Here is a 72089-nt window from a genome sequence, read left to right on the forward strand (position 1 = left end):
TATTGTTGTTTCTTCAATACTGGCAAATCATAATTAAACTATGATGCTGGCAGGGCCCATACGTTAATGGCGAGAAAATCTCAGCGGTTGACTTAAACCTCGCACCCAAGTTGTTCCATCTTGAGATAGCCCTTGATCATTTTAAAGGATGGAAGATACCAGAAGATTTGACTTATCTTCATGCTTACATGAAGGTACGGACAAAGTTTTAGTGAACTTTATTTGTTCATCTTTGCTCCCTGGTTAACATCTATGTCTCCTACAATTTTTTTTTTTTTTAAATCTTGTAAATTTTCACTGCAAAGGCTTCTTTCAGGTAGTACCTTATGGTGATGAATGCTATGCATCTGTCCTTACAGGTTGTTGTGAAATCCAAGTGTTGCATTTGCAGTGTGGTCATGTCCTTTGTACTTATATTACTCTTGTCCTTATTACTGTTCAGAAATGTGTGTCATGTCTTTTTGGGATGGAGTGTGTAACCTCAATTTGAGAAGCTGCTGCTTATTGAGCTATGCTTTATTTTCGTGGCCCTTTTTATGGATCCTCTAGATCCCTTTTCTTTCTAAACTGATTTTAGGACCTCTGTGAAGAGATTTATGCTGATCATATTACTGGTGAAATAATTCTGGGAGTAATTAAATGTGGTTGGTTTTTGTGTACTTTCTTTTGGCATTTGGTCCTGTTTTCTAGATCCTGCATTATAATGGATAAATCTTTATTTAATAATTACCAACCATTACTGAATCTCTTCTCTTCTCATGCATTGTAATGAGTATCCATGTTCTCTCACTTTTCAATCCTTAATTACCACATAATGATCAAAAGACATTAAGCTCTATAATTTCTAGTGTCATCTATAGTTTTCTTAAATATTATCTGTATTGATCTTTTGAATATGGACGGTCTGAAGCATTTATTGGCAACTGGGAACCTGACTGGGAGGGTTACTCACTGACTCTGATCTTTCTAGTCTCATGAAGTTGTTAATTATTTTAAAAAAAAATGCTTTTGAAGCATTTGTTTTTCTAATGATCATCACATTCTTTTTTTGAATTTTTTAGTGTAACATGAAGGCCCTTACATCCCTACTGTCACCAGCAAGGTTTGCTGGCATAAGATGTAGGACATTGGGGTGGTTTGACAAGTAGTTGTTGTATACATCCGTTTGACATTTATGTGATGACTTATTGGCTACAAGCTGCGGTTTATAGCTGATCCAGGTTCTGTTACATATAGTCTTGTGGTCTGAGTCTTATTATTGACTGTTGCAGTGATCAAAATGGATTTCCCATACAGAATATATGTATCGACTCTTATGGACTGTTTTAATGTGATGCTAGATGTTAGTACCTTCTTGGGTAAAAGGTTAAGCAACAATCTTTCATGACTAAGTTCTTTTTGTTGTTGTGAAATTCACGGTCTCATTCAGTTGTTCAGTTTATTGGGTTCACTCTCTTGTTTGGTCTTTCTCTCAAAAGACAAGTTTGGTACTCGACTATGCTGGAAAAGTTCGTGGGACTATTTGTTATTATGCTTGATGTGCACGCAGGTGCATGCATGGTTGTCTGGGTATGCTCACATGTGTGCGGTGGTGATGGAATGATTGCTTAAACTTGCAGAAATATGCTTCTGTTGGTGATGGAATAATTTTACAATGCTGTTTTTAGTTGTTCTGATACATTTGTAATGACTCACAATATAAATAATTGCAGTAATTCTCAAACTAAAAGTGAATGTTAAAGACCAAGTCCCTTGTTTTTTTCATTAGAAATTTTCTAGTAGATAGACCAAAATGAAATATTTTGGCTATCCACTTTGGCTTGGAGGAAAAAAAAATTCCTTCAGCACAGGACTAGAGGCAAGCTGATGAGTTTGCTTAACCTATGCTTGTTAATGAGGGAATTAATAGATCATTTTCTCAAATCCTAGTCATGCTGCCGTGGTAGAGACAAATTAGTCATATATCATTAGCTATAACTGCTATTCAAGCGACTGGTACGAGAAGGGAAGGGACATGCGTATTTTAAAAAAAATGTTTTTATGAAGTTTGTGAAATTGTTATTGCTGCTTGTTCGGAGAATATTGCCTGTATTCTTTAACTTCTGCCCATATAGTTCTATTTTAATTATATGTCGCTCATGTTATTCTATGAATAATTGTTTATGGAATCTATAAATAATTGTCATCATAATTTTAGGATTCTTATGTTTTGCCAGTGAAGAAATGTGCTGAATCCTATACATAAATTACTTATCATGTTTCCTTGTGCTAACTATGTCTGATTAATTATTAATTTTATGTAAAAGACTTAATGTAGCATTCTCAATTTGTCCAGCTGCTTTTCAATCGGGAGTCCTTCGTAAAGACCAAGCCAGCGAAGGAGCATGTGATTGCCGGATGGGCGCCAAAAGTTAATGCCTAATACTTGTGTAACTATGTTACTTCAATGTTTTTTGTGCCCCCAGTGCAGTATATAGCCTTCTATTTTGCATGGTTTGAAACATTTGCCACTGATATGCTTCTTCTCCTTCATACCGTGCATCCAAATAATAATATTTGTAATGAGAATTGAGGATTATTGCTAAAGTGTTGGCTGCTTGCATGTTTTTATGCTCTGGACCACATTTATATTAAATTGCTGCTGATAGGAAGATGAGGAAGGGGATGAAGGTGGTAATTTATAGTGGTACGAGATCGGACTTGCACATTTTTGGTGAATGCTGTCTTAACTCTCCCACGTCTTCGTTTAGGTTTTGGTGTTATCTTCCTTTATTATTATTATTTTTTTTATTTTTATTTCTAAGACTGGGGAGCTGTTCTACCCCCACCCTTACCCCATCAAACAAAAACCTGTATGCGGTAGGCAAATGTTTTAGTTAGGGGAAGACCAGTTCGCTTCGCTTGCTTGGCAAATTATAGGGAGTCGTCTGAGACTCTTGTACAAAAGCCTGGGAGACAGTCTGCTGCTGCAATTAGGATGAGGCTATGCAAACCTGATAAGCTTGTTCCTTCTAAATTGAAGTTGAGCATTATTTTCGGTGAAATGGTATAACTAGACATAATTGTAGTGCAGTATGACTCGGTTAAAGTGATGCATATTGCATTCAATTTACGCCGTCGGTAGCTGTCTGCGCAAGTTTCTAGTGTCAATGTATAAAACATTGAGTTCGACGTAGCCATAATTGTATACTTTCCTAGTGTCAATATATAAAACATTTCTCCCCACATTTTACACATTAAATTACCTGGTCTAAACCCAGGCAGCTAGCTACCTTACAAAGCATGAACCTGTTCTTATTTGACAAGGACAAAACTATGCGTATTTTGGCATCTAAAACAGGAATAATTGCCACTCTTCACATTTACGATAGATGGCTGAATCGGCATTACTACACTATAAAATGGGAAGAATCAGAATTTAAACCTCCATTTGCGACAGGAGAGGTTCCTGATCAGGGCTGTCTTCCTCTCCACCTGGCTGTTTACATTGCCACTGCAGGAACGCTGGCTGCCTGCTAGACATCTGATCTCTCACTCTTGGTGTGTTCCCATGGAAGATCTGCAAGTGTTCTAAGCAATGTTTTACAGCATCATGCGCGCTTACAAAATACCATCTCTTGCCAATTAGTTCAATAAGACCAGCCCGGGACAGGGTAATCAGAACTTTTCGCTTTGGTTTAGAAAATGCAATCTGCATAGGGGACCTAAGCTCTAAATATCATATTATATCATAATATCTGAACAATAGGAACGTAATATTGAGACATACTGAACCTGGATTTCACGTGATCTATATTCTTGATGCAAGTCCTTGAGAGCTTGAACTGCACAGGAGTCTATATAGGGAGAAGCTGGAACTGTTAGATAAGATTCATTCTTTGAATGGTGATGTTAAAATAGAACCAAATTTGTGTGATGATCACGACGCATATATCTAAACTGCTTTTCTGAAGAGTCAGGGGAAGAATCCATCTTCCCCATAGAAAACAATTCAATAAGCTGAGGGCTTATGCTGCACTCATTCCCGCAAGCTCAAAGAAATCAACAATAAATGATTTGATAATCTTCCACTGCATTGCATCAAATATTTCGGCCATGGCTGAAAATTTAGTAAGATAAATAAAAACACCAGAGGAACTATATATACCAAAGATGGCTGCAGGAACGGGTTTTGGGCTCCGTTTTGTGGTTACCTTTTGCTTTTTATTTTTGTATTCTGACTCACTATGAACACCCCTAATCGGGTTGATCCCCTCTGGTCTGGTCTCTTCCTCCTATCGTACTTTCGCTTGACATGTGAGGTGGGTTCATCTCACCGTATTGCATGAAATGGTTGGCAAGAATGACGAGAAGCAGCCTCACAGGGGTTGTCCAGTATTCCTGAATGCAACACAAAGAAGTCCACCATCATTACGAGGCAAAACTGGTGGTGGAGTTTTAAGAAAGAGTAGTGAAAAGAAAGGCATTTCTTGGTCGCTCTTGTTGAGTGGCCTGAACATAGAACCCTGAAATGTTTTTCTTCGAAGACAAGTAAGGGGAATTCATCTGTGGTTTCTTTGCCCATGGCTTGAGAATGTTGCTGGAAGTGAAAATTCCTGGTCACATGCTATGCGGTATGTGCTATCCACTTGCAGCACAGCCTGCATGGTGCAGAGTTTAGGTCATAGAGCAAAGAAACCAGAGCACTACCTAGCATGTAGCACAAAGTTTATGATGCAAGGTCACTGAGGGTTGTTTCTTTCATTCAGGAAGAACATCAGCCATGGAGGATTGTAATCTTTGCATGGAATATTCAGATCCCTCACCATCTAATGCAGAGAATATTATAAAGAAAGCAAAATAATTAACATAACATGAATACTAGCGCCCACACACACAAAGTAACAACTTATAATCTCATTTAAAAAAACTAGTCAGAAGATATTATTTAGATTCTCTGATCCTATATAAGGATCCAACATCTTTTCAGCACATAATCCCTCCTTGCCATATTAAAGATTCAAAACCATATTTCTATTCGCAAACACCACAATTGGCTCATGATTAGTCCCACTAAATTTGTATTGTAGTATTTTTTAGTCCATAAAAAATATAGATCAGATCAGCTCTGATACCATTTATAATAATCCAACAACTCATCCAAAAAAATTAGTCAGAATGTATTAGTTGGATTCTTTAGTTTTGTATTAGTATCCAATATATTTTTAATGAATAATCGATATAGGATTAAATATACGTCCATGTCGGTCCTCATATATACACAAAAATAGCATCGATATGAATGCATCTACATTTATGCATGCACATACAAATATATATATAAGTGTACATGCATACATACATATATGGATACAAGATAATGGATTCTATGTGAACTTAATAAATTATTTTTAATCATTTTCCATCTTTGGGAAAGAAAATGTCCGTAATCCGAGTTGTTGTACATGGGGTTTGAGTGGCATATTTATGACAAAGTCCGTTCCTTGAAAAAGATATAACCTACATGTTGAAGGGCCACTTTGATCCAACCAAACGTACTAGGATCAAGATTTGAAGTGCTAATCTCAACCAATTCATTGAAGATTTTAATGCAACCCAAGTTTCAGGTTACGCATAGAGGTCTACTCCACCATCTTTTCACCATCTCATCCAAATCAATCATCATTCCAATTAGGTAGTATTGGGAACATCAAAATGTAAGATCCATATAAACAACCAATCTAATCTTTCACAGCTTACAAAGCATGCATGTTAGGTCATATTGAGGTACAAACAGAAAAAGCTCCACCAATTCATTACATCTGTGCAAGAGGGAAAAAGAAATCAAAAGCCAAGTATTAAACATCTTACATTGCCTTTCCATTGCATATTATTTATTGTTTCGCTCCACGGTGAACTCAAACCCACTCCCCTGCATGCTGAGTCAGAATGCGGGTTAGTTTGGGTGCCCCAATCATTACTTCCACTAAAAAGTTTCTACCTTTTGTTACCCAAAAAAATAAAAAATAAAAAAATAAAAAAGAAAAAGTGTAACCGAAAAAAGTCTCGAGCTTTTGCGCCCTAGCAGGTGGGCTAACCACATGACCTCAAAGGCTCAAAGCTGTTCCATTCCCAGCCTGGACTTTACTTTTTTGCCCTTAACAGCTAATTCCCCGTTCCCACGTTGCAGACTTCAAACAACTGGGGTCCACCTGTATCCTGTGTACCAAAGCTCTCGATCCAAGAGCATTAACGACTGCGATGATTTTAAACTGAGTATTCGCTGTTTGGAATGATCAGCCGATCCATGTACTTCCAAATCCAGCGGGGGACAAAAGGCTGGCAGGGCATTTTTTGTGATGGCTTTTACCCACGCGGCCATCGTATGACGGGGGACTTCCTCCTCTTCTGTAGCAGCTCTAAGAGCGCTTCTTATGCTCCTTCCCTCTACTTAGAGATCTTATCCGAGGAAGGGGAGTTCTCTCATTGATCGCCAGTCCTCCACGAGGTACGCAATCGTTGCCTCATCGAGCTCTATTTCTCTCTCTCGTTCTTTTTTTTTGATGGATCTGTTCAATGTTGCGATTATTCGTTTGAATTTAGATGTGAAGTTCGCATTTTTATTGGTGGAAATCTGAAGATCGTTTAAAACTATGGAGAATTCCGTCCTCTGATTACAGACTCATGCTTTCTAGATCCAGATCTCTCGATTTCCCGAGTATAAGATCCGGCTGGGTGAAATTTTACGTTTTAAGTTGATTCTAGATGAAATTGGCCTTATTTTTTCGGTTAAGATTTCGTGCCAATGTGTTCTGCTCCAGGGATTTATGATATATGAGTAATTTTCTGAAGTTTTTATGATCTGGATCTAAGTTTTCCTTTGATCTATTCCTTAAGCACTGGCTTGTGTTGTCTCATTGGCGTTTTGGTTGTGTCGATGGATTTTGTAATGATCGCTGTAAAATGTATGGCTTATAAGCTGCTCGGTTCGCCAATCTATGACTGACGTGGCTGTAGATATGCATGTAAAGTATCGTCGATCGTATCCGCCCTTTGTGCGTACCTGGCCTTATATTGTTCTTTGGAATTAAATGGTGTGTACATGGATAGATTTCCACAAAGTTAGTTGGATGTGTTGATCGTTTCTTTTGTCTGCTCCCATATCCGTCATGTCCCTGGGAAGACGATCAAGTAATTGTCCACCTGCTGCATGGAAAGTTATGGATTTATGATCCTTGCCGTGTAATTTGTTAGGAGAGGTAGGTGACAAACCACATAATGAGATCACCAATGACCGGATCTGCACATCTTATGAGCACCTTATATTTGTGATGATTAATTTCTATCAAATATAAATCAAGTTTGTAATAGAACTCAATAATTGATCATGTAATTGTCTTGCTTGTTACAGATTTAAAGCTTGCCAAGGTTATATTACAACTTTGTTCCGTATGTTGGAAAAAACAAGTCACTTTCTAGAAAAATAATCAGTATTCATGGCCTTTCATCACTCAGTACGCAAATAATAAATGCATAGTTTAGAACTGGAAATTCAAATCAAGCTTAAAATAACTTGCCTAGATATGCTATCAAGTTCAAAGTTGTGGCACAATTGTTCTTTAGCAGTTAAAAAATAAATTCTTTCATATGCAGTATTTCTTTTGCAGTGCTATTGCTATAGAAAATGGCTGATGGTGAGGATATTCAACCTCTTGTCTGCGACAATGGAACTGGGATGGTCAAGGTTATTAACCAAATCTTTTATCAGGCTTATTGTTTTCTTTCTGCTTTGAGAATTAGTTCCTTGGTCAAGATCCTGCTCTTGATCTCGAAGTGACTTTTTTTTCCCCATCTTGGAATACTCTGTAGGCTGGATTCGCTGGCGATGACGCACCTAGGGCGGTATTCCCCAGCATTGTAGGCCGACCTCGCCACACAGGTGTCATGGTAGGGATGGGCCAAAAGGATGCTTATGTGGGTGATGAAGCTCAGTCCAAAAGAGGTATCCTCACTTTGAAATACCCAATTGAGCATGGGATTGTCAGCAATTGGGATGACATGGAGAAGATTTGGCACCACACCTTCTACAATGAGCTTCGTGTTGCCCCTGAAGAGCACCCTGTGCTCCTCACAGAAGCTCCACTCAACCCTAAAGCAAACAGGGAGAAAATGACCCAGATCATGTTTGAGACTTTCAATGTTCCTGCTATGTATGTTGCAATTCAGGCTGTCCTTTCCCTATATGCGAGTGGCCGTACAACTGGTTTGTATCAGAATGGCTGCATTGCTCACATAATCCATCATCTTCATCGGTACTTCTACTGAGTTGTTATTTTCTGTTTACAGGAATTGTGTTAGATTCTGGTGATGGTGTGAGCCACACAGTTCCAATATATGAAGGATATGCACTACCCCATGCCATCCTTCGTCTGGATCTTGCTGGCCGTGATCTCACGATGCACTGATGAAGATCCTTACCGAGAGAGGTTATTCTTTCACCACAACAGCAGAACGAGAAATTGTTAGAGACATAAAGGAAAAATTAGCCTATGTTGCCCTTGATTATGAGCAGGAGCTAGAAACTGCCAAGAGCAGCTCCACTGTAGAAAAGAGCTATGAACTGCCTGATGGGCAGGTAATCACCATTGGGGCTGAGCGGTTTAGATGCCCTGAGGTGCTGTTCCAGCCTTCATTGATTGGTATGGAAGCTGCTGGAATTCATGAGACCACATACAACTCCATCATGAAGTGTGATGTTGATATCAGGAAGGATTTATATGGGAATATCGTGCTCAGTGGGGCACAACCATGTTCCCTGGAATTGCTGACCGTATGAGCAAGGAAATCACTGCACTTGCTCCAAGCAGCATGAAAATTAAGGTGGTTGCCCCGCCGGAACGGAAATATAGTGTCTGGATCGGAGGATCCATCCTTGCCTCCCTCAGCACCTTCCAACAGGTGATATCTTAGTATTGCATTTTTCTGTCACCTTTGAAGAAATCTGTTGTTGCTCTATGCCTAACTAGCATGCCAATGTGTTTGCAGATGTGGATTTCTAAGGGAGAATATGATGAAGCAGGACCATCAATTGTCCACCGGAAGTGCTTCTAAATTTTCTAAGGCTGATAGGATTTTTCTTTGTGTTTAGGCGATTTATGGACTTTATTATTTGAGTGCTTTTTCCTCTCCATTCGAGTTTGCTGATGATATGTTCTATCTGAATATATAAATTCTCGTATTATGCCATATTGAAATGTTATATTGTATTGCTTTGATAAAGCTTTAAATTGTTTTCTCATGATCAGCTTTTCCTCCTATTCGATTCATGCAGCAAACTCTTTTCTAATCTGTGTTGTTATGTTCATGTTAAGCAGCATGCTATGGTTCTTACGATGCATCTTTCAAGGGTTGAAATTAGTGATGTGAAACTGGCATGGCACTCATTATCGTTGTGATTGCCTTACCCGCCAATAGTCTTTAATGAATACCAAGACATATGGCTAAAGTTTTCTTTAGTATCTTCTTCTCTCTCTCTCTCTCTCTCTTCTTCTTCTTTTTTCTTTTGGGTAAATATCTTCTTTTCATTGAACAAACTGAAGTTCCAGTGCATGTCTGAGATGGAACTAGATTTGTTGCCATATTTAAAATGGCAAATCTGTGCAAACAATTCTGCTAGTTTTAGTATATGTTGAGTGTGACTTTACTTTGGGATGACCTGATACACTCAGATGGTCCAACGAGTAATTAATTTTTTAAAAATCAAATTTTTTGCCTTGCAGGTGTATCCACCAACCTATCTTTAATTTACTACTCGACTGGCTGCAAAAAATTGCAGCCATTGTGACATTGTCATGAGGTTTCGCATAGGTCTGAAGGGATCATTGGCCGGTGTTGCATGTCCAATTTCTAGCTCTACAGAACAATGATTGAAGAGAATCTAAGTTCAAATGTCAGCATGCTTAATTTTGGTAACTTAAATTTTGTACAAGCAACTCTAAACGCTTAAATTTTTACAGGGAGTTGCCGGTAAAAGTTCTTGAACATTCTTTTTGAATTGAATTGGATGGCCAGTTTTTTTTTAAAATAAATAAGTCTTCCTCCTTTGGAGAACCGGAGCAAAAGCCAATAATATGAAATAGTTTTAATTTCAGGGTCAGAACTTTAATTTTGGATAATGGTTCGAGGAATCTGAACTTTAAAAGATGAAAACGGACTATTCACCAAGAAAAAAAAAAAAATGAAATCAGTTTGCACGGGTGCGGATCACGTACGAACCATGTCTGAATTGCTTGCATCGCCTGCAAAGCAAGCAGTTCGGGGGAACCGCCATGGGTTCACAGTTCACACACAAACCACAGTTCACACACAAACCGTGCAGATGATAGTTTGTTCCTAAAGAAACAGTGAGATCTTGCAGCACGAAAAGGATTTTTTTTTTGTTTCTGAAAAAATACATGGTCAATTGATGATCCAAATTTCTACCGGAATTCAAGTTTTCACCTGGTAAAGAATATTCAGGGATGATTTGAGGTCCTCAATTCAATTATCCAAATGCATGGTTTAACAATATGGCAAAATTAAATCTACATGCTCTAAGAATATTCAAGCATCATCTTGAAACAAAATTAATTCACACTATTTGACATGTCTTTGATTGGTTATCTATTTTTTTTCTCATGTCAATTACCGTGCTCTCCATGCTTATGAGTTATGGGATGGTGGGAACATGGGGAGAACCAAACTATAATCTACTTAACTTGCATGTTTGACAGTTGAGGCTTTCATATGTCGAAGATCAATTAGACAAGATCAATAATGTTAAATATTGACATCTACATGGGAATAGTTGCTCTTTCTTTTTTTTCTTTTAATTCTTCATGAGGTAAATCATCTTTTCTTCATCTAAATATCTTTGACCTCTATGTATCCTATCTCTAAAAATCGTGGACCTTTATCTTAGTGATGCATATCAGTGTGCGTTATATGCCTCTTTGGATAGTTTTTTTTTAATTATTTTTTAAGAAATTATTTTGTGGATTGCATCACAAGGAAAGGATAGAAGAAATAGGTTTAAAGCTTGTGATTGTTGAATCCAATACCAGGTGATTAATCTAATACCAAGGAAAGAGAGAATCTGAAAAACTATTGAAAAGGGTGCATCAAGTACGATAAAAGAGGAGAAGCCAATCAAGGCAAAATTGGAACAATGACATACTATTGTTGCCCAAGAAAGAAGCAATTGAAATAATGGTAAATAATTGTTGTTAGCATATAAATTCCCCGTGTATCCTCCTCCTATCTCTCATGTATAACCGCATTTCCAACTATTTATTTATGAACTTTTTTTCATTTCTTGGGTTAGAAGACGACCACGCCAACCTATGTGAGGAAAATACAAAGGCATGAAGAGTGTAGATTAACTACAATGAAACAAATCAGAATGACGAGACTTTCCAGTTGTTAACATGAGCCCTAGCTGCATACGACATTTTCAAAAGCATCGCATGTTCCATGCATGATCTTCTCAATTATTTCATTGTTTCTGGTCAATTTGGATAGGAAGAAAAATACTTGAACGAATAATTATCTAAGAAACGACAAATCTTTCCCAGCCTATTCCTTCTCCCGTTCTTGCAATTATTTCATTGTTTCTGGTCAATTTGGATAAGAGGAAAAATACTTGAACCGAATAATTATCTAAGAAACGACAAATCTTTCCCAGCTTATTCCTTCTCCTGTTCTTGCTTTGGTCGTGTCCTAGTAGATGGCTGCCGCTCATTTTTCCAAACGATAACCACCAGTCTCACAAGACCAACAAATCAAACGGCTATACTTGATCATCGCGCAAGAAAGTACCGTAGAAAGTTATATAAATATTACCCGGGCTGCACCGAATACGTTACTCCTCCGGCACCAACCACTATAGGAGAAACGTACACGTCCAGCGAGGCAGGCCCCACCATGCACTCCACAAGATCCACTCATCCCATCTGGTACCCCCGTCCAATGTTCCCTATACGGTCCCTGTTGCAGTACACGCCTCTTCCTCTCTCAAGTCAATGCACAGGTGTCAGTACGCCAACCATTACATCAAACGTTCGTCCGACCCTCACCATCCCCGAGCCAAAACGATCATAACGTCCACCTCTTGCCAGCTGTCACTGGAGTCCCCACCCCAGTATGTAATCTCGCTATAAAAACCGGCATCATCGGGGATCTTTTTCTCCGCCGGCACTGCCTTCCCCGGAGATTCTTTTCCCCCAAAATGGCCTCCAGAACGATGAATTCCCTCCCTTTCCTTCTTCTTCTGCTCTACCTTATCCTTCTCGCTTTTCCCTCCCATGGGTTTCGTAACTCCACCGCTTCTCTTGACGACTCCCTTGTCTACCTCTGGCCTCTCCCAAGGAATTCCGCTATGGCGACCGGACCGTCTCCATCGACCCCGACCTCGCTTTCCGCCTTGAAGGAGCCGGGGGGAGCTCTACCGTCTTGAAGGAGGCGTTCGAGAGGTATAAGGATTTGATCTTTAAGCCGTGGGCCAGATCCGTCCGGCGGTGGTCGGGGGCATACGACGTCAGTGAGCTGACTGTGTTCGTCTCTTCCGACAACGAAACGGTGGGAGCATTCGGTTTTTAGGGTTTGTTGATTCGTTTTCTTATGGTCGTTTGGGTTCTCACGAGATGTGATCTGCTGGTGGGCAGCTTCAATTAGGCGTGGATGAGAGTTACACCCTCTACGTGGGTGGCGAAGGGCGCCTTTCGATCCTTGGAGGAGCTTCGATCGAGGTATGGAAGATACCGCTGTGTAATTGTTGATGTTGTTTCTTGAAAAGAATTCGACATCTGGATCACGTTCTTGGTTTGATGCGTCGTTATACTCCTGTCCCGGCGATCTTATCTGGATCACGTTTTTTCTTAGTGGGATTTGAACCGTTTGTTGAGTTGTTTAAGATTTACTCCCTATAATGCTTTTGCCTCTGGTTTACGATCTTGAATTGATGCGTCAGTGTACTCTTTTTTTTTTAATAAGATAATTTGATGCATTTAAACAGTTTTCCGTGTCGTTAAGATTTTTTATGTAATTTGGAACCTAACGTTCTTTTGTTTGCAACCAGTAATCGCTTTGACTCTGGACTATGTACCTGATTTGATGCATCAATGTAATCTGTCTTTTATTTGATGATTTAATGGATTCATAGAGTTTCCTGAGACTTTAAGATTTGGAATCTTTGTTGGAAGCACATATTCTTTTAGTGCGAATTGCTAATGTCTTCAATCAGAACTGTTGTTGAAGCAGGTGCCCTGTAGCTGATCACGAAATGATTAGATAACGTTTACATTTTTTGTTTATTGATAAATGATAATGGCAAATAATAAGAGCAGAGGTAGAATTTTCCCAAGAGTGAAGTAGTGAAAGTAGGCAATCTTACACATGATGTTGGAAATATCTAAAATAAGACAAACACCAGTGGCCTAAAATCATCCTTACAAGCTCCAACTAATTATTTTTTTGACTTCTATTATGACTAATTCTTTCCGCTTTATTGGTTTGAACAACTGACAATGCTGTTCTTTTCATATCTCCTGACAAAATGACAAAAATATGCAAGTACAGAATTATTTATGTGATATATCTTGTAACTAGCACATCATATTGCTTTTCGACAATTATTATTATTCTGGTTATTTCTTAAATTGAATCAATTTTATGCAGAAGTTAGGGAAACCCTCCCTGATTGGTGGAAAGGTACCATCTGTAAGATGTAATCTGAGTGTATTGAGTTACTTACCATCATGATCTAAAATATTTGCTTACTAGAATAAACCATTTTTTCCTATACCTATATGGTATTATCTTGTAAGAGTGAGTGTTAATTTTTTTGAGCAAAGTAAGAGTAAATGTTGATTATTATTTTATTGTTGCATTCAATGATCAAATCCTTGATCATATCTGCTGTCACTTAAAGTTTGTTTGCGGGTCAAGCCTATTTACAATGCTTTTAATCAGAAAACTATAATTTATTTTATAATTTATCTTCCTAAATACATAATCAATGGGAATAAAAAAAAATTGAACATTCCTTCTATTGTTTCCTACTTTGTAATGAGCTTCACCATTCATCTCCCAAATCTTACCTTTTTCACTATTGATTTAACAACACTGTTCTTTATGTACACAATCTGCATGCCCCTCATATGCTTTAATATGGGTTAATATCTATTGAATGTTCTTTCATTGCAGGCCAATACTATTTATGGGGCTATGCGTGGGTTAGAGGTATGCATGAACACTTATGCTGTATAATTTTCAAATTGAATTATTTTCCAGGGGTGCAAATGGGCTGAAGCCAAGTGTAAAGCTGCTTGGACTTGGCTTGATATATAAAAAGGCTGCTTGAGCTTGAGCTTAGCTTCCCTTTATTTTTGCAAGCCACTTGTGTTCAGGCTCAGCTTGTTTATGGGCCAATTTCTGAAATCTGATTGAGCCCGGCTCATCCTCTAACTGAGCTGAGCAGAAATGAGCCATTATCAAGCCACACCTGAGCTGCTCATGAAGGGCTCGGACTGTTTGTAGCCCTATTCTACACCTTATAGAATTTGTACTGTACTGCCATGGATAAAACTTCTCATATTTTTAAGATGGTACCATTCTATAGTGGCTTCACATGCATTTAATTGATTCTATTTTGTGCATTCTTGGCCAGACCTGCATCCTACAATCCATAGAGCATTTCATCACGTGCATGACCATGATCTTTCTCATCTATGTTTCCAAGTGACCTCTCCACCTTCCAAAAACCATCCCTTTGCATTTCAATGTTATTCCAGAATCCAATCCTGGTGATTTATTTATGGAGATCACGCTCTTGCAGCTCTTTTTTGTTGATTCATATGTTAAAAGCTTCCAAGCACTATGAAACAGATAGGACCCATTTTGAAGTCCCATCAATATTACATGTGCCATTTTGTCATACCATGTCATCATGCAAATAATTGGTTATATCATTACCCAAGCAGTACCTATTTGGCCAACAAAATTTAACTATATGATGGCTTTAGTGTTTTCTTAAATGTTCTAAAAAAGATTGATCCTTTTTCTCTTAGTAATATTTAAATTCATGACCCTCTGTTATTCTAGTCATTATGCTCTACTACTAACATGTCAAGGGCTCAAATATTTTCCAATGTTCTTCATGTGGTTGCCAAGGGGTAATCTGGAAGTTGCCAGAAATGGTTGTACAGTGAGGGGCATCTTGGAATCTGTAACCAATGACAAGATTTCTGACACTAACCAATGTGCATCACTACTTTTGTGGGTAAAACTGTGGTATCCGAATCAAGACATGGAAAGACTTTGGTCATGTAAAACCATGGTTCATCGCCGACCATCACTTCGGCCAATGACCCACCATCAGATCTCTGACCCGCCTTCCTGAATAAGGACTCAGTTTGTCCTTGTCCAGATGGCTCCCGTGTCAAAGGCTGACCTTGCCTCTGCGCACTTCGGATTGCTGACCTTCACCCTCTCCACCAAGAATGTCAAGAACCTCAAGAAGGTTCCTACATCAGGAAGGTTGGAACAGACCAACCAAGGTGAATAAAATGTAGGTGAACGAAGGTCAAGGGATCGGTGAAAAGTCCCATCGAGGCCCTCCAGCACTAGAAACTCCCGTATCGAAGACATCGGACACCGACCCAAATTTCAGACTGTGGCCCCCTCGTCAGTACCAACCTAGGTGCTCACCACCAATTCTCATCACTTACAACATACGTGGTAGGGCAGCTAACCACAGTCTCTCCGACCCCTACTCCCACAGCTATATTCAGAAAGGTTGATGAATGACCTTCGTGCAATCCCATCAAGCCATGCCACTGCTGGGAACAGCTAGCCACGCACCAGGTAAGGTGGCATAACCGCTTAATCCCACAAAATTTTGTCGGAGATCTTGGGATAGTGCGTACGGTAGAGTTCAAGCTACCTCCAATTCTTTTCTTCCATGGTTCTTGCACTCTATAAATAGAGGTAACCAGGGACCCCCAAGATAAGAAAAACTCTCTCGCGTGCTTCTTCTCTTTTGTTCCAGATTTCTGAATTGAGTGTTGGAGGGTCCCTGCCCGAGACAATTCTAGTCTAGGACTTTTTTTGTTGCTCTGATTGCAGTCCTCAAAGCCAGGCATAGTCTCTCTCCAGCTACTTCGGCCTGAGTCGGAAATCTGTAGCAATAGATCTTGCCTTATGGTCATGGATGCAGGGCCCACAGTGGGTGCCATTATTGGTTGTGGTCCGAGGTCTCTTGGCTTGGATGGCTTAGGGAACTCCGCCCTTCATAAGGTATTGTCCGCTTTGCCTCAAGTGCTTATATGGGGGTTTTTGACCTCAGGTGCTTAGTACAGGGGGCTCACAATTTTGTCCCTTGGGCTAGGGCCCAAAAGCACCTCAGGAGGGAGAGTAGAGCCCAACCATATAAGCTAGAGTTACTCTTGACTCACAATTGACGTGGGACTAAACCTTCCGCAACAACTACTATTGCATGAAAGAAGTTCTAACTGTGTATTCGTGTATGAATACGTACATACATACAAGCACATATTCATGCATCCATACATATGCATGTATTTATATATGCGCATATACATACACATCGATAAAATTACTAAATGTTAGTGGTGGTTAAGTTTAGAGGTTAAATGGTAATGCAATTGTTGGATGTTTCCTGTTACGCATGTATTCTGTTTGGAAATTTTTCATGATCACCAGTTCAGAGTTGGAGATATCTCAATAGATGCGCATGCAGGCACACAGAGAGCATGCATATACATAGGGATACTGTTCTTAGAGCTCCTAATGAGTGTCTACTTTTCTTTTCCTCTTGAAAACTACTATTTCTGTATGCTGAATTATGGTCAGTTTTGGTAGTTTATTTTTGATGTACTACATTCTGCAACTTGTTGCACTATGTACAAATGCTTGAAAATTTCTTTCTGACTGAACTTCATTGTTTCCAGACATTCAGCCAATTGTGTATATTTAACTATGAAACTAAAACTGTAGAAGTGTACAATGCCCCATGGTATATTCAAGATGAACCACGGTTTGCTTTTCGCGGGCTTCTTCTCGGTAAGAAAATGACTGTGCTTTACATCAGACAAATTTACTTACCCTTTTTTTGGCTATCGCTTTCTTTTTTTTTTTTCAGTGTTGCAAAGGTTAAAATTACATGACTATCCATTTTGTGTGTATTTGTACTCATTTACAGATACCTCACGACATTACCTACCAGTAAGTGTGATCAAGCAAGTGATCGACTCAATGTCATATGCTAAAATGGTAAGAAGTATTCCTTTTGTCAAGTCAGAGTGGTTAATTCCACCATTTTTTTCTTCACATTCCTTCTTTAGTTCTTTCCTTTTTCTGTCTCACATTTCGTAACCTTTTTTTTTCCATCGACTGATATTGTGAATGGCATTCAGTAGAATGTTCTCCACTGGCACATCATAGACGAACAATCCTTTCCTTTGGAGGTACCTTCATATCCAGATTTGTGGAAGGGTTCATACACAGAGTGGGAGAGATATAATGTTGAGGATGCATATGAAGTTGTTGAGTATGCCATTTGTCATCTTCTTCACATTATTCTTATTATGGAGGTTTATGCTCTTTTGGGTTTCTATACTTTAAATGCTCTCATTGTGTGCTGCTAACTTGACCATCTGCGCAAACATTCTAAATATTTTGATCCTCAAAAGCATGGTATTCAGAAAACTTGTAATTTTCTAGTCTGAAGTATGTTAAGAATTTCAAATATTCTTAAATTTGTTATTTCTTCTGTTGAGTGTTATTTAGAAAACTTAGGTATTTCTGTAATTTAGTTTTGATAAGTACATTTCTACATTGAGTTTCTTTATAAGATTGTGGAAAATTGTTTCAGTTGTTAATGGCGATTCTTCCTGTCAATTAAATTAACATACAATGTTTTTAAATTCTATGATTTATGTTCATTGTTTTTAAAACAATGAGTTATCCATTGTTATTGTAAACTTTTCAGAAATTGCCTCTGGAGCACCCAGCTATCTAGTATCTGTTTTATGTTAGGAAACAAATTTATGACATTATCAGACTTTTTTTTTTTTTGGGCTCATCCTTATTTTTGAGGCACTATGTGAACATTATCATAATCAAAATCATAAACAAAAGCATAGACAAGGCTAATTCTTTTGACTTGAGCCCTGAGGTAGACTGTGAAATCTACTCTCCAATTGGTTCTCTTTTTCTAGGTCCAAAAAAATGGGTACATTCCATGTCAGGTCTAACTGTCTGAGTCTTTTTTGTTCTCTCATAACATACCCCTTCCAGAATCCCATGTTAACTGGTATTTATGTGTTCCTCATTGGGTTGTTAACAATCTCTATATATGTCAAAGGTGTGAAGCTAGCACATATAGCTGAAAGAGTTACACTACAGAAGTGTTTTATTGGAACTGACATCCCGAAACTTGGGTTTCAGCGGATGTTGCTATTTCCATGTTCTTGGTTTTTAGGAAGTCAGGGCCTAATTGAAGAGCTCAGGCCTTTGACTATCCAAAAAGCGCTGATCTTTTTTCGTTGGTGATGGGATGTGAATGTTTACACTTTCGAGTAGTTGCAATAAAATAGACCCTATGCTATGACACTGCTAGAACTAAAAATACATACCATTATGTGCATATCATGCATGCGTACACTCATCGGAAAAAAATAATCCAATGGATATTTTTACTCAACTTTTTAATGTTATGACATTCATATTATTGATGAAGTGCCTCTAACATCCCGTATCTCAAATGGAAATGGATTTTTTATGAGAAAATTAAATCACCTAGTAGATGCATTGACGAAGAAAGGAGAAAAGAGGAGGTAGCATAGCTTCCATGTTAAGTGTTACGGGATAAGTAGTGCACTAGGTGCCAAGGTTTTGAACTTGACCATCTAAGTGGGTCACAAATACCAAGATGGACTGAGATATTGGATAGAGGAAGCTTTGGCCGAAAAGGGAAGGCCAAGATAACCTAGGATCTTGGCCAGTATTTCAGAATTTCAGAATAAAAATCTTAACAGATAAGGTATGTTAGAAAGTTTGATTTAGGGAAAGAAACCATGGAGCTGAAATAACTCACTCTTAATGCCTTTTAAAGGATCACGTGGTACAATTGGGTCAAATAAACCTTCATGGAATAAACACTTCACTGCTTGTGAACCATTGGGTGCTGTCTTATTCAATGTTTACTCACTTATTTTTTACCCACAAATGCAATGTAGGCATTAAGTGCTATTTTAAGAAATTGATTTGAATATGTATTAATAATTACTTGGATGTGATAAAATCTTGATTAGGAAATATTGGCTGATGTTTTGATAGCATGTCAATGTATCCATCAATGTATAGGGATATTTCATTTTATCTAAGCCAAGACATTGATAAGATCATTCTGATGGATGGCTGACATCGATATAGACTGACATCTCTGAGATCTTGGCCAAGATGGAAATCTGGCTAGATGTTGAGAAGCTAAAATGATTCCTAAGGGTGCATTGCAAAAGGAGGGGTATGAGTGCTAGGATTAGCTGATAAATTAAAGTGATGAAGGTGCACATCAAGGAATTAAATCTCATGATATGGGGGTGTACTAGTTTTCTTGTGGAATAGTATGCCTCACATACTGTTCTAAGTCTTAATGCTCGGGATGAGGTGTCTCCCTGTCGCCCCAAGACCTGGTTTTCTGCTGGACTGCAAGGTTGAAATGGATATTGAAGCATCGGTTGGTATTAAAGCCCCTAATAAGCCATCAGGACCAGTAGCATTCTTCCTTGTGAAGCTGCCATGCACATTCCTTCTCTCTCTGTCTCCGGTATATCGCTTTTTTTCTCTCTCTTCCTGAGTGACCGTTGTATTCCCCTGTTGGCTTGGAGGTGAGAGGCAATTGCAAAGTGGCCACAAAACCATCAAAAATGCTGCGAGTCAATGTGTTGGAGAGCAGGGTGTGTTGGAGGCCCCTGCTCGTACTCCAACCGTAGCCTCCTTCCCCTACATCCCTGTTCCACTGTATTTCAGTGATTGGGCCCCTCTCTTGATCCTGTTTTCGTGTCAGAATGACACAATACCAATGGTTTCATCCCATTTTGGCAATATTTGAATCCATGGTGCAAATGATGGTGAAGTAGGAAGTCCATAACAAGTTGAGATGGTACTAAAAGAGAAGCCATATAGAACCAAAATGGCAACTGTTTTAGTGATTAAAGCCATTTGATATATGCTGTAGTACGGGGTTTTGCAATGGCAAACAGCATCAAGTTAGAAACCTTTTGTCATGTGGATTAATGGCCCTTGAAAATATAAAATGGTAACTTGCTTCAGAAAAAGGAAAGAAAGAAAGACAATGTAACATGGCAAGTGTGAATTAAATAAAGCACTTCAAAGTGACATGGTGAACTGGCTAACAAAGTTGACCAGCAACCAAATGGCTAATTGCCAAAGCCAACTGATAACAATCTGGAATGGCTCATGACAGCAATATGGTTATGTTGATACCAGGATACAAGCAGACAATGCCATGAAAGATGAGCCACCGCTAAATACGAAACACAGGATGAAGCACAGCTGAGTCCTTAAACAGGTAATTCTGAAAGAAGAAGAGCCACCAGCAGTCATCATGCTCAACAAAGAAGGTATCAGAGTCACCATTTGTGCATATCAACCTGTCACGACTTTGATGCAGGTCTGGGGACAATGATGGTGCATAAGATTGAAGTCAAATATGCTGGATATAAATAATTTATTATGTAATTTATTATGTTGGGCAAGTTGAACCCAAAAAACAACATAATCTGCAAAGATCAAAGCAACAATAACCGGTTTCATAATTAAGACAAAGATAAAGCACCAATTATCTGGACATAATTAAGATATGGGGTCAAGCCAATATTCTGGACATAGCACCAACATCAGTAGCATCCAGGAGGTTCTGGAAAGACCAATCTACAGTGAAGAAGGCCAAAAAAAAAAGGCTAATGGATGCAGTTAATGCTGAAAATAGTGGGTTATAGGGATCATGTTAATGATTATGGCCTAAGGTTTGATGGAAAATGCTTAAATAATAAAAACCCTAAAAGTGGCCAAGTTAAAAATGGGACAGAAATGATATTTTTAGATGCTGATCAAGGATTAAGATAGCATTTGAGATGGACAAAGTTAGAAGCATGAATGGAATCCCGAGAAATCTTGGTGAAAGAAAATTGTTTAGTATTGATCTACATCTTCAATCCTCGCAAGGAATAAGAATATGATTAGTTTGAAGATGTATTTTGCAAGACAGATTTTAAATACACAGAGAAACATGAACCATGGAAAACATGGTATAGTTGGTTGCTCAGGTCCGAGGGACCATGATGATTGCACTGAGAGGTTGCCTGTCCCTTGTCTTCCATAATTGGCTGCATTTTTCCGGATGTGATGAGGATTTCCACAGAACTTGGTGGAGTCGTCCAAACCTTGACATATTGTATGATCACTCCAATAAGAAGGAAAAGATGTCACATTTACGTCACCTTTGTATGGTGCCTTGTAATCAGGTTTTATTAAAAAGAGCTAATTAGGATCGTAGAAATCGCTTTATATTGGACATGGTTATATATTCCACCAAAGTTCGCCATCTTAGTACCATGCTCATACAATATTGATACACTCGCTATAGTCAGTTTGGTGTATTGACATTCAGTATGCTCCTTGTATTGAGTCTCGGTCTAGACCGGTACAGGATGGTATACATGGTATGAGGCAATATGCACCAATACGGCAAACCATGCTTTGAATCCTACTCTTTTAATATATTTAGTCTTTTGCACATCTTCTACATTTTCTGTGTTTTGATGTTTCACACCCAAGTTATCTTTATTAATGAAAATTCTCAGTATTCATCTTTCTTTGACTTATCATTATTTGCTTTCTTATTGGCCTAATATTTGCATTTTCTCTGATTTGTGCATGGATATCTTGTGGGAACAGCTTTGCCAAGAAACGAGGTATCAACATCTCTTTTTGTTTACTTCAATCTCATATTTTGTAACTGCAAAGTACCACAATTCTTGTCCTATCAGATACAAGTATATATTGCATAGTTCAGTAGGTTCTGTGGCATAGATCATCATATTCCTAATTATTATTTAATACATATGGGGATTGTGGCTGCATGTCATTTAAGAACTGATGAGATATCATTTACCATAGCTGCTTTAATTGTTCTCTTTCAGGTATCCACATCATGGCAGAGACCGACGCCCTGGGCATGCAGAATCATGGTAACAATACCTTAACAACTTCTGATGTATGATTATTTTTTTTAATGCTCTATGATCCTAAAAAGACTACAACAAGACAAAACAATTTTCAGGCTGGAATGTTGAAAAGAGAGATACTGCAACTTTATGGTATGACAAAAGCTGTGACTGTTAAGAGTGACAGTCCACACACCCCCCGGGCCAAACCAAGCTACTTTCCTTCTCCCCTGTTGTCTTCACCCCCTTCCCAAACTTTTATCTTTGACATGTTTAATATTAGTTTTGTTTCTTCGGGTCTGTGGAAGCAAGTTTTTGTCTTCCATTGTTGAACAAGTGAAATTTGATCATTGAATGCCTAATGGGGTTATGAGGTGTTCGAGTCAAACTTGCCAATGCCCTCTCCTCCACCTTCCACCCTCTGTCTGGACCTGATCTTGACCAAGTTGGCGCCAAATATTTGGTGGAGTCAACTTTATGTGTGAGAGGGGCTTACCATGAGACATAAAAGACCAGCTGGCAGGTAGCATGGCTTTATATAGGGCACCCACTTCACCTTTAAGGTACAAGTTGCAAGTCCAAAAGCCAAATAGAACCCCAATCCCATATTATTTGTAGAATTCAAGTGTATGGTTTCTTTATCTATGCCAAATATGAATGATATAGGCAAACATTAGCTTACAAAGATGCTGTAGTTTCATGAAAATGAAGTGTTTCAGGCATATTTGGTGGAAAAATAGGTAGTTTTCAAAATAAAAAACTTTTTAACTAAATGCCTCTAACATAAGTAATTGAAAAGGAATATTTTTTTGCAAAAAAGCAGGAGCATATTGAAGGAACCAGATCTAGGGTTTTAGGGTTAGATCTTGAAACTTTTTCAAGATCAAGCAGCGGAAGACTAGAATAAATCAAAATTTATTCTTATAAAACCAGAGAATCCCTAGATCTAAGATCCTATTACATGATTATTATATGGCATTAAATCAGAAATTAAAATATAAAGAGCAAGAACTACATGTTGATCATATCAATATGTTTCTATACTACATCTAATGTATGTAAAATATAATAGATCAGATCTATTACTTTGCAAGTTAGACGTTCTAACTTTGCTAATCCGAGCTTGAGGATGATGTTGCGGTACAGCGTCCGGTCTCTAGGAGTTGTCCACGCGAGTTCACGAATCACGATCAGAAGTCTTGGTCCAGAAAATCAGCACAGTATGCTAGTACTGTGTTGATCATTCTTCGATGGTCGATCAGATGCCTCCTTTTCTTGATTTGGACTCTTCCAAAGATGAGAAGTAGGAGAAGGAGTTTTAAATGAGACACTCTCAGAAAACTTACAGATGGAAAAAGGGAAGAGATGAACCCAGCAACTCTAGAAGAAGACCCTCTTCTTCTTCTCTTTGCTTAACCCAGACACCTAGTTTTGTGTCTGTTAGATCTCCATGCCTCAAGACTCTTTCTCCTTGATTTTTGGACGCCCCAAAGGCTCTCAATGCTCTGTGTTCCACGAAAATTTCATGAAGAAATTCGTTTTAAATAGAGAGATATGAAGAGTTCTTGTTTAGGTCAAATACCTAGTCAAGGATTATCCAAACAAGGCAAGACAAGGGGCGCCCAACTCTTGGGCGTCCCCTCCTTTTTCTACCGTGGACCACCAGCAAAGGGCGCATATTATGTGCCATAAAAGCCACGAAATTTTCAAAAAAATCTGGATAAAATCAGTGCCATAAGGAAAGAGTTTTGGTTTCCTAAAACTCTATCTCATAGAATTTGAAATCTAAACTAATTCCTACTTTGACTTGATCCACAACCACATTCCATTTAAGAGAGAAAGAGAAGAAAGTTTTGGGCGTGCGTGAAGACCTGGGAGAGAGGGTTTTGTCGCACAAAATAAGAGAGAGTGGGCGTGGGATAAGAGAGAGTGGGCGTGGGGGGCTAAGGTGGCACAAGGTGGAATCCTAGTCTTACTAGGATTCTGTCTATGACTTGTTCAAATTTGGTTTCTCAAACTAAATCAAACCAAAACCAAATCAACTTAATTAAAATAGGTCTTAACCCAATTAAGAGCCTAATTTAATCAGATTAAATTAGATTTAAATTTGATTTAATTTTCTAATCAAATTAGAAATTAAGTTGACCCAAGTCCTATTTGAACTAGGACTAGTTTTTCCTTGCACTTGGCTTATCCAATAAACTAATTGGACTTGATCCAATCAAGTCCAAACAAATCTAATTAAATCATATTTAATTAGAATTAATATTAGTCCTTTGGCTTAATCAAATTAAGCCAATTAGCAATCGAATTGCTAATCGATCCTCTTGCAACACTTGCACTAGGTTAAATATCAATCGTATTGATCGTTTAATCCTAGAACGATTCTTAATCGTTGATCAACCATCCAATCGAATCGTGAACTCTAATGTGTGTGATCTCATAGGTCCGAACTAAGCCGGTAGCACAGGAACAAATTTCTGTACCAATCGAAGTGACCATCTAGCAATGATACCCGATGGTCGGATAGGTCGAATGTGTAGAACAACATTCTTAGAACCCATGCGGATCTAGTTTTCATATAATTCATTCCTTAATCAAAATGCTCATAGGACACCTCAGAGTTCAACTGTCAACTCTGATCAGGTTGTCCACATTGTATTTCAAAATATCAAATCCATCTGATGGATTACCCTGGCCAAGATTTTGCTAAATTGAAATACAGCGACTCATTCTTCTCCAACTCTTGGAGTGGTCAATCCCATCTTGATCACACTTCGACTTCGCAAGTACTTAGATTGTGTTTAGAAGTCTTCTGTCACTGAATTAGAAATTCAGTTAGTCCAGTACCAAAGCACAGTGAGTTGCTTGCAAGTCACTGAGGCGATCTCAGGTCTAAGGATACTTATACCTATATCCCATCAGAGACATTCTCGACAGCAGAATGCTCTGGAGTTGGTCACATTCAATGATGATGTACCCTTACATCTCACCTGTATGCCATACCAGTGTCTCCACACTCCTTGATTAAGAGGACAACCAACCCATATGGCCTACAGCGACCTATGCTCGATAGAAACTGTTGTCTTTATTAACAGCCTATCATTTGGTCGTGAACAGTTTTAAGGACTAATCGATAAATCTCTCTTTATCAAACCTAAATAGTCATAAGGACTTCATCACAACAACGGAGTCCATTAGAAGATGAAAACTTGTGATGAAAATATCAAAAATATATTTTATTTATTAACAAATCAATTATAATACAAGGTTGCTCAACCGTCAACAGGTTGACTGGATTGGCTTTTGGGACATATTTTCTAACAACTCCCACATATCCTAAAGCCACTTGGCACAGTACCTAATATCCATCTTCGACTTGTGGTTGTCGAACTCCTTTATCGTCGGGGCTTTAGTGAAGGGGTCAGTCAGGTTCTCCTTTCCGTCGATCTTCTGAAGGTCGACGTCACCTCGATCCACGATCTTCCGGACCAGGTGGAAGCAGCGCAAAATGTGCTTCGTCTGCTGGTGTACTTTGGATTCCTTCGTCTGAGCTATAGCACCAGTGCTGTCGTAGTAAAGTAGGACCGGACTATCAAGGGAAGGTGCTACTCCGAGCTCGGTGATGAATTTTCTCAGCCACACAGCTTCCTTCACGGCATTCGATGCCGCGATGTACTCCGCCTTACAAACAGAGTCTGCCACAATATGCTGCTTGGAACTCTTCCAACAGATGGCTCCACCATTTAGAGTAAAGATATAACCCGACACGCTTCTGCTGTCATCATGGTTAGATTGAAAGCTGAAGTTTGTGAACCCCACAAGTTTCAGATCTGACTCGTCATAACCAATCATTGGTCCTTAGTATTTCTCAAATACTTAAGGATGGCTTTAACCACTTTCCAGTGGTTTTCTCCAGGATCAGATTGGTATCTACTCACTACTCCTAGTGAGTATGCCACATCTGACTTTGTACATGTTATGGCGTACATGATAGATCCCACAGTCGAAGCATATGGGACTCTACTCATACGCTCTCTCTTCAGGAGTTGTCGGACAATCCTTCTTAGAGAGAGAAATTTCATGGCCTATTGGTAGATAGCTCTTCTTGGAATTCTCCATGCTGAACCTCTTTAGCACAGTGTCTATGTATGTGGACTGGGATAACCCAAGCATCTTTTTAGATCTATCCCTATAGATCTTCATCCCTAGGATGTAGGATGCTTCACTCAAGTCCTTCATGGAGAACTGCAATGACAATCAAATTTTTATTCCCTGTAATGCGGGGATGTCATTCCCGATTAAGAGAATATCATCCATATACAAGACAAGAATACCACAACTGGACCATTTGCCCATTTATAGATGTAGGGCTCTTCTCCGTTTTTAACGAAGCCATACGTTTTGATCACCTTATCAAAATGCATGTTCCAACTCCGAGAAGCTTGCTTCAATCCATAAATGGTTCTCTGAAGCTTGCACACCTTGGACTTATCTGTGGATGTAAACCCCTCAGGTTGTATCATATATACCTCTTCGGTCAGCTCTCCATTCAGGAAAGCTATCTTTACATCCATCTGCCAGATCTCATAATCCAGATGGACAGCTATTGCAAGCATTATCCGAATGGATTTGAGCATTACCACAGGGGAGAACATCTCATCATAGTCAATACCATAACGTTGACGATACCTCTTGGCAACCAGACGGGCTTTATAGGTCTCCATCTTTCCGTCTGCACCCCTCTTCCTTTTGAAGATCCATTTACACCCAATAGATTTAACCCCTTCAGGTGGGTCAACCAATGTCCATACATCGTTGACCTTCATGGACTCCATTTCGGATTGCATGGCTTCAAGCCATTTTTCGGAATTAGGTCTCTGCATTGCATCCATATAGGTGATCGGATCCTCATCGTTCTCATCGAATTCGATGGGATCACCGTCTCGGACCAAAAAATCGTAGTATCTGTCCGGCTGACGCGGTACTCTACCGGATCGTTTTAATGATGCAGGTACATTAGGCTCTGGATCTGATCTAATCAAATCTGACTCAGGTTCAGCTATTAGTGTCGGTCCTTCTACTTGTTGAACTTCATCAAGTTCAACCTTAGAGGCAACGGTTCCTTCACCAAGGAACTTCTTTTCTAAAAAGATTGCCTTAAGATCGACGAACACCTTTTGTTCATCAGCATGGTAGAAAAAATATCCTTTGGTCTCTTTGGGGTACCCTATGAATGTGCATTTGTTAGACCTAGGTCCAAGTTTATTTGTAACTAACCGTTTGATATAGGCCGGACACCCCCAGACCCTAAGTAAGGTGTGAAAGTACTGGCTTACGCCCTATCCATATCTCATATGGAGTCTTAATTACAGACCTACTTGGAACCCTATTTAACAGATAACAGGCCGATTCGAGTGCATATCCCCAGAAGGATATCAGCAAGCTGGCAAAACCCATCATAGATCGGACCATATTTAATAGAGTCCATTTTTCCTTTCAGACACACCATTATACTGTGTTCCTGGAGGAGTCCATTGGGAGAAAATCCTATTCTTTCTAAATATGTGAGAAATTCACTAGAAAGATATTTCTCTCCTCGATCAGACCGAAGAGTTTTAATACTCTTTCCGGTTTGTTTTTCTATTTCATTTCGGAATCGTTTGAACATTTCAAATGAATCCGACTTATATTTCATCAGATAGACATATCCATATCTGGATAGATCATCCGTGAAAGTGATGAAGTAGAAATATCCACCTCTAGTACTTGTGTTCATGGGCCCGCATACATCAGTATGTACTAGGCCCAAGAGCTCGGTAGCTCTCTCACCTCCAGTAAAAGGTGACTTGGTCATTTTACCAAGAAGACAAGATTCACAGGTTGGAAGTGATTCACAATCACTGACTTCGAGGATTCCCTCTTGAGTCAACCTGTTTATCCTGTTCTTGTTTATATGACCTAGCCTACAGTGTCATAAGTAGATATCTGATACACTATTTAATCTATGGTGCTTGCCAGTGGAATAGAATACGTTAACAGTTGTGATAACATATATACACTATTGTTCAAATATCCACAAAAAATAGTAACACCATTCATAATGATATTACAAACTTATTTCTTTATTGAAATTTCATAATTATTTTTGGCCAGAAGGCCTACAGAAATGACATTTAAAAAGAAACTGGACAGAAATGACAATCATTAAGAACAACGGTATGGGACTCAAATACAAGTTTCAAGATTCCTAATGCTAGAACTGGAACTGATCTTCCATCTCCAACGTTCAGGAACCTCTCACCTTGCTCGAATCTCCTACTGACCTGCAACCCCTGCAATGAATTGCAAATATGGTAAGGGCTATCGGTATCCAATACCCAGTCAGTTATATCACAAATAGAGAAATTGCAAGGAGTTATCATATAAATACCTTATCCTGCAACAGCTTGCTTCTTTCTCTGCATGTTCGGGTCCAGAGAGGCAATGTACTGAGGACAGTTTCTTTTCCAGTGCCCCTGCTTCTTGTGAAAGAAGCATTCAGCTTGACTCTTATCGGGCTTGATCTTTCTGGTCTAGCCCTGCACTGATGTCCCAGCCTGAACTTGCATCTTTTTCACTTTCTTCTTCTTGTTCTTATTTTCTTTCTTAAAGGATCGAGAACCAGAAAATGAATCTCCCACTATGTTCACCGACTCCTTGTAGAGTTGGTGATCCTTCTCAAAGTTCTAAAGCAATCCCAGTAACCCGTGGTAGTTTACTTCAGGCTTTGTCATTCTATAATGAGTGAGGAATGGGAGATAAGACTTGGCAGCGAGTTCAGTATTGCATCTTTCCCAAGCTGCTCATGTAAGAAAAAGCCGAGCTTGCTCAAACGCTCCATCAGCTCGATCATGTACAATACATGATCAGTGATAGAGGCACCATCCCGCATTTTGGCGTTGAAGATGGCACAACTAGTCTTGTGCCTCTCCACGTCATCGGGTGTGCCAAAGGCATCCTCCAATACTTGAAGCATGTCCTTTGGCTGAGTCGTCTCAAATCTGTGACTGAACTCGTCGCTCATGGCAGTCAGCATGATGCAGCACACCGTGGTCCATCACTGAGTCACTTCTGATAAGTGTCTCTAACTGTTCCACGTGCATTGACAGTTGGCTCCTCAGGTGCAGATCCGTTATCACATATAGGATCCGTTCATGCTCCAGGACTATCTTCAACTTTCGGTACTAGCTACCGAAGTGGGTCCCACTAACTTATCATTGTCCAACAATGATCGGAGCGATAGAGAAGTGGCCATATCTTCACAAAGAAAAATCATAACCTAATTAGTAATTGATTCATTAAACCTAAAAATTTGAACTTTAATCAAAAGGTTTCTTCCACTATTTTATTCGAATTGGTAGCCTCTACCTCCAATTTGAGGAATTATCCTAATTTCTTAGTGGGTACTAGAATCACTTAGACTGCACACAAGCCCAACTTTGGTTGGCCAACCCATGTACATCTAAGGGTAGGTTCATAACCAATTGTTTCTCTAAATAATTTTAGTAATTTAATTTTTGCCCAGTCCTGATCAGTAAGCTTTGGCCTCCACTGAAAAGGTCTGGTTAGGTCCAACCATTAACATGACCATACTTGGCCCATCTAGTCAATGAATGATTAGGCCCAACTTTGGTTGGCTAACCTAACCACCATTTAGAAAGATGCAGTCAAGAAATCATATTATGAATGACAATTCCATCAGCCGATAAGCACCAGGCCTTTGGGCCTCCAATGATTATCCAACTGATGGACCCATTATCATCACTTAATGGGAGGCTATGATCTAGTTATCACCATAACTATTTTATTTTAAGGACCTAATAATTTTAGAGGATTTAACTGATTTAGAGGATGAGGTCAGATGAACCAGCTTATCATGATCCTTCCACTGGCTTCACCAAGTCAGCTTAAGGGAGATCACTAAAAGGGCTGGTCTAGGAGCACCTAAATCAGTCACACTGATTTACCTAGCTGACATGGGTCTGCTCGAATAGTCAAGTGATCCGATCAAAACATAATTTCACCAAGAGGTCAGGTAAGTTCGATCGGTGGGAGGATCTGCCAAAGCTTGCCTTAGACACCATCAGAAATGGCCAGGTAAGCGGGCTGCCAATTAAAAACCACCGGTCTGGTTTACCTTAGACACCAACTGGTTTAATTAGTTTCGATTAAATCAACTTAACAGTTCGTGCTAGACCGCTTAGCCAAGAATCAAGTCCATTTGGTTCTCGTTAAAGATATGGACTTGACCAACTACAACTATTGTAATTGATCTAGAGAATCCTTGACCTAATCTAAGACAACAATTGATTAGATTTAGTCAATTTTCTAATTAAGTCCATCTTTAACCTAACCTTAGGTCTAACCCAATTAATGGACCTAATTCCCACTAACCCATTAACCCAATGTGTTATGGTTTGTATCTTAGGTTCTTCAATTCACAATCCTAGAACCTAATCAAACAACTTCTTAATTCTCAATTAAGTTTTGGGCTGAGGGTTGGGGTTCGGCTTTTCAAAAATAATTTTCATGTTTGTAAAATATTTTTACAACATGGTTCTACCAACCAAGTTGCATGTTTGATTCATAATCAAAATGCAAGTAAAATAAGCATGAAACTATTTAGATCTAATCTAAACAGGTTCATGTAATTGAAACAATTTCAACTTTAAACTGCGTAAATTTTTCCGACAAATATATGATGGTTCTTTGCGCGAAATTATTAACAAAGAGATTTTATTTTAGATTTAAACACCTTTTAAATCTAATAAATTATAAATTTAATCTAGATCATATCTAACAAATTTATGATTAAAGATAGATCTACACGAACTAGGACAACCTTTGCACTATAAGGGATAAACCTTACAACAGGACAACCTACAGTTCGTGATTGATCTAAAAATTTTAATTTCAGATTTAACAATCAGATTATAAATTAGATCTAATCTAAGAAATAATCTAAGCATGTATTAATAATCATGTAATAAACAACCTAGGCTCTGATACCAATTGAAGGAACCAGATCTAGGGTTTCAGGGTTAGATTTTGAAATTTTTTCAAGATCAGCAGCGTATGACTAGAATAAATCAAAATTTATTCTTATAAAATCAGAGAATCTCTAGATCTAAGATCCTATTACATGATTATTACATGGCATTAAATCAGAAATTAAAATATAAAGAGTAAGAACTACATGTTGATCATATCAACATGTTTCTATACTACATTAATGTATGTAAAATATAATAGATCAGATCTATTATCTTACAAGTTAGACGTTCTAACTTTGCTGATCCGGGCTTGAGGATGATGTTGCGAGCCGCACACGCATCCGGCCTCTAGGAGTCGTCCATGCGAGCCCACGAATCACGATCAGAAGTCCTGGTCCGGAAATCAGCACAGTATGCTAGTACTGCGCTGATTCTTTTTCGATGATCGATCAGATGTCTCCTTCTTCTTGATTTGGACTCTTCCAAAGATAAGAAGTAGGAGTTTTAGATGAGACACTCTCAGAAAACTTATAGATGGAGGAAGGGAAGAGATGAACCCAGCAACTCTAAAAGAAGATCCTCTTCTTCTTCTCTTTGCTCTAACCCAGACATCTAGTTTTGTGTTTATTAGATCTCCATGCCCCAAGACTCTTTCTCCTTGATTTTTGGACTCCCTAAAGTTTCTCAATGCTCTGTGTTCCACGAAAATTTTATGAAGAAATTCGTTTTAAATAGAGAGATACGAAGAGTCCTTGTCTAGGTCAAATACCTAGTCAAAGATTATCCAAACAAGGCAAGACAAGGGGCGCCCAACTCTTGGGCATCCCCTCCTTTTTCTGCCGTGGACCACCAGCAAAGGGCGCATATTATGTGCCATAAAAGTCACAAAATTCTCAAAAAAATTTGGGTAAAATCAGTGCCATAAGGAAAGAGTTTTGATTTCCTAAAACTCTATCTCATAGAATTTGAAATCTAAACTAATTCCTACTTTGACTTGATCTACAATCACATTCCATGTAAGAGAGAAAAAGAAGAAAATTTGGGCGTGCATGAAGACCTGGGAGAGAGGGTTTTGTCGCACAAAATAAGACAGAGTGGGCGTGGGATAAGAGAGAGTGGGCGTGGGGGGATAAGGTGGCGCAAGGTGGAATCCTAGTCTTACTAGGATTCTGTCTATGACTTGTTCAAATTGATTTCTCAAACCAAATCAAATCAAAACCAAATCAACCTAATTAAAATAGATCTTAACCCAATTAAGAGCCTAATTAATCAGATTAAATTAGATTTAAATTTGATTTAATTTTCTAATCAAATTAGAAATTAGGTTGATCCAAGTCCTATTTGAACTAGGATCAGTTTTTTCTTGCACTTGGCTTATCCAATAAACTAATTGGACTTGATCCAATCAAGCCCAAACCAAATCTAATTAAATCATATTTAATTAGACTTAATCTCAGTCCTTTAGCTTAATCAAATAAGCCAATTAGCAATCGAATTGCTAATCGATCCTCCTGCAACACTTGCACTAGGTTAAATGTCAATCGTATTGATCGTTTAATCCTAGAACGATTCTTAATTGTTGATCAACCATCCGATCGAATCGTGAACTCTAATGTGTGTGACTTCATAAGTCCGAACCTAAGTCGGTAGCACAGGAACAAATTTCTGTACAATCGAAGTGACTATCTAGCAATGATACCCGACGGTCGGATAGGTCGAATGTGTAGAACAACATCCTTAGAACCCATGTGGATATAGTTTTCATATAATTCTTTTCTTGACCAAAATACTCATAGACACCTCAGAGTTCAACTGTCAACTCTGATCAGGTTGTCCACATTGTATTTCAAAATATCAAATCCATCTGATGGATTACCCTGGTCAAGGTTTTGCTAAATTGAAATACAGCCACTTATTTTTCTCCAACTCTTGGAGTGGTCAATTCCATCTTGATCACACTCCGACTTCGCAATACTTGACTGTGTCCAGAAGCCTTCCGTCACTGAATTAGAAATTCAGTTAGTCTAGTACCAAAGCACAGTGAGTTGCTTGCAAGTCATTGAGGCGATCTCAGGTCTAAGGGGCACTTATACCTATATCCCATCAGAGACATTCTCGACAGCAGAATGCTCTAGAGTTGGTCACGTTCAATGACGATGTACTCTTACATCTCACCTGTATGCCATACTAGTGTCTCCACACTCCTTGGTTAAGAGAACAACCAACCCATATGGCCTACAGCGATCTATGCTCGATAGAAGCTATCGTCCTTATTAATACCTATCATTTGGTCGTGAATAGTTTTAAGGATTGATCGATAAATCCTCTCTTTATCGAACCTAAATAGTCTTAAGGACTTCATCACAACAACAGAGTTCATTAGAAGATGAAAATTTTTGATGAAAATATCAAAAATATATTTTATTTATTAATAAATCAATTACAATACAAGGTTGCTCAACCGTCAACATGTTGACGATTGGCTTTTGGGACATATTTTCCAACACATATTAGTTAAAATTCTGGGGTTCAATTATCCACCTTTTCTATGCAGAAATTGAAATCTACCGATATGGATTCTGTGAGTACGAAAGATTTTCATTTGATTTTGCTAGATTTAAGGCTTTGGTTTTCTGTCATATTACAGATTCTGCTGCATCTGTAGAGCTGTGCTTGTTATTTTGTGAACATATTTGATGTTTTGTGCAGGGGTGTTGGTTATCCTAACCTCTGGCCTTCTCGCAACTGTACCGAGCCCCTGGATGTAGCAAAAAATTTCACATTTGAAGTGATTTCTGGAATCCTTACTGGTCAGTTTTCTTTTCTTCTTTTTTTTTTTTTGGAAAAAGAAATAAAAGTTCAGTTTGACTAGCATATTAATTTAGGGCATTTTATCATTTTTCATTTTACTAGTCTACTTTTCAACACTAGCCTCTTGTGGTTAAAATAAATCGCTTCAAAATTTTCCAAACAGTGACAGCCACCGCAAACACTTGAAGCAAATAGTAAAGTGTCATTGGAAATTACTCCTCTGTTTCTTGATGCAGTTTTATGTGAACATTTCTCAATTATAGTTCTTACATATACTTCTTAATCAACTAAGGCTTCTCTAAATTATAACAGTTTTAACTTTTAACTTGAATATATTTATTTAAATCAAAATTTTCTTAATCTAAAATGACACCTGAGGAGAAGGACGTCGGATAGTTGCATAATATGCATTTGGTAACAAATGCATTAGCATGCAATTACAATGAATGAATGCCCTCTGTTGAGCAGTAAGTGAAGGCTACATGCAAAATAACTTCATCTATAAGGGCATTATACATGACTAACCAATCTTGCAACTACTGTGTCTGTATGTTTTGGAAAATTATATCTGGATTTAAACTAATTGTTGTACTGTAATTCTGTTAGAAAATGCTGAACAGGTCCATTCTTCCAATGCAAAATTGTGTCATATTTAAATTCCAAACAAAACTAGATGAAAGAGCTACACAAGGACCTGATAGTACCCCAAGCTAATGAGGATGATTTACTATTAACTAGCTTGATCAACGATCTTGCTTGAGTCAATTCCTTTTGGCTCTAAGCTGGAAGTGGTCCATTACATGGCTCTAGGTTCACAGGGTGCCTGGCTGAAATTCACGAACCATAGGTATATAATTAATGATATTGGTGTAGAAACATCTGGTAACTAACCAGTTGATTCCAAAAAGCTCAAGGGTCAGCAATGTATATTAGGCTTGATAACATCACCATATAGCAGTCTCATATATCAGCAATAACTTTCTGGTGATTTTAATATTGGAGCCTGTCCATATTAACATTTACTCATTTGGATATCATATCAGATTTTTATTCAGGTCATAGAGGTATTTTGGACATACCTGGAACTCACTGTATTTTGATCTGGTTCCTCAGAAGCTTGGTGATTATCTTTTGGGAAAGGCCCTCTATTCTACAGCATAACAATTTTAGTGTTGCTATGAACTATCATATAAGATCTTGACCTGATATTCTGTTGCAGATATGAGAAAAATTTTTCCATTTGGCCTGTTCCACCTGGGAGGGGATGAAGTAAATACAGGTTAGTTGGTCACTCTTATTGACAGTTCGACACAAACTGATGTGCATTACCTTTTGCTTGTGAGAAGGTTTTTACTGTTGTTCTTTTTGTGAGATAACTGCTTCAGTTAAATAAACTCAATCATGGTTAAATACCTCTAACTTCAGATTCATTCATGCAAATTTAGTATTTCTTTCAGTGGCATGAGCAAGCTATTCTAGCAAAGGCTTAACATCTTGTAATGTGACTACAAGAATGATGCTGTTGTTACTCTATCTTTGCTGCTATAAGATGGAAACACTGTTTTAAATCAAAATTAATGTAAGACTGTTGTGGATATCTACATTGGGTTATGGTTTAGCACAATATGAGTTAAGGAACATAATGTAATCGTTCCACTTTCCTTGACAAACTTGATTTGGGTACCAACACAATCAGACATCTTATATCTAGAACAGAGGGCAAACCCATGGGAAAAATCCTTGGCACTTAATCTTGCATCAAGTATAATGAACATCGACCCCGTAGCAGAAGTTAGAAAATATTTGTGATAGGCAACCTGTAGATGGGAACTAATTTTTGACCATTAGTGTTTCTTTAAATGAATAGAGTCAGTAAACAATTTTGTCCTCTAAATTTCATAAAAAAATGATAATTTACGACATGCAATTTCTGATGTATTTGGTATACTGAAATGACTTATAATATGTACTTTGACCCTCAAAAAAGGCATAACATGTACTTTTTGTTTAAAATCGGCATTGGCTTTATTTTTGTTTCTTGTTTCCATCTAAAATGTGTTGCTGAATGTATCAATCAAGCATGAAAAGTAATTCATTCTCATGGAATATTTCTTTTGGTTTCCTTTTGAATGTTTCAATCGCCCATGCATACATATGAACAAGAATATGCCATCATCATTACTTACAGACCTGCTTATAATCTTGAATAAAACACAAGTTCCACATGTTCAGATGCAAGTGAACTCTCCTCTCTCTCCCTCTCTCTCTCTCTCTCTCTGCGTGTGGATGGATGTTGTTTGTGTGTCTGCGCACTTGCATTTGTGAAGTTTTTGCATGTGTACATGTGGCATCAAAAGCGGGCCTGTTACTTGATAAACTTATAACCATTGTTGAGCATCAAAAGGGATCCAAGAGTTGAGTGGAAGCCAGTAGTATAAACAGGATAACCTAGCTGGAAATTTGAAATGAAGGGAGAGGAAGAGGAAGTAGAAGTGGACACCCTGCCCTAAGAAGTCAGGAGTGGGTACAAAGCAGGGAACACTTGAAATTTAGTTGGAAAATGGATAAATTTTATGTTACACATAGCTTAATATGGCACAAGAAATGAGTGGATGAGCATATTCGGGAGCATATGAGGTTGGTTCTGGAACGAGTTAGCAATCCTTGTTTGAAGCTCCAGCTTAAACAACAAATGAGATGTGTAGGTAGGTGTGTGCCTATATGTTTGCATACACATAAATGCACATAAACAAACATTGTTTTATCTATTTATATGTCTGCCTGGGTGTCATCTAGGATTTAATCTTTGGGATGATGTTTTATAGTTCTAAAGGTAAACTGGTGAGTTGTAAGATCTTTGATTAGCCAGGTTGTATTTGCTCTTTTTCATTTATTCGTTTACTTATTAGACAAGGTTTAGGTGCCAGAGGACCAGATAGGAATGGTATATGTCGACAGCTTAAGTGCTACTTTTTTTCCTTTATAATGTAGAGTCCTAGTAGAACTTTAATTGGTCAGATTGTTGCATGTTGGATTATCAAATATGGGGTTATGGTCAAGGTTTTAAGTACCAGTGGGATGGTGGGGCATCCTACCACCCTGAGTGTTGGGATGGAATAGGTCAGGAAATGGATCGAGACAGGATGGGACTATCCACTGTTTTGGGTATCGGTATGCAGGGCATTCCTTTCCATGGAAAAACTAGGACAACCCATTCCCACAGTATTTAAAACCTTTGTTATGATTCTGTTGACGGCATGTTTTTTTACTTATTTTTGAAGATAGAAAATTAGTGCAAAGTTTGGTCTGGCTACTTAGATTTATTCAACCAATCCCTCCATTATTTCCCTGCTTCTTTCCTTACTGTTCTTATTCTTCTAATCTGCTGATACTTTGCAGAAGAGATCAAAATCTATATTCTTCTCCTTTTTCTAATAGTTTACCACTGCGACATTCTGAACTACTAACTCTCTTTATACAAATCAGGATTTTGATGTGATTTAAAGCCCAGGTTATCTATTTGGCACTGAACCAATAGGAATTCTAATGCTTCTTGTCCCAAGTTCTAACCCTAATGATCTGGTCATCCCCTGCAAGCATATTCTCAGTTCTGGTAGCCTGCCCTGTGCTATATAAACGAAGCTAGCTCACTGAGCCTGATTATCATATTACAGGTTATTCCTTGTGGGAGACTCAAAAAATAACCCTTTGCCTTGCTCCCTTGTCACATATTTCAATAGAATCCCAGGAGAGCCTATCCTCTTTTCCTATGCTCAGTAAGTTAAAATTTAATTCAGATATGTCCACTTACTATCCTTGTTACTGCCTTTAGAAAGAAGGAAAAACTTTAACATGTCTAGATAGTTAGGGTTGATTTGTCCTTTTAAGATATATCAAATGGTTATTGCAAGGATTGAATGAAGGCTAATTAAATTAACTGGATAGAATGTTAAGTATTTATTCTACATAATTAGAATAGATTGTTCTCTTCTCATCTTTGACTTAGCCTTGTTAGATTATCTCTTAGGGTTGGATTGATGGAGAGATAACATTATAAGTCTTACCAGAAGCACTGCAGAAGACAGATTACTGTGGAACAAAATTAAGAGTTTTGATGATGTGAGTAAAGCTACATTTCTTTAATTCCCAGGTTTTCCACTACCTTTTTTGGTGGCAAGACACCATCAACACCTTATGTAGAATGTGGAACACAAAAATATTATTTAAGAAGAAACACAAAACCACGCTCGTTTATATCTGCAATTCTTTACTGTAACTTTGCACCATATCAACCTTTCATTCTGTAAAATTTGTACTTTGCAATCGTCTCTTTTGTATATGTTTTTTAAGGGACTGGATCTAAATTTTGCTTCCAAACTTTAAATTTCCGGCACTATCTTGAGCTAAAACTAGAATGCTAATTTTCATCTGGATAATGTATATATGTTCGTCAACATATTAGTTATACAAATACTGTCTGAAAATTGCTAATCTGACTAGCATATTGGTAATATCCCTGATCTCTGTAATTGGAATCCTGGCACCTTATTAAATTGTTCAATGCTTGGCAGATTGCTGGGATTCAACCCCCCATGTGAAGCAATGGTATGAGATTCTTTCATACATACTAATTTAGATTTTTTGTCTTTCTGTTATTGCTACTGTCAGAACATGCAACTTTAACAATATTAAATTTAAAGTTTGTAAAAATTCATGGAGTTATGAAATCTTCAGTCATTTATTATATTTCATGAAAATTTTGTCCTTTGCAGTAGCCAATGTGGTATGCCAACTCATACTGGAGGGGTTCATGATGTAACTGTTTTCAGATGTATCTATGTGCTAGGTTTTATCATTTGTGTGTTTGTACTTGGCCTTTATAGCCACAAGTTTGCTTGAGTGAGCATTACTTTGGAGGTTTTATAATATGTCTATTATCAATTGATAGAATCTGATTGGCATAAAGTTTGATAGTATCAAGAAATGACTGCATGTTGATATATATAGCATACTTTCCTCAAAATTTATTTATTTTATATAAATTCACTTATAGATAAGAAACTATACTTGCCATCTAGATGGTGAGAAGAGATATATTTTACATCGCAAGGGGCTATAATTGGAGATATCAATGTTTCTAGTACAGAAGTTCCTATATCAATAGGAAATGCCCTACTTTCTTAAATTAATCGACCCAATTAGTTACACACAGAGCCAAAAATCAACTCCTGGTGATTTTACAGTAATGTTGGCATCATCTTTCTTTTATTATGACACTAATTAAAAAAATTGTAAAAAAAAATTCATAGTGTATGACTTTATTAAATCAACTCTCCTGGTGACTTTACAGTAATATTGGCATCATCTTTCTTTTATTATGACACTAACTAAAAATTTGTAAAAAAACATTCATTGTGTATTACTTAATATTTCAAGTCTGATGTGAATATTCTAATGGCCTTCCATTAATTGGTTCCATAAGTAGAATTATATGCTGTAAGAGCCACTTAAAACCGACCTTCTATTCTATAAGATCATGTTCATACTAATTATTATTATTTGATGATTAGTTGCAAATGATCTCGTGTATATGCCTTCCCATGCATCAATTAGTAGCCAAAATCATGATAATCAGTTAAGAAACTATGCCATAACATCAAAATTCTAGGTTGATGTTAAACTTTTTACTACCTTGGAATAGACCAGGAAACTCATTTAAAGTTATGTAGGATAAGGGTCAGCTGGTACCTCTGAAAGACCAAAGGTCCTTTAACAAACTTGTAATAATGAACTTGGTTTTTATTATGGTGCATGGTTCATCAAGTTCACCTCTTTTAATTATTTCTACCAGTTAGTCCAAGATAATTCCTGGTCTTGTTACTAAGATGGTCTCAAACTACAGAATTCAGCATATTTTACATGAATCCAAGATTATTAAGCACTTGCAAGCCTTATCAAGAGCTTAAAGCCCAAAAATTCCTACATCATGGGTAATGAAGTGGTGATATCGAAGAATGGGTGCTTATTTGATTAAGACTGAATGATTAGTTTGGTAGGAAAAATGAGTGAAGCATTATGTCAGTTAATAGTGCTAATAAAAATAGATTACCTTATACATTAAATGCATGAGCACAAAATGCAATTACCAATAAAATGTTAAGCCACCAAGCACCTAAGTATATAATAAACTGGTACATACAATTGCAAATGGAAGATATAATTTAATTGAGAAATGTTAGCTAAAGTTTATTATTTATTTATGGTAAAGAAGTTATTTGAGTATAGAGAAAAGGAATTTGCCCTTCATTTCCATTATTTTAAGTCTCTTAAATTGTAAGAAATCTAAAAAACAAGGATTTTCTGGGAAATGCTTAAGTAAAGCTTGACCCTCCTTGGTTTCATAAGCTTTGGTTTCATAGAACCTGCACAAAGGCTTTATTAGAGTTACAGTGTTCCTCCCTGGAAGCTACTGAGTTCCAGCTTTTCTAATTGAATTTAACCTTTTTGTAACTAGAGGATGTTGATTTTATCTTTTGGCTATTAAAACCTTTGGCTTATGCTGTAATATACGAGCTGGATAGGACAAAATCCTCTTGGTCTTATTGTAGTACTTCATCGTTCTTTGCCTTTTGGCACACTAAAACTGGATGTCAGATGGGTCAGTATTTTCACTTCAAGTTTCAAATAAACATTCAAAGGTTATGTCTAATCATGCATCTGAACTTAGTCCAAACTTCCACATCGTCGTTTATCTATCCCAGAACAGTTCAGATATTCCTCCTGCATCTAAGAACAACAATGAAGATTACTGCCTCATGTAAGTTTTTCGTTGCTTATAACAAAGCGATGAATATGCATTGTCTGCATGATACTTAATCCACGTTGTCTGCATGATGCTTAATCCACATTGACCAATAATATTTGGGGCACTTATTTTGGATTTTTGAAGCATCTTGGGTCCATTCCCTTGTATCGTCTAAAAAGAGGCAGGATTCTTATGGTTCTCTTTACCCTTCTGTTGGAGGAAAGAAGGGAAGTCAATGAGGTTTCTTAGATACTGAAGTTTATTTTTGGATGAATGACAGGACATGGCACAAGAATTTACTGCTAGTTCGAAGGGAGGGAATGATCTTCTTTAGAGTTTGGGACCTGGTGATAGAAACAACTTGGAGTGAGTTGTCTTCATCTGAAATAGAAGTAAAAAGAAACTCTAAAGTGAAGCTAGGCACAAGTATATTTTGGTTGAATGGTTACATCCAAGCGTAGGACATGCAGCTGTCCCAATCATGCATCTAGGTTAGACTAGCATTGGTTGCTTTAGTATTTAGCTGACTATGGTGCTTAGAGATCATAGCAGTTTTCACAGCCTCCACGTTTTTTTCTGGTACTTTATTTGTATCCCAACATCTAGCAAAAAGAGGTCAGCATCAAGAGATAATAACTGAAAAAAAAGACGTAGAGTCACAAGTGCATAAAATATACAAGGCAAAACCTTGTTAGTATGGTAACCCCTCCCCCTCACCTCTGATGGAATTTTGGAGTTCTGGAACCATTTCCATGGCTGCAACCATACTCGCTATTTTCTTTTTTATGATCTGTGAAGAGGATTGCTCTTAATTAGTAACCATCGGTCTAACAATCCAAACTTAAAATACATTGTTCTGTTTAGCTTATGACCATTTACAGTCAAATAATTAATGTGTTACCTATATGATTTCCATGTCTTCTGCCTGAGAGGTCTTGTGGTCTGTCATTTTGAGCATTTCATTTTGGAATCGTAATCGACGGCTTTGTCATGAATCTGTCGAATATATGTGCAGGCTTCAGGAACACAACATGACTACAAAGGATGCTTATCAGTATTTTGTATTGAGGGCTCAAGAGATAGCAATTGCTCTTGGTTGGATTCCAGTTAACTGGTGTGTTTATTTATCTATTCGTTTATTTATTATCATCAATCTTCATCATTTCCAGAGACTTGAGAGAAAAAGGCCATGAAAATATGAACTTTCTAATGTTACCATTTCATATTTTCCCAGGGAAGAAACCTTCAACACATTCAAGGAAAATCTCAATCCTCAAACAGTTATACATAACTGGTATATTGTTAACTTTATTATACTTGATTCCTATTTAGCAATTGATGGGGCTTGTTTTTAGCTTTGACTTCCCATTCACTTCTGTTTGTTAGATACTCGATGCTTGGTCCTTCCATAAATGTCGATTGTGTGTTGACATCTTGCAGGTTGGGCCCCGGAGTCTGTCCTAAAGCTGTTGCAAAGGGTTTAAGATGTATCGTCAGCAACCAAGGTGTATGGTACCTTGATCATCTGGATATTCCATGGGAGGATTTCTACAACAGCGAACCATTGGATGGAATAAATAGTACACTGCAGCAAGAACTTGTACTTGGTGGAGAGGTTTGCATGTGGGGTGAGACAGCTGATACATCTGATGTTCTACAAACAATATGGCCACGTGCTGCTGCAGCTGCAGGTATGCAAGTGATGAAAATAGTAATTTGTAATAAAAATGTCCATGGAAGTTGCAGCTTATTTGTCATGGAACTGTGTACTAAGAAGGTAGCTGCATCCTTGTCCTTATTTATTGATCCATGAACATAACTATACTGGGCAGAAGTTGCTGGTATCATAATTCCTTAAAGTTTTGACAATTATTCTTCTGGTAATTACTTACCAGTTTACATCCAAATATAAATTATCTTTTATTCGCTCTGAACTGAGCTTTTAATGTTTCGTCTGGATTATCAGTAAGTTATTATATTGATGAAAACTAAAATTCATTGGACTACTAAAGTCTTCTGGTAATTAATTACCCCTGATATAAACAATCTAAGATTCATTGTTAACTGAGCTTTTAACATTTCTTCCAGGTTATGGTTAAGTACGTTATCATATTGATGAAAACTAAAATTCATTGGACTATTAAAATCTTCTTTGCTGAACTTCTAAAAAAGCATTAGATGCCTGCAAGTTTGAAAAATGATACAGATTTGAAACAGTGATTTAAGCACTCAAGCATCTTCAGGATAATCTCTTGGATGCTCAAAATGGCAAACTAAATGCCATGCTACGTGGGCCCATTTCTGTCTTTATTTTTCTAAGTAATGTGAGCAGGGTTAACTAGATTGAAGATTAAAAGGGGTTAAAATTGAACATGTATGAATCTCTATCCATCTTTGGAAGAATATTTCCTTTACCTTCTACCTTTATATATTTCCATTTAATAGTATTTTGACACTGGCTGGTTTATCATCTTTTTTCAATACAATATGACATTAGATGGCCTTTGAGATATTTCCACAGCATAGGTTACCTCCTCTGATCCTGCTGGTGCTAATGTGTTACATATATAAACTTGCATTTGTCATTTCACTCATGATTATGATCTGATCCTGCTAATACCAGAAACTTCATTGACTTGTGACAATAATTATATAGGGTGATTGTGCACTTTTTCTCATGCTATCATCTCAGTGTATTTCATTCTCTCCTTATATTTTTCATTTGCTGCTTATATTATCTTGCTGTAAGTTGATAGGTTTTTCATTACCCTTGATAATTGGGACCAGAAAGATGATTTTTACATTGTTGGCATGCCAATGAATGGTTACTGTAGAGCGCTTGTGGAGTCCATTAGATGCCACCTCTGCTGGAAACCTAAACTCAACTGTGCTGAGCCGGCTACATTACTTCAGATGTTTGCTGAATCATCGTGGGGTTGCAGCTGCCCCAGTCACCAGTAAGTATGCACGACGTCCCCCGATAGGTCCTGGTTCATGCTTTGCTCAATAATCTGAGGTGCTGTAAAGACGTGCGCAAAGGCCCAATTGGACCTAGTGTTGTGCATTAATCTTGAATCCACTGTAAAGGTACAGATAAAGAGACTCTACTTAGTCCATTATTTATGCTTTCTGTAATAATCAGGTGTATGGTCATTGATCTGCTGTTTATTGTCATAATGGAATTCAATATACCAGATGTATGTCAAAAAGCATTTACTTTTCCAAATAAATTTCCTATGATCTTGCTGCTGCTACTATGAGTCATGTGAATTGACTAACTTTAGTATATCATATAACTAAATGGTATGCTTCATTGTACTTTTTTGAGTGATTCAAATCTGTTAGATTTATACTTTGTAAAACTGTCACATAAATCTGTTTAGGTCGCATTATATAAATACCTGGCCATTTTGCAAAGGCATTTTACCAGTCTTTTTCTTTGCACCATGTTCATCTCGCTCTCTATCTGCCTGTTTATCTGTCTGTCTGCATCTCTCTCTCTCTCTCTATATGGTCATGTGGCTGCCATGGTCAAGGATTGCATTGGAGTTGTTTAGGCTCTTTGTTCATGCTGAAAATGAGGACACAAGTGATCATGCCTCCACTTCTTGGATTGAAATATGAAAATGTTTTTTTACATTACATCTCAAAGAAAATATATTCTGTATCTTAACCAGCATTTTCTTGGAGCCTTAGAAAGGATCCAAGGTGGATGCACTAAATTAGACAGTTATTTGTCTTGAGGAAGTTAAGATACCTTTAAGCCACTTGGTGGCTCTTTCCAGGTAGTGGGTTGTTTATGTAATACATGTACGATCATTATCTGCTGCTATTTTTATCCTGTAAGAGTGTTTTCTTTTCCTTCTATTTTTTTCTGGGAGGTGTTTCTGGAAATAAGAATTACTGCAATAAAGTGTTGTTCCAAGAGTGAATATAATGAGATGGCTAGGAGAGAAATCTTTATGTTACAAACATCAAGAAATCTCCACAAGTATAATAAATTGTGTTTCTTGAGAATTTATCTATATCATGTTAAAAAGTATATAAGATTTTTGTGTCTGTTAGTTTTGTTCATGATGAAAAGAACTATTTATCAACAACCCTACGATTAGTTCTTTTAGGGTGGGATCGGATTTTTTCATTCTTTTTGATTAATGCGTTCTCCTATTTGTTCTCATTTATAAAGCTCTTATCTTCATCTATTCACTATTTCATTTTTTGGTAAATAATCGCAATTTTGTTTATTAACCTAATCCTTTACAACACCTAGCTCTTGCTTTTGTTAGCTTATTTTCGTCCTGTGCTTAGAGCTTGCTTTTCGGTTCGTCAGACCCAGCAAAATCCACCGCTCCTTCCATGTTGAAAAATGAATAAAATAAAAAAAATTATGTTTTATCCGCTGTGCAGAGAGTGCAGTGTATGTGTCCATACGGTGGTATGCTGACATAGAACAGATACACATGGCAAGCGCAAAATGCTTGCTAAGGGGGTATTTCTAGAAGCGTGCTATTTAATCAAATCACCAACCCACTTGAAAGCCTGATCGAGTTTCGGAGTTGGGATGCCCACTGAGCATGTTTTAAAGTGAAATAGTCTGGTAAACTGGCAAATCCTCTGGTAAACTAACAAATCCGACATGGATTGAGTGGGTAGCCAGAAGCAATGAGATAACGGCAGGGCGATCCAATCGGGCTCTCGTCTATTTCGTGCGTCTTTATGTTTACCATTATTTTTATTTGGAATGCGACCTCCCGCTCTCAACGGCCTACTCTCTGGCGTTTTCATTGCTTCTCGGTCGTGCCAGATCCCTCCCCTCGGCCCTTCTACGCTCCTGAGGCATTTTAAAAGACATGTAAATTACAACCGCCCATAGCTAACTCTAAAATTTAAAAAATAGTAATTAATTAATTAATATTGCTGGTAATTGAAAAAAGATAAGTTGGTTGTATATTGATGTTAATGTAATTGTATATGTCAAGTGTATGCTTGGATTGATAAATATAATGGTGAGGATTTCTGTACATGATCATTTATATGAATATGTATGTATATATATTATATTATTTATGTATTTATATATTATGTTTCAATGAATTTTGTTCTATTATTGTTCAATATATAAGTATCTATATTTTATTACGTACATGTATCCGATACCCATGAAGATGAGGGGTTGAAAGGTGGAAGCGCATGTAAAGCCATGTGCGTCTTTTTCACCACAGCTATTTTTTCTCCCTTTGCAGCTTTAAGATCCGGATCCGTAAGCCACGTGTCACTTGGACAGCGGCGCACTAGATGAACTGGCCGTGCCCGGTAGACTTCTCCATACTGATGTGTGATGTTCGAAAAACTTCTCTGTAGCTGACTTATCACGTTAATTGTTCGGCGAATAGGTTATTTAGCCATCATTTGTGGCCGTTTGGGCGGATCCACGAATCCGATGGTCCCTGCAATGCAATCGCTTTTTCCCGTCTGCTGTTTTGCTATAAGCTAGATTCCGACTAACAACTTTAATACGCAGGAAAGGTTCAATCAATAGTCTATCATAAGTAGTCATCGTGCCATCCTTTCAGTCATTTAACTAGAGCGGTTTTTCAAAGCACGATGATCCCAATTTAGACTTCGGATAGATATGCGAATGGTGACGAAGAACTCTGCTATCAAATTTGGTTTAAGGTAACGTAGAAGTCTGACTGCTGCTGTGACATATTTATCTTCATCGTCGTTACGTCGGTACAAGTAAGAAAACATGATCCATCATAATTATTAAAAATAATATTTTATTAGTACTTCCATAATTTGGGCGTTTGAATTTATGCAACAATAGGATAGTCTATTGCAGCAAATCTTGACCGGCACAAGTTTGTTGATCATTAAGTCACTTATGTTCAATGTTCGTTTTTATTATCCTAGTATTTAAAATAATAAAATTTAATTCTAGACTATATAAGGAAAAAAACTTAATATATTGCATGAATTATCTCCTGGACCTTAGACATGATAGTGCCTTTACTGCAATTGCTTAATGATACTGTTTAAACTCTAAATCTATCTCCCATGGAGCCATTTTTCACTCTTTGATTGATTTTTGAAAAAAAAAAAAACTTTCAAAAATAAATTATAATTTTTTTTATACTTATATTTTTTTAATATAAATAGTCCTAAAGAAAGCAGAATGGAAAAAAATGATTCATGTAGCTGTGCTAGCTATTTTGGATTTGAATATTTCATAATTATTTCTTTCCATCTTTAGTTTTAGATGATCTAAATATTTATTATTTTAAAAAGATAGTATTGAAGGAGGTTAGAAGAAACTATCCTATACTTAGGATCAAAAAAGTAAAAATTTATTCATCTTAGAAATTAGAACCACTACAATCATATCATGCATGTTTTTTTTATTGGCTTTTCCTATGATGCTGACTTTTTTTTTTGTTGCACCTTGCAAGTTTTTGGCTTCATTTTATTTTATTTTTTTTAAAGAAACCCCTGCTTATTGCCCAAGTTACAAAATTGCTCTTAATTTTTAGGATGAGGTGCATAAGCACATGATTGGAGAAGAACAATGAAAGTATAGGCTTTTCTACCTTAATGTGAATAATGTCATATAAATTAATAAATCATTTTTGCAAAATATATCTTTCTTAATTTATACATTATGGTCAAATTAAGATGTTGAATTCATCTCCCTCGATACACAATAGAAAGGTCTTCTTAACTGGTTCCCTTTTTTTTTTTTTCTCTCCAAAAAACAAATTAGATCGCAGCCATTTGTTGGTTTCCAGCTTGTCTAATCAGTAAATCAATCGGTCTGCTTCTATGTTTTGTAGAGCTAGATCGTCGGTTAGACATTTTAACGGCTGGTAGCTGTATGTACCCATTCCCTCCACACCGAGGGATCTGTTAGTTGAATGCACTTTGTCTATTTCTCTCCGGACTCATTAAAGAATGAGAGGTGTTGAGACAATTCAAATGACCCCGATTCTACCTATAAATCAACTTCATAAATATAGTATATTGATTCACAAATAATTAACTGATCTACGATCGATTATTTTCAATCATCAATAGATAACCACGATAGTTCAGTTAATATCTAATCGATGACCATCAGTATATCAGAGTTATCAATTGATGCTCATTCAGATCTTCACTATTATCGACATATAGTCGATTTATCTTTTCACGATCACATAAAGTTGGAATGTGCGGAACCTACATATCTAATTATTATAAACGATGATCAACTACATGTCACAGTCATTAGGGGACATGAACAGTCTATTAACTCTATGATTATAGTTCGATAATTTAGTACCATATAAAGCGTGATCACGCTCGATAGTTATATTTGAATTATTTATAAAAGAGAGATAAATGAATAGTATTGATAAAATAATTTTGGATTGGGACTGTCATTTCAAATATTTTTTTTATTATTTATTATTTTTTATTGACTTAAATATCAAAAAAAATTTGTCGGATATAATTTAAATTTAAATAAATTTTATTTTATAAATATTTTTCATCGATGAAGTTATAATAAAATATTGACCGCAACGGAAGGCAACTATTTAATAAGGGAAGTTGGCCGTTTTCCAGCCCTTCTACATTTCTTCCAACGGCGACGGTGGGACTCCTGAATCCAGCAGAAACGATCTGCCTGTGGAGTGTCGTACATTACTTTCAGCTCTCCACGAGCTGGTCATGCTCGTAGAAGATTTGACTCTTCCAACGGATTACGTGGATTGACATAACGGGACACGTGTCAGTGTCATGCAAACTAGCGCGATGTTGCCTAAACTTCCTAGTGTAGCCAATACATGACCTAATTACGGATGCTCACTGGGTCCCATTCGACTGGACTCGAGCGGAGTGGACCTCGTCCACGCGAACAACGCTGCCCCGCAACGCCACTCTTTATCCTCCAACCTCCCCAGCGTTGCATGAACGGCGTTGCAGTCTCCAGAGAACGTCAGTCCAACGCGGTTCTGGTCAAAAAGGACCCACAGCTCAGTCAAAGTTGTTGCCTCCTTAAGTCTGACCACCGGTTGTTCCGTCATCGAGAACGACCAATTCCGACGGATCTGATCGGTTTACTTGCCTCGTATTTTCAAATGCACGGCGCCAATTGTTCCGCCACAGGTTCGCGCACGCTCGTGGTTCGGTGTGCCCGAATCCACCCAACCGCGGTTAAATCCCCACCTTATCCTCTGTAACTCTCTCACCCATTTCTGCTTTCTTCCCTCTTCGATTCCAAGCATAGTAGATCCTTGCCCTCGGTAGGCTGAGTCTCTGTGAGTATCTTTGGTTCTTTCTTCTCCTTATTCTCTCTCTTCTCTCCTCCTTTTCTTCTCTCGAAGCTTGCTTTTTTATTTCTTTGCCTACTTTAATAGCTTCCGGAAAGAACCGAGTTCCTTCTGTTCGCCAAAAGCTAGAATTCGATTCTTTCCAGGTTTCCGCTTTCTTCCCCCATCTCACTCTCGCTGTTTTAAATCGTTTTTTGAGATTTTTTTATGTTTTTTTGGCGTTAGAATGAGTAAAAAGCGCTTCTTCATGTCGTTTAGCTTCGGGGATTTCGATCGGCATCATAGATGAGCCGTCGTCTGCCCAATCTGTTTTTTCTTTTTTTTTTTTTTTTTTTTTTGATTTCTTGATCGAGAGGTGAAGTGCAGCAATGGCAGGCGAAGAGGGTGCGGCCGTCGGTCCTCTCTCCGGTAGCCGGAAAATATTCTGGAGGTCGGCGTCGTGGTCCTCTTCCCGGACATCTGCACCGGACCGCTCCAGCTGTTCCACTGAAGAAAAGAATTCGACCAACGCCCCGTTCCGGCGCTGCCCGCCGCCTCCCCTGACCCCCAGATCCCAGAGCGGCAAGGCTCGCTCCTGTCTCCCCCCTCTCCAGCCCCTCTCCATCGCCCGCCGGAGCTTGGAGGACTGGCCCGACGCCAGCAGTGACGACGTCGGGAGTGGCTGCAGCCCCCCACCCCTAGCGGGAAGCCCGGTGAGGGCCTGAAGCTGGATCTGTCCTCGCTGCGGTCCCAGGTTAAGAAAGATCAGATCGCCTTCTTTGATAAGGAGTGCTCCAAGGTGGCCGACCACATCTACCTCGGTGGAGACTCCGTGGCCAAGAACCGTGAAATCCTTCGCCAGAATGGAATCACCCACGTCCTCAATTGTGTTGGATTCGTTTGCCCGGAGTACTTCAGGTCTGATCTCGTTTACAAGACCCTCTGGTTGCAGGATAGCCTGACGGAGGATATCACGAGCATATTATATGATGTGTTTGATTACTTCGAGGATGTCCGAGAGCAGGGCGGAAGGGTGTTTGTCCACTGCTGCCAGGGGGTGTCCCGATCCACCTCGCTGGTTATAGCTTACCTCATGTGGAGGGAGGGGCAGAGCTTTGATGATGCATTCCAGTATGTTAAGGCTGCGAGGGGGATCGCCAATCCGAACGTGGGTTTCGCTTGCCAGCTGCTTCAGTGCCAGAAGAGGGTCCATGCCATCCCACTGAGCCCCAATTCAGTGCTGAGGATGTACCGAACGGCACCTCACTCATCTTATGATCCTTTGCACCTAGTGCCAAAGATGTTGAATGATCCTTCACCAGCTGCTTTGGATTCGAGGGGGGCGTTCATCATTCATGTCCTCTCATCGATTTATGTCTGGGTCGGTAAGAATTGCGAACCAGTGATGGAGAAGGATGCGAAAGCTGCGGCCTTTCAGGTGGTAAGATATGAGAAGGTGCAGGGGCCTGTCATGATGATTGAAGAAGGTGATGAGCCATTGGAGTTTTGGGAGGCATTTTCAGGTGCCCCTCTGAATTCAGATAGTGCCACAAAGATTAACAAGGAACAGATTGAAACAGCAGTCAAGGTTGCCGTTGGTAAGAGGAGAGTGGAGTCATATGATGTAGACTTTGAGCTTTTCTATAAGGCAATTACTGGAGGGGTTGTGCCACCATTCTCTTCTTCGGACCAGGGCAGGAAACCCACCTTCCGGCAAGAGAAAGCAACTGGAGTATATTGAGGCGTAAGTTCATAACTGGTCCTATTTGCAGAGTTTATTCAGATTCTGCATTGGTGAGGGGTATGGATCCCCGCATGGACCGAGTGCAGCTTTTGGCTGCAGAGACATCTACATCCCCTCCATATCCTTCTCCGAGTTCACTTTCCTCTGACTCGAGTATGAGTTCAAAGTGTAGTTCAGAGTCACCTTCCATCTCTCCTTCAACATCCTCCTCTCCTTCACTTACACCATCACGAGCTTCATCTAACTTGCCTGAACCTTTGCCACCATCATCTAGGCCTTTTCTCCAATTCTCAGGCAATATGCAACCCTCGAAGTGTTTTCGGGAATCAGGTTCTTCTCCATCTAAGGGGCTTGCACGCTCTATTGCTGAAAGGAGGGGAAGCTTTTCACATCTGAAATTGCCATCACTAAACAAAAATGATGCTTCATTGTTATCTCAGAAGGTGTTAAAAACATCGTCTGTATATGCCAAAAGTGCAAATGAAGTCACAGATAGGAGTAAGGATGACCACATGTCCAAAGATGATGCTTTAGACATGAAAGGTAGTGTAGGGGAAGTTTCAGATGTCAAGTGCATAGGTGAATCTGCTGTTAATAGTGCAGAAAGTAGGGTGAGTTCCCAGAAAAATCATCTCGCACAAGATCAAGTGCTGCCTGGTTCAACTGGAAGGGTTGTTGTTAGGTTGGAGAGTCCAAATCCTACAAGTCTTTTAGTGTATCGCTGGCCTAATATGGAAAAGCTAGCAACATTTGCTAGGGAAGATCTTGATTCCAAAGGAGTGTTTCTTTTTTTGATTCCTAATGCTGGTAAAAGTGGAGAGGCAGATAGGATTTTATATTTGTGGATAGGAAGTGGCTTTGAACAGGCTAATGCTCAAATTCAATTAAAGATCAGCAAAGATGTGGGAGAAGTTATTCCAAATGACTGGCACCAAGTTGGTTGTGAGTTTCTTGATTTAATGGGCCTGCGGAAGGACCTTCCAGTTAAGGTATGCAAATATAAATTATTTTCATCGTTAAATAGTGAATTGGTTCATTGTCTCCATATGTCAGAAAGCTCTACTGTAATTATTGTTATTTGGTCAATAAGTTCTGCATTAGATTTACTTCTGGCAAGATTAACAGGTATCTAATTATTTCTTATTAATTTTGATGAATCTATTTCTTGCTATTTTCTGTTGAAATATCTTGGTGGGGAACTAGAATATCCTTGATAATGTTTATAGAGAATACCACTCTGAATCTTGATGATATGTGGAAATCTCATAAATGAATCAATTGTTGTGTTTGATGTTCTACCATCACCTGCTATTTTGTGATAAGATCTTTGCAGAGCATAGAAAGAGTTGAAATATGTTCTTTAAAGAAACAAGTAAGATATGTCGCTGTAATAGATTCAATGAGAAATGAGGAGGTCCCCCCCCCCCCCCGACATGCTTTTATGCATGTGTGCAAGCACTCTAAGTGAGATCTCATCCTTGTTTGACATTACTGGGAGACCCCTGTGCTGGCAGCATATGAGTATGCTCTATAATGCTACACACAGTAGTGTGCATGAAGTCATTCATAACCTTATGCTTCCACATGTTTAACATGTAATGCACAAGCAACTGGTCAAAATCTGGGGCAAGGTTGAAAAGATTAGCTCTACATTAAATAGGGACTGGCAGCATGAGATTGCAACCGTATTGATCCACAATAGTGTGTGCATGTGCACTATTAAGAACATTCTAGTCTGTTAATATGAATACAGCAATTATGGAAGTACAATGTAATGATCCCTTTTTTGTGGCATGCTACAGCTGCAAGTGTCTGATAAACCGTCTAAATGCCAAGTGTTTCATGCTTGTAGCCCCATGGGATGGGCCCCACAGCAGGTGTGTGGTCCACATATGAAAGGGTTTCAATTGTGGTATGCATATTAGATAGACATTTTTAGTCTATATGTGAATGTGGATTTAAGATAATTTTTCTTCAAAACAAAATAACCACACACTTTACCAAAAGTAGCTACTGTAATGACCTAGGATTTGTTTCAGCAAAGCAATTATTCGGTTGAAGATGATAGAAACAAAGATATACCGGTTGAAGAGAACTTAATAGAGAAGGAAGAAGGTTATTGTATTTGTTAAGCTTTTCCCCATATGGCTTGTATTGTAGTCTATTAGATATTCATATAAGACCCTAGAATACTTGACCCTGTGTTTCCATCAACTACCTCTTATTGGTGATTCTGAGCAAGGTTGAAGATTTGGCCATAACCAATTTGAAAGTGCCTGAGTTTCGGCATTCTCTATTAGATTTTGCTGAAACTAACCTTGTTTTGACCAAAAGGACAAAAACCCAAAATCAAGGATTTCTTTTTCTTGATTTTTTTCAGTTGGCCTTCTCGTGAGAGCCCTAGAAAAGATTTTGTTGAAATAAATTAATATTTGCGAGATTAGGAGTTGATCTTACTCAGATGAGATTTAGGAGAATAAAAACTTATGAAAAGAATTACTATATGGCTGTCTTCTATTTGCACGAAGTAAGATGTTGTTGACCTTACATGTTTCACTGTCTTCACAAATTATGATATAAATATTATTTCTAAAATTTTAGAATTTTTACTGGATTTTTAACTCTTCCTTCCATTGAGCAGAATTTCATGTAATTTTGTTTTTCTATTAATTTCAATAATTTCAAAAGGCTTCATCCCACTAAAATTATATGCAGTACACCCATGGTTCTAAAAAATGTTCTTAAATCAATATTTGCCATATAGCTTACTACAATGAACTCTTTTTGGCTTGATTGAAACTAAGAAACTCAAACTAAAACTGCCACAAGTGGAACTCTTTGGCTCGGCCAAAACCAAGTTTTTGGAACTTGTTTGCTGCTTGACTTGGGGCTGCCATAGTCATACTGGGTGGATGAATTGGAGTGGCCTTATGGGCATCATTTGTCTTACATATTTAGAAATTTGTGTGAATGTAATATATAATGTTTTATATTGAAAAATTTAATAACAAGGTATACTTTTAGAAGAATATGCATAATTAGTGGCACATATCTACTTTAAAAATAATGTTAGAGTTGGACATTTATCAAAAACGATTTCGAGTGTAGATATCTTATAATAAGTACATTTATTAGAATTATATCACAACATAATAATCTTTCTTTGTGGTTAAGGAGCTAAACTGTGTTCATGTGATTGAGGGTTGAGTCAGGTTAGCCTGGTTCATTGGTGTTTTTTTTTTTTTTTTTTTTTAACGGAAGATGTGGCCGGGTCACTAAAAACCTGGCTAGGTCAGCCAGGTCACTTGAAACCAGCTGGGTCAGGTGGGTCTCACCAGGTCAACCACAAGTCCTGTCTTCTTGTAAATCTGTTTTAACTAATTGGATCATTTCCTGCTTCGGTGGTCAACTTGTTTTGGGGAGGCCATAAGCTCATGTAAGTTGTGCTTGTCTCTTTTCATGGTTGGAGTACCATACATTTGCTTGAAACCTAATCGGTAGATCCAATAAAATTTGAGTTTTTCACTATTTCTGTGAGGGTGCCCAAGGGTTTGTTACTGGAGGGAGTTTAAACTAGTAAGACAGGACCATTGATGAGATTTTCATGAGTATGGTGCATTGATGCACACCATGCTCAGGAAAACTGTATCATATATGGCATGGATATGGCCAAAGCAATTCTGAACTTTTTGCTGCTGTACATCAAGTCAGCTACGATCTAATTTTCCTCATGTGACAAGTGCAAATCTTGGGACTTGGAATTATTACTTGGGACAGTTGTGTTGAGAGAGAACTAATTTTGTGTTGTTGTGCTTCTTGGTCATGTCATTTGGTCTCCTGGACTGGATGGGGTATTTAAAGGAAGTTGATAATTGTTACAGTAGGAGGCTGGCGGTTGGAAGAGACTGCTTGATTTGCATTTATATTTTCTTGTTAAAAAATTTGGCATTTAGAACCAGATAAATCCTCTCTGCATATTCTTTCTGACATGAAATCTTACACCAATATACTTGATTTTCAAATGGAACCTGCATCTTGCTTTATCTCTTTCAGTGCACACTCTAAACATTATTTTAGGGTTGGCATAAGGTTAGGCTTTTGTAGACTACTCCAGAACTTGTTCATACATTTCTCCTCTGATCACTTGTTTTGAGGCATTTCCTCCATACAACTGACTTCTTACCTATTTCCCCCAGCTTACTTTTATCAATCAAGGCTTGATGAAAGAAGATTGCATCTTGGCCACCTGTGTATCTTGTATGAGAGCATTTGTTCTTAATCAGGTGCATATGTTTCTTGACAAATGGCATCAAGAAAAAAAAAATTATGGAACAGAATTTCATGGAAAGGATGGTTGTAGAACACATGTATTTAGAAGGGATAACTACTACGTCGTTCAAAGTGCACATCCCTGCATGAAACTGCTGTTAGTGCACCTTGTACATGCTTACCTAAGTTATGTTAAGATCAGTTTGAGGAGAGTATGCATCTTAAATTCTTGTTTAGTGATATGTTACTTTCTGTAAATGAGAATATTGGTCGTTCTACAACGCTAAAAGGTTCTGTTTGCCACTTATTTTATTTCTATTTTCGTTTTAGTATGCTTTTATATAATCCTTGTTTTAACTATTCTTAGTACAAGGGTTACTTATTCTGGAATTTAAATGATGATAGGTTGTTAAAGAGCAGGAGACAGAGAAATTCCTGGAATTGCTGAATTCTACTTAATGTTCGCTCTGCAATGAAGCATTCTTGAAGCTCGACTCTGATTTCTCTTACGTCCAATTTTTATACAGTGGAGTTTCTATGACATTTTGCTTAAATTGCTCGAGTCCGCAATGATCGGTGAGGTACAAATCAATCAAAGTTCCCTGTCACCTGAATAAATTTAAGCATCAGTTATCTCAACTCTTATTAGTTTTCTCTAAAGACAATTAATCAATTTCCATTGTCATTTTGTAATCGCAGGAGGCTGCCAGAATGTCACATCTGTGGCTACTAACATTTTGGCACGCTTGGATGTAAATTGTCCGCTCCCCTGTATGAAGAAACTCTGATTTTTTAAGACCCTTTGTACATTATCACAAGCAGATTTGATAGCTCATTTGCTTAGTTGATGAACTGAATCCTCTCTCTCGTAATGAATCAACTCATTACTTTTTCCATATCTTGGTGCTGAGGAGATGATAACGAAGTCGAAACTCCGAGTGATGTCCTCTTGACCCGTGGATTAAGTTTGTTTCTTTTGGTAAACAATCGGGCCCAATGCAAGTCATAAATGTGCACGGCCCAAAACGAGTCAGGCCGTTGTGCCCATTTTGTTCAGTCTAAGCCCGCTATCATTTTTACAGGCCTTGTCGGCCATGTTTTGCTACAAATTAAATGGAGACATAGATGTGCAACATTGTAGACCAGGTACCATGAGTCTTTGGGATCAAGCCTAAAGTAGAGTCTCTAAACCACGGGAAACAATGCTACGAGGACCGTCATCACCATTGATAAACCCACAGGGCAAATCTACGCTTGGACGCCAATCCAAACACTGCCCCCAATTTATCTGTACCGGTACTTCTAATCCGTAATGAACGTTTTGTTGGTTTTCTATAGAGATCTTTACCTATGAGCCTTCAATAATGGCGTCTAACTGATCTCCGACTTCACCATCTGGATCATCCAATCCCTCTGTGTTCATCTTCTGAGCTGCCTGATTCACTCGCCCTAATGAACGACGATGAAGGTGGTACCATCAACACCAGAAATGTTGCGCATGATATTTATATATGTATATAAAGGAGCGTACGTTGCTGCTATTGATTGCAAATAGTCATCCAGAGGTTTCAATTATTTCAGCTCTTAAATCACAGTCAACGCATTTGGGCAGTGTTCCTTCTGAGTTGTCAATATGCAATGCGCCGTCAAAGAGGGCGGCATGTTTACATTAGAAAACGTTGTGCATAACCATTACAGTTTTCTATAAATTGTTTGATCACACAAATCGGATTTTTGATGAAATAAAACAGACATCATTTGGATAAATTTTTTTTCATGCATAATATGTATTACTTATAATGAAAGGGCAAAAATATTCCTATCTTACATGTAAACACCACCATTTCGTCCTATTTTCTCCACCTGAAAGCATTACTTGTATCTGGGTAAGCAAGTTCTTCCTTTTCTTCTTCTCCCCTTTTTCCACCTACCTAGTTCATCCTATCAAAAATTGAAGTTCTTCCTGTAGACCAAAAGATTAATATAGTGGCTCCATCTCTCCATAATCCTGTCTATCAACGCCAATGGGCAGCAAACATGACGAGGAAGTCCATAAACGAGAGAATTATGAAAATACCAAAGATTTTCCCACGAAGATGAAAACCACTTGAAGTTCAAGTGTCATGAAGTGTTGGTTGCAGAATTTGCATCCAAACCATTACCCAGCTTGTGCTTTGCCTTTTAAGAAGCTTTTCGTGTAAAGAGCTCCAAAGACGATGGCCTGATGAAATGCTGATGTCACTTTTAAAATTCGAAAAACCATGAGACATGGAAATCAATTGATAGGAAGAAGGAAATGCTTACAGCTCCAATCCATTGCATCCAACTTAGGGGATGAGAAAACCAAACACATGACAGCAAAATGCTCACCAACTGCACCAATGATGGGTACAAATTTGTCAGATCAATTAGACAGATCCATATGTTAGATTAAAGTGTAAGAAGCCCAGGACCATCTGATACCTGTCTTGTTGTCATTATGGTAGCAAATGTAAGAGCCCCAAACGTTCGGATTGTAAAAGAAATAAAGAACTGACTGGCTGTCGCTACCTGCAAACATAAATCTCAGCGATAAAATGGGCACTTGATCAGAAAATATAGCACAGCATTATTTCAGTTTAGTTACTTCTTACAAAGGACCTTAGCAGATTCTTTCCTTTAATTAAAGAAGGAAATGATGATGTGGGAGGTTTAATAGACAACCATGTATACGTGCATGTGTCCATGTGCGCTTGTGTGTGTGTGTGTGTGTGTGTGTGTGTGGAGAGAGAGAGAGAGAGGCTAAAAAAAGGTTCTCACAGTGGACAGCATTGCAACATCATAGAAGCAATCTTGATGACGAAGCATAAAATCTACTGCAGACATAAGATGACCTTGCACAAGAAGTCCTGTTTTACAAAATAAAAAATCATTTTAGCAAGCAAAGAAATTTTAAAAAGCACACACGGTGATTGATATAGGAAAAGAATCTTCAATAAAGGAAAAGGAAAATTAGTAGCCCTTTACCACCAAATGGCTGACAAAGCAGGAACCTAAAGAAACAAAGGCCCAACAAGGAAACAAAGCAAGGAAATTTTCTTTTATTAAGGTGCCCAGAGAAGGGAGGGGAAAGAGAAAATGAAGTTGCAAGAGGCTTAAATTCTTGCAACATACCCAGAACTCAAAGAAACAAAAGCTATAGGCAAGAAACTTTTATTTTATAAGGTGACTTGAGAAAGGAAGAAAAAAGAAACAAAAGTTGCAAGAGATTCTTGCAACAAACCCTAATTTTGGGCATTTGATACCATTGAAATCATTACAAAAAGCAGCCGGCATAAATAAAGAATTAAATCTTTGAAACACCTTTGTGCAAATGCTAGAATCACCTCATTTAAAAAAAAGCAACTTGACATTGCTTTCATGGTGAAAGAACGAGAAGAAAAAAAAGAGCCTCTTCTCAGAGGCTAAAATAAGATCTCGTAGTTTAGCTAATTGATTTCATTACTTCAATCACTAATTTACAACTTGGGCATTTCAAGCAAAATATGAATGCTGTATTAAAGCTTAATTTGTCTTACAAAATTCCAAGGTGATCCTTGGGTAATCCAAACATGTCTGTCTATGAAAAAAGGTAGTCAGATAGAAGTTCAATCGTCAACATGTTTCTACACCAGATATACTGCATGCAACATTAAATGCAACACCAACCCTTCAAATAAATTAATAAATAAATAAGATTTATCATCTCTAGTACCTTCTATTCATATATAGCAGTACATGCATCATACTACCATATTTCAGTTCGAAAATCAGCAAACAAACATTGAAGGAAATTTAAACCATCAAAAAGACAATCCAGAATGGACGAGGAGTTACCAGTCAAGCTGAAAAGACAAGAACACATTGTTGTGTAGAATATTTGGTTATGGATTTCCATGTCATAACCCTTAAAAAGTTTGTCTTGGAATGTGCTCGTAAAGCCATCAAATCTGCAAATATATGAAGCAGCACATAAGTGGACAGATATACCTATCTATTTAACAAGATGTTCTGAAAACAATATCAAAAGCATGAACAGCTAAGCATGTGTAAAATCAATAACCTTTAGCTAAAAATATTATATAAACAAAATGAAGATGTATCTTGCAGACACAAAAGAGCAAACACAGCTTGCAAAACCATTTGCAAACTTGTAGAAACAAGATGAAATGGTTTGAGCAATGTATAGATGTCAACGGATGAATGAATGCACAATGACAGCAAAATTAAGACATCGTCTGAAGGAGACAGCTAGTCAAGAGAGACCAAGTCCACTGACTACATTTGACATTGGACATTCTAAAGTGGCAAATCCTCATATACATGATAGGTTGGTTGCAACATATTATGAAAAGATCAATACAATACAATACATGCAATTTCACCAAAGGCACAAGGACCATTGCATGGTCTTATATTATGAGAGAATCTTCCAATGCTAAATAGAACTTTATGATAGAGAAAATGATAAAAAATGGTGTCAAGTCTGTGTTAACCATATATTGAGAACTAGAATTAACAACAATTTAAAACTACATTTTTATTGAAAGTTGGATGATGTTCTGAAGTGATGGTGACTGAACTAGCACAAGAGAAGTAAAATATGAAATGAAACTTCACTTCCACTAACACTTTCAGCAAACCTCACATACCATGGAAGTCAACTTCTATTAAGATCAGAAAAATCCATCTTTTACATGTTACTTGTTTAACATGAAACACCATGAAATCCAAAAAAGAGGTTCCTTCAAAAATGATAGTGAGCCTGGGAAAAGAAATGGTGACACTTGGGCCTCGACCATTAGCTCATGCATATCTTAACTATGTAAAGAAAAGGTTAAACAATCTCATACATGACCAACATGCACCTCTGTAAATCAAAATCTAAACAGTTACAAATATGGATGTCAATCTTGGTCACAACCAAAAAAAGTTTGACAAGGCAGCTACAAGGAAGGCAAACCTGACATGCAAGTATCATGTTGAATTTGGGTTGAGAAGTTGGACAACAGACCTTATAAGTACAATATTGTGATGGATTTCTAGTATACACAATGCAAGCAAAGAAATATTCTAGCCTTTGCATTGACCTGGTGCCATGAAAGGAGCTTTGAGGATGTCATCAAGCATCAGGGGACATTGATCTTGGACAGAAAAGACCACATTACTTCAATCAACACAGGTGGTTTTTCTTCAAAAAGTTTCATCCTGACAGTGCAATGATTCTCTATAAATTTGAACGTACATAACATTAGCAATAATCGAAATACTCATCATGATCATTATAGACAAGAATATTATGAATGCTCAGTTTTGTCATCTGAGAGGTATATTTCATGACTAAGGAAAACATGAAGACATCACTTAAAAAGTAGAGTAAACTGTGTCATGCAATCATTCAACATGGGAATAATTTAGCAATAAGCAGCAGGATATACCCAAGATAACCAATCATAAGCAAAACTCCCCAAGCAGTGCTTTCTCTTCCTGTATTGTATGGACTCATGTCAATTGATGCCTACATATGAGAATTCAAAGTCAAAATATGTCAGACAGCAAAAATAAACAGATCTTTTCTTTATTTCTTTAGACTAACAAAACAATTACTAAGCCAAACACCAATATCAGAATAAATGTAACATTAGCATGTGGCACTAAATTATATTAGAATGAGAGTGCTCAAATCACCCACTTAATGAAAATTTTACCAAGGTACCGTCAGCATAATAATGCTAAAACACTACATGGAAATCTACAAAGCTTTAAAGCAATGATCACTTATATTTTACATGCATAAAGAATTTAAGTACATTAATTATTCCAGTGTGACGAGTGCCCTAAGAGAAAATCATAATTGCCTGGTTTCTATTCAGTTTGGACCCTAAATGTGAATGAGCATGAGTCGACATCACTGAAATTTTTCATAGTATGTTCACTTTTCCTCCTATGATAAATGATCAAAACATTAGGACTATCATGTTGCCTATCTTTTCTGCAGAAGAAGCTTCATGGATCTAATCGGTTTACCTCTTATTATAGTATGTAGCATATGCAACTTAGGGACTTTAGTTTAAGATCCCTCCATCCTTGATGCAGCCTTCTTGACATTGAATCACGTTTATTATCTGCCCACAATTCTTCTATCTACTGTTGATCTGAACAACTCGCATTTATTTAAAATCTTGGTTCAACTAATTATATATGTAGATCCAAATGATCCTACAAAACTGAAAATTCACACTCGAAGTAACAAGATTTGTGAAACTTCTCAACCATGGTAATTGGAATCTTAAACTTGGCTGGCTGTGCAGTATCAAACATAGCATGACAGCATAATTATTGAAGAATGATATAAACAAGATCTACTTTTTGTCATCATTGTCCTAAGAAGAACTAGAAATTTTCAAGATAATACAATATTAGAGTTGGTGCGCTTAAAAGCCATTTTCTTTGGATACATCATCAATATGAGATAACTTTCTTTCATAACAAATGACAAATCAAATTTATCAATATTAACATGATGTATGACATGCTGTGTCATCAGCAAAGTCGGTTGCAGAATTGCTTAGATGAGATGCTTTAAGAAATTGTTGGAGAACTCAGTGCTTAATTGCTTGCAGCTATAACTACTGCAACTACTTCTGATTGACGCCAACAAGAAGAAGGGAACTGGCAAGGAGGAAAAGAGAGAAAGAGGGGAGGGAGAGGGAGAGGGTGGCTGCAGGAGATGCCGACGGTGGTCACAAGTGGGCTGTGGGCACACTCAGAGGGTCGCTAAGGTCTCTGCTTCCTTCGTCAATTCTCGATCGAGAGAGAGAGAGATAGAGAGAGATGGAGAGGAAAAGAAAAGGAGGAAAGGAAAGCCGTCGGAGGGCCTCCGACTGGCCGTCATGGCCGCCGAACAGCGCAATCGCGGCCTGCAACACCATGGGCGTGAAATAGAGGTGATCATCCTTGTTTCACAGGATTTTTTTTTAAAAAAAATTCTGACTATAGTGAGGCTGCCAACGGGTTTGAGTGAAGCCAGCACACCCATTGCCAGCCACACTATTGCTAAAATTTTTTTAGAAAAATCCTCAAACAATGAAACCGGCAAATCCATTATCTCTTCACTATTCATCATCATTTAAAAAAAAAAACACGATGACTGAGCAAGGACGGTCACCCTTATTCCATGGCCGTGGCTCCGTTCGTACATTTTTTGTCGCCCGATGGCCATAGTAGCCATCCGACGCCCTCCAACAGCCTCTCGTCGACTGCACCTCCCTCCGATATCGTCACTCTCTCTCTCTTTCTTTCTCTCTCAATTAAATATCCTATCAGACGACACCGAGTCGTGGAGGCCTCCGTGACCCTCCGACATCCTCAATGGACCATCGCCAGCCTCCAGCAGCGTTGTTCCCTCTTTCCCTCCCCTCCTCTCTCTCTCTCTTCCTCTCTTTCCCTCTCCCTCCTCCGGTGTTTTGATTTGTCTAACCGAACTATCTCAGTTTGCCGTCAGTACGGTTTGGAATGCCTTGAACCATCCGGTTCGGGATGGTTCGGCAAACACTAATTCTTGACAGATCTAAAGTCATTCAAAAGTACCCAAGGCTAATTTGAGCAACTTGCAAATTCATGTTTCTTCCATTATTTTGTTTGTGAGACAACATATATTTCTCTCTCCTTCCCTTTTCTCATTCTCTCTTTTCTGGATAAATATCAAAAAATGGCTTCTAGAATCAATACCATGTTCCATGCCTAGATTTATTGAGGCTGCCATGTCCAGCACTTGAGAATACTTCATCACTTGGCAAAATACTGACTATAATTCATAATAACCTCAGTGGGATTCTTTCCAGTCCGTGTTCAACCATCCATAAAAATTTTTTGCCATGTCCAGCACTTGAGAATAGTTAGACACCTGGCAAAATACTGATTATAATTCATAATAACCTCAGTCGGATTCATTCCGGTCTGTGTTCAAACTGCCTAGAGAAATTTTCTGCAGTATAAAGACCTCTCACTGAAAAGTCTAGGCATCAAATAAATGTACTCTGGGGGTTATTTTTTTTTAGTTTGACTCCTCATCCATAATCTTGCAACCCTTAGTTTATGATTTATTGATTTTAAGCTCTTGTTTAGAACCTTGTAGAAAACATCCCTTGATGATTCAAGTTCTGTAATAAATCAGACTAATCTAGTCAAACCAACCATAATTACAATTCCAAGATAATTTTTTCAATCATCAAGAAGTATCAAGACTCAGTTGATCCACAGCAAGTCATAATGAAATAATGGCAAAAGCAAACTATTGTCTGAACCCACAAGATATGGAGACTTAAGATTCTTTCTATAACTACACTCAACACTTGACTTAGCTGTTTCTTTTTACTTTTCTTTTATTTATTTTGTATATTCCTATGTGAAACATAAATTTGATGCTGCTAATTCCTATCTCTCTTGGCAGTAATTTGTTCATACTGACACTTTCCTTCCTCAATGGCTACTATGTTTTGTCCAAACCCGGACAATGTGTCAATTATATACCTTAGCTCTATCATTTGTTTGCCCAAGTGCCAATCTTTTTGGATAGAGATTTTGAAGAGCATTTGAATAGAAAGAAAAACACTAAAGAATGCACATGAGCGGACATCACCAATTTATGAACTAAGCAATTACAAGTGACCTGTACAAATTAGAATTAGATTCAAATATTTTTTTAATTTTTTAGCTCACTAATTACCGGATATAGAATGAATAATGTACAGCCAGCTGTAACCAGAACAGCAAACAAATAGTCTTTCCCATTATATCTCCTCTGCATTATAAGTGTACTCCAAACCTGAATGAGAAATAAAAGATTCGTCAGAATGAAGGTACTTGACTGTGATACACAATTACACACCAAAGGTACAAAAATAAGCCTACAAAAAGAGATTTAGTTGATGCATTTACTGTAAACCTAGATTTGAAAAAAATGGTTCGAGTTTCTTAGTTTTTTTTTTATTTGTAGGATGATTTATCATTTTAGTCTAAATTGTCACTAGAAGAACATGAGAAAACCTAAGCAAATCATTCTATATCCATTATGATATAAAATAAAACCATGGTTAGAGTGAGAGGAATGTCTCAAGTGTGATGGAGGTGCAAATAACACTTTATGATTGTTATGCTAGCAAAAAGTCAAATATGGAGAGAGCTACAAGTCCAACTTCGTTGCATAAACCAGGATCTTGGACCATGACTATGGCTTAGAATTTGTCTCATAAAATGCATGTAAAAAAATACTTTAATCTAAAAAGATCTGGCCCTATATATGAACCAACAGCAATAGAAGATCAATAATGTACAATTGTACATCCTGGTGAACTTCTCTATTTTATATATCAACGGGTAAATAATTTATCGACCCCATTTCACAATGAATCTGCAAAGCTATCATATGTAAGATCAATGATTTACATAAATAGAAAACTACACACACACACACACACACACACACACCAATGATTTAATTTGCTAGCAGGAGAAGCAAAGAATCTAAATTGCTCAAAAGACCTATCACAGGCCCTAAATAGGCCAAAAATTAGGAGATATGGACCTTTTGTTACCCCTTAATAGACGAGTCCACAGAAAATTTGTTAACCACTAGAGCCTTTTGTTCAGTGAGGTTAGAGAATAAATCAATCAGTCAGAAGACATGATAAAGTTTCTGCTTTTATTTTTGAGATTTAAAGATTATCATGCATGTGATCTGTCTGTTTCTGAGCAACAATATTTTGAGATAGATGTTACACAGCCCCCCTTGAGAAAGAAATACCACTGGAAGTAGAGACAGGCTAGATCCAGAAAATATTTAAGTTGGGCTGCCTCTTCCTTCCTCTTGCAGATTAAGGTCCAGTTCCCTCTTTCATCTTCCAATGACAGCCATGCACACTCAAGCTTTTATTCTTCTAAGTCACTCAACCTTTTCATCCCCCCATCCACCCAAAAAAAGGAAAAAGAAAAAAAGAAACACACATCCAGGTGCTATTTTTAACAGATCATTCCACCAGATCTCATCTTTAATTTCGTAAAATTCCCAAAGGATAGCAATTTGGATACATCTTTTTGCCTAAAATATCTACTAAACTTTGAGGATTTAAATTCCTCTCATTTTTGCCATATAACCCTCTTTCTGCGGATCTGTCCTGCCAGACACTAAGCCAATGTTTCCATGGATTCCATATTCCAATCCTGTAGCCGCTGTCATTTGACTGTAAAATATAGCCCATGAGGACTGAAAGAAGCGTTGATATCATCAAAAGGCTTATATGTAAGTTTGCTATCTGCCTTTCGCAAGTTGAAACTTGATGACGTGTTTTCCTCCTTTCATGACCTTCCTTCTGTTGGCATATAAAGTTCTTTCTAGAATGATATAAGAAGTTGAAGATTAAGCTTTGTTCTATAAAGATTGCTCCCCACCTAAATGGCAGCCCATACACCATGCTTTAAGCCTCCAGTTTTTGAAAATATAAATTTAGAATTTAGTTCCATAAAGACCTTAACCAAGAAATCTCACCCAAATTAGTTGGGTTTGGCTTTAATAATTACTCTTTACCATTTGTTCTATCAAAAGATACGTCCAATAAAAATGCCAACTTCATTATTTATTTCTCACTTCTATCTACATTATGTCATTATGGGCCCTCCTTTTCTCTTTTTTAACCCACAAAAACCAAGGGTCTTATGAAGGATTCCTCAAAGTCTAGTTTAGGATACCCAGATCATTTCAGATGGTTGGTCAATTTATCCTCAATTCTCCAAAATGAAACTTCCTGCAAAGAACACATGCGACACCACCTTTCTTAGTTCTAGGCATTTACATTTTCTGTATTCATATTATATGCTTAAAACATCATTATTGCACAACCCAAAAAACTTATGTGCATTATTTCCATCTTAGAACATTTCCCTATAAGTCTCAAAGTGGGGTCATGATCAACCAGAAACCCAAGATTGGATATCCACTCCATACATGACATGTTTTCATATTTCAAATTTTTGACGTATTTTTCCTCGTGTCATAAGCAACACAATTATCCACAAAAAAGTGCACCATGTTTCCTCTTAATAAAAAGAATGAGTTACTTTGTGACAAGTGTAAAGAAACATGGAATTAAGACGAACTTTTATTGCAGACCACCACAAGTAGAAGTTCAATCATTCTGAAATAACTAATTTATGATTTAGATCAAACTTGAAAGTCCATTACAATAATTATACAACAATATGTCTACCTTCCAGAACTCTTCAAGAATAAAAATTAGAAATTAAAAAGGAATGGAACAAGGAACCTATCAACTGCTTTTGAAAAACTATCATATAGCAACCAAAAAGATGACAAAGAAGATGATGAATTGTATTGCTGAGAGTATCAAAAGAAAAATAAAATTGTCCACTATGTGGATGCATGTCTTCATGGAATCCATATAATAAATGTTAACTCCAAATTTCAGTTTCTGGGCACCTCTCATTGCAACCGAGAGAAGCATGTGAGCTTCAAGCTTCTTCTTTTTTTTCTGGAGAAAAAAAAGGGGCCAAAGCTAGAGAAGTTACATCTTCATGTTAAAATTGAAGAAAACACATTAATAATATGATAATATGAAATATAAATTGAAAATAGAGAAATTTTATATATTTGCATGAAAATTTCCTTGTTTATCAATTAAAAAAAAAATCAGAAAATGCATAAAGTAATGAACACAAATATCCAAAATGCAACATGTTCCAGAACAAAAGATAGAAAACTTGTAGCTTATATAATAATTGTAAGTAGGAGTATCCATCAACAATCATGGAGAGAAAAATTATTATCTCTGAAATGCATAGATGCTCTAAATAGAAAAAGTTGTAGCTTATACAGTAATTGTAATTAGAGGTAAACCTCAAGCATCATGGAGAGTAAAGTAATTATCTCAAGTTAAAAAAGCAAATTAGAAAACCCACTAAATATCACAATTATGCCATAACTAATATAAAGACAAAAAAAAAAAAAAAACTTCCTGTTGATTAGATATGTTTATAAACCTAGAATCAAATGATTGTAACCATAAAGTGACAAGGATAAAGATACAAAGATGCACACATATTCTTTAGGAAATAAATATTTATTAAGTCATGATGTTACAAGCTATAGATTCAGTCTTGTTATATATGTTTGAAAAAAATGCAACTTTGTCCTAAAATAAATCTTCCAAATATAACCAACCACTTTTATCAGATACAAGTTCATCAAATGCAATCTGGAATGGGGATAATTATGCATTCACCTTCTATCCAGTGAGCCAAAAAGAAGGCAAAAAAAGGTGGGTTAGAATAAATATAAGCTATGTCAAGTACACAGGATACATGAAATTGGATATGTGTTTCATAGTCACCATTTCTAATATCAAAAAGAGGTGACTTACCATTACAGGTATCATTTTTGCACATTTAGCAAGTGTCTGAACTGGAAAGCTTACATATTTCAGGGCCTGAAACAAAATCAATTTTCATGTCATTGCATACGGGGAATTTCATTAAAGCCCAAGTTTCAGTGGAGAACCAAAAATACTGAATTCAGACTGAAAAGAGCTCATGTGACTTTATTCTTAGAATAAAGAAATTAACCATCAAGGGCACCAAATAAAATATGCTTACCTCATACTGACATGTTGTGGTCAGTATGTTAGATATTGATACTCCACAGTATTTATACAGTGGAGCAGCAGGATCCAAGGATTTCTTACTTGCCTGAATAAAGACAAAAGAAATCAGCAATCCATCTTCACCTACACATCCTTAGAAACAAATTGTTTAGCTAATTTACCAGTAATATTGCTCCAGATACTGCAGATGTTGTAATACGGTTGCAAAAAACAAGAAACAGTGAGTATTTAAAGTACTCTTTGTCTTCGCCATATGGAACTCTCATGATCTTTTCCTGCATGAGAAAATAATTTAAAGTGAGCAAAAGGCATGCTATCCAATAAATTGCCAGCTTTAAACAATGATTAGGAGGCTTAGCCAAAACTGCAAGGAACAAAAAAATTAATGCATTATCGAATAGCAGACTCTTAAAATAAGACACACTTGAAGAATATCAAAAAGTTAAGATGAATGATTTGGAAAGCCTTCAAGCAGAGCTACATAACTTAAATTAAAATAATATGATAGGTGCCAATTTAAGGCACCATTGCTTGGTTGGTAAATGGCTTGGGCTAACAAGCGCAATGGCTTGGGCTAACAAGCGCGATGGCGCTGGCTCAAGTCTTGGGGCAGCCATTCTGTGCAAAAAAAATGCCACCCCTCCCAGGACCCCGGATTGCCAGGAGCTAACTGGATAATGGCCCTTTAGTGTCGATTTAAGATATGCTGAAAAAAACCTTAAATATTAAAATGTAATAAGTTGTTAATGATTAGAGTATCAGGCTGGCTATTGTAAAACATATGTAATAACCAATCATTTTCATGTACATGCACCTCTGTTGATCAGGTCACCATGATTAGTGGCATATCTCAAGGTCCATCAAGAGTAAATGTAACAATTTGGACACTGTCGCTTTTTTGCAACAGGAAAATGGCGAAAACAAATGGGTAGCAATTTTGCACAACCTATTAGAGTTGACTTTGCTGTAGGAAAACCTGGGTTGTGCAAAGTGTTTTAGCTAAAATAATATAACATAGGATTGGAAACGCACAAAACCATTGCAAAGATATCTAGGTTAAGCTACAGCCTGAAGAGCAACCTAAATACTTGTTAGCCTTCAAAGGAAGAACATGGTTCACTATGTACCTCCTAATTAAGGCTATAGAACAACTAAGAGAAAGCTACAAAAAGAACTAGCTGCATTAGAACTTGTATGTATCGAAACCCACATTTCAAGCTTGAAGGACCAACATAGTTTTTAAAACCTCAGATATAGCATCCCTCTATTGAATTAAACATCAAAGTACACTCACTGTGATACTGAAGTAGGTTAGAATCCAGCCATAGGCATGTCTAATGCATTCCAACATGACTCAGACATTTAGAAGACAGTTAGAGTCTTGGTGTTGGCAACAGATACAAAATAGGGGTGGCAATTTTTGGCACGACCCATGAACCCGACATGGAATTAAGCGGTTTCGGGTTGGGCTTATGTGGGTTGGATCGAAAACAGGTCGACCCGATTACGACCCACACAATTCCGTGTCATTCACGAGTTGACCCGCGAACCCAAATACGACCCGTATAACCAGTTTAATGTTTTTGTAAATTTATTGAAAAGTAAGATTATTTTTGTCAAGTCCATAACAATTCTAAACCTAACAACACCTAATCTCAATCTAACCCCCTACCCCAAAGATTCACAGCCGCACCCCACTCTCTGCCTCTTATATTCTCAGTTTCTTTGTAGTCTCTCTCTCTCCTGCCAAGCGGAACAAGTGTGACCTTTGTGGCTTTGCCAATTGCCACTCCCATTTACCATCCTAACATTAACAACGGAGGTAAGAAAAAAATAAAACTATAACTAATAATAATAGCTATAAATTTAAGGTACTGCACACCTAAGTAAATAACTATTTTACGCTTACTCTTCTAGCAATTTTCTTAAATTTGTTGTTATTTTTTTCAGAGTTGTTGTGGTTTAATATTTATTATATTTATACTTGATATAATGTAAAAGTCATCTTTGTTTATAGGTGTTTGTATAGGATGTGTTCCCTATATTTCGTTAGATTGATTTGGTGTTAAAACTTTGTTGATTTGTGAAATTTAAGTATGGATACGTTTGTGGTATGGTTTAATTACTCTTACATTGAAATAGTTTTCATTCATGATTGATGCTAGTTTTTATATATATTTTTAGTAGGTTTGTTTGTATCACACTATTGTGGGTTTTTGTTGGGTCTTGTTTGGTTTCTTTCTGGATTTTATTTTTTTTCAAGATTTATACATCAACTAGCTTAGAACCCCATGCGATGCATGGGATGAGATTTTTTTTATTATTTATCTATTTTATTATATATTTATGTATATATTAAAAAATTAAAAAATTTATTTTTTTGTATATATCATGCATTATAAGTTATCAGATAAATCTTGTAAAAATTCAACAATCTTGATTCCATAATGTTGTCTGTCTGCTCGGAATGGACAAAAAATATATCAATATACAAATTTCAAATAATTTATGAAGGTGAATCCATCATATTTATGTTTATATTTTTTTAAACTCTTGCATATAAGAACCAACACAAAATCTAAGCACTTATATAATGCAAGGTTTAACTCATGATGTAGCCAAGCTGCCATGACTCAATTAAATAGAGTCAAAAATTAAAATTAGCACCTCAAAAATGAAGTGGGCTTTGGTCACATTGAAAAAAAGATAAGCAAATCTCATTTGAGCCTTGCCAAACTTTTCATAACTCAGTTGAGTCATAAGTCCAAAAATCAATTGAGTGACACCCTAACTTTTATCTGATACATGATTTATTCAAGCTATCAACTAGGCTCATTTGAATCCAAAGCATTAGTAAAGAAGGACTTTAATCCAAATCATGAGGTTTCCATCATGAATCCAATTTGACAGCTTCCATTTTTTTCCTGCTCATTAACAGTCAATATATAAATCCTAATTAAGCAAATCAAAAGTCACAAGAGCAATTAAGCCCTTAGTTAGAATTCAATAAGTTCCTTGTCACCCTCCTTCCACCATGTGTAGGCATTAATGCCTGGGCAATCCAAGATAAATATAACTCATAGCCTCGCACAACAAACATGTCACATGTGGAAGGAGACATGAAATTGCACCCAAGTCTCCTTTCCAAAGGAGAGTAGAAAAGCAGAGAGAAAGAAGAGAAGAAAAAGAAACCAAACAAACCCAACCCAATCCAAAGCTCTCTCGTCTTCCCCTGAGGCTTGAGTGTGGAGTTTTTTTCCTTTGTTCTTTTTCCCCTTTCCTCGTCCACCAGAACCATTTCACCCAAATGAAAGAAAGAAACCCCACTGCCCTTCGTGGGGCCTCTCAAGCAAGCTCCCTCTCTCTCTCTCTCTCTCTCTCTCTCTCTCTCCATTGGGTTTTCTCCCCTTTTAATGCTCTGTTGCGAGGGATCCAAAGAGAACGCCTTGGGTGCAGTTATGGTGAGGCGCCATGGATGGTAGCTCTCTGCTCACACCTTCCAGGTAGTGTTCTTTTTCTTTTTTTTGGATGGGGCTGGGGAATTTCTTATGGGTCAGGTCTCCACTGGCCCTTGGTGGCTTCAAATTGGTTATATGCTAGCTTCATTGTCGACCTCGCCGCTCTCATCTCTGTTGCTCAGACCACCCCATCTCACACGCCTTCGGCTGCTACTCTTGGCCCCTGCTCCCCCGCCTCCTCCTCCTCCTATGCCACCACCGCTGCCAAAGAGGTTCAAGATCGTGAGAACGGGGCTATGAGGAACAACTTCGAGTCCTCCTGCGCCGCCACCGCTGCTGGAGAGGTTTGAAATTGTGGATGAGAATGGGGCTGTGAGGGACGACTTCGAGGTCGGGGAGTTTGATCCTCCACTTCGATCGTATCTTTTTCTCTTTCAGCCTCCGAGAAAAGGACCACGTGTCAAAGGAAACATATATTAAGATGGCCACATGTCAAATGGAGGCTTCTCAATGTATACATATATACATATGTATATTAGATTTGTTAATTATTTCATAAACGGGTTACACGAGTAACCCGCTTAAAAAGTTATTCATGTACGGGTTGTGAATCTTAACCCATTTAATAAACGTGCCGGATTCGAATTTATGTTATATGGGTTGGGTCGTAAATGGGTCAACCTGTTTATGCCTGTCAACCC

The 72089-nt window shown here is 37.7% G+C and overlaps 5 protein-coding genes across 5 annotated transcripts in view; 4 read left to right on the forward strand and 1 right to left on the reverse strand.

The window, feature by feature from the left end:
- LOC105057001 (probable glutathione S-transferase DHAR1, cytosolic) overlaps positions 1-2610 on the forward strand; it is a 4964-nt gene extending 2354 nt beyond the window's left edge. Inside the window, exons 5-6 of the mRNA XM_073248924.1 lie at positions 54-194; positions 2336-2610. Of these exons, the coding sequence (XP_073105025.1) occupies positions 54-194; positions 2336-2422 (228 nt within the window). The 3' untranslated portion in view covers positions 2423-2610. The remainder of the gene's footprint in view (positions 1-53; positions 195-2335) is intronic.
- A 3730-nt stretch (positions 2611-6340) lies between these two features.
- Positions 6341-9296, forward strand: LOC105057000 (actin-3). The gene is given in 7 exon segments (XM_010939417.3): positions 6341-6487; positions 7633-7723; positions 7849-8242; positions 8326-8430; positions 8433-8774; positions 8777-8937; positions 9025-9296. Coding segments are annotated over 6 exon segments (1128 nt in total). The 5' UTR covers positions 6341-6487; positions 7633-7663; the 3' UTR covers positions 9091-9296.
- A 2889-nt stretch (positions 9297-12185) lies between these two features.
- On the forward strand, positions 12186-44194 carry LOC105057049 (beta-hexosaminidase 1). Its single transcript, XM_010939489.4, is given in 17 exon segments — positions 12186-12380; positions 12383-12594; positions 12681-12764; positions 14221-14256; positions 16986-17097; positions 17237-17307; positions 17454-17584; positions 22018-22034; positions 22263-22286; positions 22289-22310; positions 34031-34131; positions 35352-35411; positions 38704-38737; positions 41953-42051; positions 42172-42231; positions 42378-42628; positions 43772-44194. Coding segments are annotated over 17 exon segments (1626 nt in total). The 5' UTR covers positions 12186-12244; the 3' UTR covers positions 43948-44194.
- Positions 44195-49100: 4906 nt separating this feature from the next.
- LOC105056999 (protein-tyrosine-phosphatase MKP1) lies at positions 49101-56134 on the forward strand. The gene is given in 5 exon segments (XM_010939414.4): positions 49101-49900; positions 49903-50901; positions 50904-51958; positions 55644-55819; positions 55938-56134. Coding segments are annotated over 4 exon segments (2394 nt in total). The 5' UTR covers positions 49101-49614; the 3' UTR covers positions 55698-55819; positions 55938-56134.
- Positions 56135-56995: 861 nt separating this feature from the next.
- LOC105056998 (UDP-galactose/UDP-glucose transporter 5B) overlaps positions 56996-72089 on the reverse strand; it is a 16777-nt gene continuing 1683 nt past the window's right edge. Inside the window, exons 2-11 of the mRNA XM_010939412.4 lie at positions 68092-68205; positions 67923-68015; positions 67691-67756; positions 63985-64083; positions 60695-60774; positions 59094-59206; positions 58038-58126; positions 57702-57788; positions 57543-57611; positions 56996-57459 (exon numbers count right to left, since the gene is read on the reverse strand). Coding sequence (XP_010937714.1) covers positions 57397-57459; positions 57543-57611; positions 57702-57788; positions 58038-58126; positions 59094-59206; positions 60695-60774; positions 63985-64083; positions 67691-67756; positions 67923-68015; positions 68092-68205 — 873 coding nt within the window. The 3' untranslated portion in view covers positions 56996-57396. The remainder of the gene's footprint in view (positions 57460-57542; positions 57612-57701; positions 57789-58037; positions 58127-59093; positions 59207-60694; positions 60775-63984; positions 64084-67690; positions 67757-67922; positions 68016-68091; positions 68206-72089) is intronic.

The sequence above is a fragment of the Elaeis guineensis genome, chromosome 14, assembly GCF_000442705.2.
Source record: "Elaeis guineensis isolate ETL-2024a chromosome 14, EG11, whole genome shotgun sequence".
In the NCBI taxonomy this organism is placed as follows: Eukaryota; Viridiplantae; Streptophyta; class Magnoliopsida; order Arecales; family Arecaceae; genus Elaeis; species Elaeis guineensis.